General features: G+C 44.5%; 3 protein-coding genes and 1 pseudogene across 12 annotated transcripts; 1 reads left to right on the top strand and 3 right to left on the bottom strand.

Moving 5' to 3' along the window:
- Window position 1: 1 nt before the first annotated feature.
- Window positions 2-989, bottom strand: LOC113463618 (uncharacterized; annotated as a pseudogene).
- A 2,535-nt stretch (window positions 990-3,524) lies between these two features.
- Window positions 3,525-4,837, bottom strand: LOC103720703 (uncharacterized). The gene has a single exon (XM_008810539.5). The coding sequence runs from the start codon at window positions 4,785-4,787 to the stop codon at window positions 3,777-3,779; it is 1,011 nt and encodes a 336-aa protein (XP_008808761.2). The 5' UTR covers window positions 4,788-4,837; the 3' UTR covers window positions 3,525-3,776.
- A 10,566-nt stretch (window positions 4,838-15,403) lies between these two features.
- BNS (bonsai) lies at window positions 15,404-47,893 on the top strand. Of its 5 annotated transcripts, XR_016398918.1 has the most exons (6): window positions 15,407-15,540; window positions 24,370-24,518; window positions 24,718-24,771; window positions 28,445-28,525; window positions 31,059-31,280; window positions 44,152-47,893. XR_016398918.1 is itself a non-coding variant. In XM_089928287.1 (5 exons), the coding sequence occupies exons 2-4, from the start codon at window positions 24,440-24,442 to the stop codon at window positions 28,504-28,506; spliced, it is 195 nt and encodes a 64-aa protein (XP_089784413.1). In that variant the 5' UTR covers window positions 15,404-15,554; window positions 24,370-24,439; the 3' UTR covers window positions 28,507-28,525; window positions 30,636-30,877. The 5 variants fall into 5 exon arrangements, 4 of the variants coding, with proteins under 4 accessions (XP_089784413.1, XP_038986005.1, XP_038986006.1 ...); XM_089928287.1 differs by lacking the exons at window positions 31,059-31,280; window positions 44,152-47,893 and adding an exon at window positions 30,636-30,877 and having other exon boundaries at window positions 15,404-15,554; XM_039130077.3 differs by lacking the exons at window positions 31,059-31,280; window positions 44,152-47,893 and adding an exon at window positions 30,636-30,877.
- Window positions 47,894-49,588: 1,695 nt separating this feature from the next.
- On the bottom strand, window positions 49,589-57,043 carry FDC2 (2Fe-2S ferredoxin-like superfamily protein). 6 transcript variants are annotated; one of them, XR_015974330.2, is made up of 8 exons: window positions 56,538-56,956; window positions 56,342-56,405; window positions 55,553-55,644; window positions 53,892-53,960; window positions 53,696-53,740; window positions 53,157-53,246; window positions 50,253-50,519; window positions 49,589-49,935 (listed from the first exon to the last, which is right to left on the bottom strand). XR_015974330.2 is itself a non-coding variant. In XM_008810535.5 (7 exons), the coding sequence occupies exons 1-6, from the start codon at window positions 56,766-56,768 to the stop codon at window positions 53,202-53,204; spliced, it is 543 nt and encodes a 180-aa protein (XP_008808757.2). In that variant the 5' UTR covers window positions 56,769-57,043; the 3' UTR covers window positions 49,589-49,935; window positions 53,157-53,201. The 6 variants fall into 6 exon arrangements, 4 of the variants coding, with proteins under 4 accessions (XP_008808757.2, XP_088569434.2, XP_008808756.2 ...); XR_015974329.2 differs by having other exon boundaries at window positions 50,190-50,519; XM_008810535.5 differs by lacking the exon at window positions 50,253-50,519 and having other exon boundaries at window positions 55,556-55,644; window positions 56,538-57,043.
- Between the last annotated feature and the right edge of the window lie 14,187 nt (window positions 57,044-71,230).

Below are 71,230 nucleotides of genomic sequence, written 5' to 3' on the forward strand. Positions count from 1 at the left end.
CTTAATTTATTTGAACATACCCTTGCAAACCCACCGAACATGCTTGCCTGTCTGCACTTTGCTTCACTGTCCATGATCCCTTAGAAATATATGGAATGAGCTTAAACCTTAATTCCTATAAGCATTATCTCCTTTGATATAGCTTTCTAGTAGAGGAACATCTTCCACAGGGGTATCCATCATACAATATAAAGCAAGACTATATGTGGTTGATCTTGGTACCTGTATGTTTACAATGAAGAACTCCCTACCACCTTGTGCAGCATATTTCTGAACAATGACTAGTGCAACCACCAAGATCATCTTCATGCTTGCTAGGGTCTAGCCAATCAGCAGCTACCATGTACATCAAAGTACCATTGGCTTTAATCTTTTGATGGTATTGTAAGGAAGTTTTGCTATGAATCAAAAATGTTGAAGAACTTGTAGTAGCCCAACTACAAGCAGTAGTAAAGCTCGAGTCCTTTTGAAGTGTGGCTCCATAGCAACATGACACTGAATCTTCCATTGAGGCCTCCTGTAGATCCACATAACCCCTCTTCTGGGCAACGAGATCATGCAATCTTCTCAGGGGTACTGCAGCTACCTTATCGTCAGGGAAACCAAAGGTCTCTTTCCTTTCAGCTTCCTAGTTCGAAATTCCAATTTTCTTTCTTCATCACTAGCATCCAGATGTGCGGCAGCTCCTTGAAGCATTAGCGAACATATTTCTCCAAACGGTCACCAATTGCAAGGGCAATATCACGAAAGCATGAGAATATAGGAGGTTTGACAGACAGATCGAGCATGGAATTAGAGAGGTCCTTTGGAAGCTGACTCATGATACCATCACAAAAGGGAATAACCTTTTCATCCAAGGCATGACAGATGTCAGCAACTACACCAGCAAAGACACAGCAGACTTGATAATCCTCTGCAAATCGTTCTATATCAACCAACTGGTTTGATGGGGATATTGAAGTTCCAGTGCCATCAGAACGAAACACCATCAAAGGTTAAGATGAGCTGGCCCTATGTTGCAATGATGGCGTTGAAATCACATCTCCAGAAGTATGTATGGACAGCATTGAGGGTGCCAAGCTTGGAGAGATGCCTGAGGAGTTTGCAGTTGCTGAACTGTTGACTGGAAAATGGATGATATTGATGTTCTCCTGGTGCACATAAGGTAGCAGCATGTCATGGTAGTCTAAAATGAATAATCTCTTTTGTTGGAGTTCCACTTGCATTGTTATTACTCTTTTTATTACCCGTTCAGTTAGTTCTTCAGTGATCCCTAATTTCGATGGGCCATAATCTTCTGGATCTAGTTTACTAACTATTGCAAGTTCCTTACCATGTGAAGTGAACTTAGAGTGGAAGATGTGATGCGACTAGTCTTCATCATCAGCTATCACAATCATATCCGGGCTGCAGCAGACCACTAAGGCTTCATCTCGATCAGCATGCACTAGCTCTTCCTTGCTCAGGCTTTCCTCATCCCACTTGATTGGCTGATCTCTTCCTCTTTTGCGTACAATTCTTCTTCCACTAAAGAGACGAGCTTTCTATTTGGACAGTCAACTGCTATTTGATATCGTTGGCACTTGAAATACTTACGAGGTTGAAGGCAACAATGTTGGAATGGCCGGGGCTACTAAGGATGCCCTGGTCCCTCTTTTGAGATGGTTGGGAGGTGTTGGCTTCGAAGAATGTCAATGTCTTCGATATGGAACTCTTCCAATTGAACGCTCCATTTCTATACCTTGGAAAGAGTGAATTACTTGTTCTTAGTTGTTGCTTCTTGATTTTTGTTGTGAATTGTATCACCTCGTTCAGCATCCAATAGGGTTGAAGTTACACGACTTGCTTGATTCCAAGATTCAATCCTCCAAGATATCGTGCTATGGTTTGCTCTTTGGGCTCCTTAATGTCGCATGTCATGAGGAGTTGCGCAAATTTTATTGGGTACTCTTGTACTATCATGTTGTGTGGCTAAAGATTGTGGAGCTTAAGGAATTTATTGTAGAGATAATCTTTATGAAGGAACTTATATTTAAGTTCATGATGCATCTTGTCCCACATTTGAATCTTTCCTTGTCCTTCAAACTCACATCATCGCTTCAAAATTTTCCACCAAATTGATGCATACATTTTGAGCTTGAGGGTGACTAGTTTGACACGTCGATCACTGGGGATTTCGTTGAGCTCGAAAATTCATTCAACAGTTTGAACCCAATCTACAAACTCGTCCGGTTGCAGTGCATCCTTCAAAGTAAGGGACATCTATTTTGATCCCGAATTCATGATGGTTCGATATTGTCTTCGTTCACATTTGTGTCGGGTATCTTCTTCGCTCGATGAAGATGCTTTTTTACTGTAGAATAGATTGAAAATTTTCACTTCTTCATAGGAATGTTCACTTTCATCATCAAAGGGATCTCTATCAATGTAGTAATTCGAACCCCGGCAATGTCAGGTTCTCATTGCTCTTGTTGTCAAAGAAGCTAATTTTCATATTGGAGTTGTCGAAGCCGTCAACATAGGTCATCCACTTCAATATCACGCACATTTTATATACGTTCAAGATCAACATCTTGAAATCGTATTTTGAAACCAATTGACACCAGGGAGGTGTCGAACATGAATTAAAAACTCAAAAGAGAAAAGGTATATCGACACAATTGATTGTGGTGATGTAGAAACCCCAGTACAACACGTACGACACAAGGAAGATAGTAGATGGAAGAGGAGCAAGGGTAGATCACTTTCTTATAAGGCCGAGAAACACTACCTTGGTCGGCCACTCCAAGGATGCAACTGTGACATGCTCAATCCTAAACCTTAGAAATCCACCAAATAGGAGGAGAGAGAAAATAGAGAGAAGGCAAGAGAAGAATAATTTCCATAATAAAATTTTTACTGCTCAAGGATCTTAAGGATGATTACAAGAGGAGCCCAGTATGGATATTTATGGAGATTTTTTTTTTCGACTTTTCAATATAAAATTCTAAGTCCTACTCTAACTCGAAAAATCCTAACTACTAAATTCCCTAGTAATATTAAAAGTTCTAAAATAAAATTTATAAAATTTAAAACTTTGTGAAATTAACTAACATCAGGACAAAAAAAATAACTAGTGGTCAGTCACATCCAAGGCCTGTGCAGTCAGGACCTGCGACCCATATGGTCGGATCTTGAGACTTGTACGGTCGAAATTTGCATTCCGTTCGGCCCGGACTTGCGACCTAGAGCTCCAGCATCAGCCATATTTCCAATTCCATCGTCTAAACATCCAGTAACGGCAAAAACTTCACAAACAAGTAGAAATATAGATGGCACAAGCAATTTGCACACGAGGGTCTGAAGAGCACGACTGTTTGTATTGTTTTGTCCAGATTTCAACTCGCAAGCCCTGCTTATGCATTATTTGACGTTTTAAAGCACTCAATCTAATGCTTCCTCTGTGGATAGACTTTCTAAAGAGATGCTGAAACACTGGAGCATTAAGCAACAGAACGCATAACAATCAGAAATCCCAAAAGATATGGATAAACGCTAGAGCATTAACCAGCAATTCAAGTTCGGTATACCGAACTGAGTCAAAATTCGGAATCCAGTATCCGACCAAGAAGTTGTACATAGGAACTAGCAATAATACCAAAACAACAGGAGGGGGTGTTTCATTCCAAGATTAGAAGCAGATTTTAGTTTTTCATAGCAGACAAGTGGGCCAAAAAAAAAAAAAAAATTCCGAGTTCTAAGCCAGGAAGCACCATTTTGCGATGCACATCATCACTTCACTTGCCGAAGAGCAAGCTCATGATGCTTCTGAATACCTGGCCCCGCTTGCTGAGGTTCTCCCTGACCGCTTTCTCATCCGGCACGAACCCTTTCCCCTTCATCTCCTCCAGCAGCGCCCTGGCGTCGTCCGTGCTGTCCCCCTTGACGTGCGCCTCGAACACGGCCAGGTAGGTGCCGGCGTTGGGCCGCATCCCCTTGCCGATCATCTCCAGCAGGTACTTCCGGGCCTCGGGGAGCTTGCCGTCCCTCGCGAGGCCCTTGATGAGGATGGTGTAGGTGTAGGCGTTGGGGGAGACGCCGGAGGCGAGCATGCGGTCGAAGGTGCGGAGGGCGTCCTTGGAGTGGCCGCCGGCGTTGGCATAGGCCTCGATGACGGCGGTGTGGGCGACGACGTCGGGCATCGAGCCCTTGTCCTTGATGACGGAGAAGAGCTCGAGGGCCTCGTGGGTGAGGCCGTCCTTGGACAGGGCGTCGAACATCTTGATGGCGTGGTTGGTGAGGCCCTCGGTGCGCATCTTGTGGAAGATCTCCTGGAGGTTGGACGGGTCGCTGGGCTCCTCGATCACCGGCTTCTTGCTGAAGGGATCGTAGGGTGGGGGAAGATTGCGGCTCTTGTCGTCGACCGTCGTCGTCTTCTTCTTCGACTTGGCGGTGGCGGTGGCGGTGCCGTCCTCGCCGTCATTCTCGTCGTCGGACCAGTCGAAGGAGGTGGTGGGGTTGGTCAAGCTGGAACCGGAGGAGGAAGAGGCGGCGAAGCCGCGGGCGGAGAGGGAGAGGGAGAGGGAGAGAGGAGGTATGGGCCTGGGGTTAGAGCAAGGGATTGGGAGGTTGCGGTGGAGGTAGTGGGGTTTTAGGAAGAGGAGAGGTGCGGAGAGAGAGAGAGAGGAGAACGAACGGAAGCGGCGAGAGGAAACGGTGAATAAGAGGAGGAGGTGATGGCAACTAGAGGAAGAGGACGAGAGGAGGGAACGAGGAAGAATTGCCACGGCTGCGCCAGTCCCTGCCATGGACGGAGTCGCGTGGGCGTTTGGTGCAGTGATCAAACCGGATGACAGAGGGATTGGCAGAGGCAGAGAACCCACCTAGCTTTAAGTTACTCTCACCTGCCGCAACCGGACCTGTTGGGTTGTTAGGGTTTAGATGAGGCCCAAATTCATGGCATCATTTGAAAAAACAATAATAATAATAATAATAATTTATATTTTTTTTTAAAATTAGGGAGTAAATTATACTATAAAAATCTATGCTTATCGAGTTTATTTTTATCCAATACTTTAATTCATAACTTAGCAGAATGTTAGTCAAACTGTTAACTTTTAATTGGACCCAAATGCCACGTCAAAAAAAAAGAGAGAAAATAACCAAAATAACCTTACAAAATTTTTCTAAAATTTATGATTATTACACTTACACCCAATATTTTCTAAAAATCTATACTTACACCCATTTAAATTGACTGCATTAGTGAATCGTTTATCTATTATAAAAAGTCAAATTTACCTCTATAAGAAAATAAGGCTCTTCTTTCACTTTTCTAATTCTCGAAACTCTTCGAAGTATCATACCTTCAAGAGTCTTCTTCTCTTTAAGATTAAGTGTTTAGGGTTCTTTTCTACTTTGCCAACCCACCAAGAGTGTCCCTTCACGATGAGCGACCAATAGCAATCTTCTTTTCTAACCAACATCTGACGACAAACATCCTTCTCGACCAGTCTCTATCCTTTCTGATCAAATTTTGTTCTTGTTTCTCCACCTACCATATCATAGAGATCATAATTGTCGGTGTATTATTTACTAATTTTGAATTCTACTTCTCCAATATTGTAGGCATGATTTCTTAATATTGTCATTGTGAATGAGGATTCCTATATCTACATACAGAGCTATACTAGCTCTAGTAGCCTATCATTAAAAAGATCCAAATCAATATGTGCGTGAGAACTCTTTTTTTTGGAGGGTGCATCAGTTGTGATTCTATAACCTAGCTTGGACCATGGACAAGTTGGCTCAAGCGATAAAATTCATGATGTTTGTTTCTTTCAGCAGAAAATTTTAGAGGCACCCACTTACTTGAGAGATGTAGATTATTTTTCTTTTGGCATATAGCTTTTTCTGATAATTCATCAAGAAAAAGCTCATACCCATAGAACCTCATAGCTGATCTCCTCCTTGGGTGGATGTTATATTACTTAAGGCTAGTTTGGTAATTTTTTTTCTTATGTGGCATTTAGGTTCGATTTACGTTAATGGTTTGGCTAACATTTTGTTAAGTTATGTGTTAAAGTGTTGGATAAAAACAAACCTCGAAGGATAAATGTAGATTTTTCAGACTATTGGATGCAAGTATAATTTATCTCTAATCTTAGGATTTTTTGTAATTTACTCATCACTTGGGGAAATTTTGACTTTTTATATGAGGTAAATGGATTCACTAATACCGTTAATATAACTGAATATAAATGTAGGCTTTACAAACTAGTGGGTACAAGTGTAATAAACGTAAACCTCAAAAACAAATTTTGTAATTTACTCTAATAGTAATAATATTTTCTTAGAGTAGCCATCTGGAGCCGTATCTCTCTCTTCAGCATAAATTACCATCAAGACGTAATTCTTATAGTAGAAGCTATTAGCTTCTCAAAAACTAGGGTGATATTGGAAACTTTGAGCTGTCTCGGAATGGAAGGGATGTAAATTGCCACAATTTTCCTTTAGGCATTGGGTGTTTGACTATGAGAGGATTTCATGACTGTGATGCACACTGATCAAACAGTGTGTACATTCTTACTTCTGTATATAATGTTTTGACTATAGGGAAATTCATAAGTAACACACCACTTCTATACATATTTCTACATTTTAAAATAAGTGCTGGGTGGGTACCACCTCCCATTCTTATCAAAAAAATACACAGCGATCAAACATTGTCCGTCCACTTCAAGAGCTTGTTCCCCATGCCTATTAGATATCTCGGATGACATCTAACACTTAACGGAACTTCACCATTGACACATTTGGGGACAAGACAAGTTATTGATTTTGCTCCGTGATTCAGATAGATATGTTTTCTGGCATTCATCAGTTTTTGAAACGTAGCGCTGCTGTAATGGAGAGAGAGGTTGGGAGTGTATGATCTTCACTCTCCCCTGTAAACTGGACACTTTAGTAATTGCTGAGACCCACTTCATTAATTTTTAAAAGTAAACACAAATTAGTAAACCTGCACTCTGTTGCAAAAATAAACAGAAACATCAAATAAATACTAACCTTTCTAGGATAAACACAAACTCTTCAGGATAAATATCCACTCTATACCAATAAATAAAAATAATATAAAAATAGATAGAAACTCAACCCCCCACCTTTGGTCAGGTCAGAACTCACTTACGATAAATAGCAAGACGGAGGATAAATACAAAATTTGAAAACAATAAACATAAAATAGTTTAAAATAAATGTAAACCTTACAAGAGTAAACATAAATGGCCATGGATAAGCAAAAACCTGTGAGGTGTTCATTACCTTCATATGCTCCCCTCTAGAAATAAATAGAAACACCTAAAGTATAAACACTAACCAATTATCAATAAACATAAACACTCCCGAATAAACGCTTAATCTAGAATGATAAACAGAAACACTGCAAAAATATCCAAGACATCGGTCTCAAAAATTAATAAAGTGCTTTTCTTTGAAACTTGACGCTGGTACCCAGCAACTAATGTAGTGTTTTTTTTTTTGAAATAATAGAGAGAAAGGGGAAGAGTGTACAAGCGGCTCATTAATGCTTCCTTTTTTTCCTTAATAGCTTCCATTAACCTATTAACCAGGGTCCTTGTTACTTGGAGTTTGGTGCAGGGTTTGATAGCTTCGGAAGCAACCAAATTTGCTTCCAGATTTATTCGAATGGAGCGTAGTCTTTATCTCTCTCGCTTGCTCTCTCTCTATATATAAGTTTTTGTTATATATGCGAACAATCCTTCTCTTTCTTGCTTTTCTCACCCATCTTAAGTGATTCATTAACATATCAACTATCGAGAAGAAATAGAAACTAACTATATTTTACTCACTCTCATGTTGAATCTCCAAAATAAAAGAAAGAAAGAAAAAGAGTCTAATGGATGCCTCTCCCAGAAAACTATTACAATTCTCCATTAGCTATCTCAATAAATAGACTCTTTCTCATATTGATTGTCTACCAAGTATAGCATCCATCGATTTCAAAATGCCATAAAAGTAAAGGCAAGATAACTCATGTCGCTTAGCATCCTCTAACTCATCATATTTTAATTTTTAAAGAGAGTCTAGCATTAAGAACCCTCTCTCTCTCTCTCTCTCTCTCTCTCTCTCTCCTTTTCTCTCTCCAACATTTCTAATTTGTATTTTATTTTATAATCCTTTTTGTACATAATGATTTTCCAAAATGTATGTCAAGTGTCATAGTCCTATATTGATTAATAAAAATGGTGTCATATGGGTTTATTAGCCTGGTCCAATCCTCCTCCCAATAGTTTAAGCTTTTAGGCTGTAAGTTTGTAACAAATGGTATCAAAACCAACCCATTTTGTGTTACAACCTTTATTAGTTATATGGACCCCTCATCAAGGAATACTTGGATCAAGGAGGACGGGTAGGGATGAGTAGGACCTAAGCTATGAGTGGGCCACCCTCTCTCGAGTAAGAGCTAACCATGATGAGAGCATCATAATATTGGGTGGGGAAGATTGTCATAGTCCCACATTAACTAATAAAAAAGGTTTCGTATGAGTTTAGTATGGCCCAGTCTTTTCGATAACTTAAGTTTTTAGACTGTAATACATGACAAATAGTACCAGAGCTAGGCTTATTATGCGTCATAACTTTTATTAGTCAGGTGGGCCATTCACTGGAGGGCCAGTCCTCCTTCCAATAACTTAAGTTTTTAAGTTGTGAGTCTATGACAAGTGATATCAGAGTGAGACCCATTACGCATTATAATCTTTACTAGTTAGGTGGGCCCCTTATTGGAGAATATTAGGATCAAGGAGAACTTTGTAGGGTCAAGAAGGATCCAGGCAGTGGGTGGGTCTATTAATTGTATAGCATTCATCGATTTCAAAATGCCAAAAGTTAAGACAAGATAATCCATGCGTTGCTTAACATCCTCTAACTCATCATATTTTAAAGAGAGTCTAGCACTAAGAACCCTCCCTCTCTCTCAGTCCCTCTCTCTCTTTCTCCCTCTCCATCATTTCTAATTTGTATTTTATTTTATAATCTTTTTTGTACATAATAATTTTTCAAAATGTATGTCAAGTGTCATAGTCTTATATTGATTAATAAAAAGGGTGCTGTTGGGGGAAAAACCCCAAGTCATGCCATAACGGAGGCGCTCGGCCAAAGAGTGCCGACCGGAAAGGCGTCTGGCCAAAGAGCGCCGACTAGAGAGCTGCTCGGCCAAAGGATGCCGACCAGGAAGGCGCCCGACTAGAGGGCGCCGACCAGAGTGCGCGCCAAGAGGTGCTCAACCAAAATAAGCTGCTCGGTTAGAAAGTGCCGACCAAAGACAGCGCCGAGGCGCTCTGCTAGAAGGTGCTCGCCTAAAGGGCGCCGACCAGGAGTACTCAAAGCAGCCCCGCCACAGGGCGCCCCATTGGGCGACCAGCTCGGCTCGGCACCCTTGCCGAGCCGATGCCTTAACCAAATGTTCAACCTCCGCCTAAAGTCCAAGGGACTTGACAACTCCTACGGCTTGCGACCTGCCACTATCTCCAAGCCATCAAGGCATAAGATCTCCGCAGGCATTCGGCACGATCTGCCATTAATGCATGAGACTCCCTCAAGTCTCCGATGCACTCAGGCATTTAATGAACACGGCCCAAGACGATCTCCGGATCATTGAACCATCAGAGCGCATGGCTCTACCTGACCGCCGGTTCATTCGGTAATAAATGCACTTACCATCCACAGACCCCAGGCCCGCCACGGCCGGCGGTTCAACCACTCCAACAGGTCCGATCGACCGTGACAACTTCCTGATTCCGGTCTGATTCGGCCCCATTCTCCACTACGCCATAAATGGGCCAAATCGTGCCCCATTTATTACGGACAGGGACAAATCCCCCGGTCACCTCCCAGGTAACGTAATCCCCTCCTATAAAAGGGAACCTGGGAGAACCAGGGGGGACGACAACAAAAACGGAAACAGACCCCCGGGACTGAACCCTCCGGAAAGCACAGACACAATTGATGACATCATCCCTTTCATCTTCTTGATCTTATCCAGATATCCTCTGTGTCTTCTCCACACACTTCCTCTCCCCCGCTCTCTCCACATACTTGCCCCCTCTGACTTAGGCATCGGAGGGCCGGCGCCGGGGAGCCCGGCCACCGGTTTTCTTGCAGGACTTACGCCCCGCAGGAGGACGCCACCCGCCGGCACGCCATCGACCACCGCTCCTACGGCGGACTTGCACCCCTCCAGGAGGACGCCACCAGCCGGCGCACGGTCATCCACCGTCCCTGCGGCGGAGCCCCTCCTTCCCCTGGCTTCGTGACGGCCCCCGGGTCCAATTTCCAGCAACAGTTGGCGCTAGAGGAAGGGCCCGAGTTCGCTGCCATGAAGCTAAGAAGCAAAGGGGCTTCCAATGCCTCTCGACGTCCTCCACCCAGTCCTGAGCATTCCGTCCGGAACTCACCACCTCCGGCTGAGTCAGTTCATCAAGTTCGGCCGGAGCAGTTTGATGCCCTGGTGCAACAAGTGCAAGCCTTGGCTACCGCTGTCCAAAGCTTGCAACCCAGGGGCATCCCAACGGCACCGCCTCCTCCGGCTCCAGTTCAACCGGAGCCCCCTACAAGCGGGTTTCCCCTTCGAGTATCATGCTCCAAGTCCCAAACGCTCAGTCCAAAATTCACCATCAAGATCTCCGGTAGATCAAGTTCCACAAGTCCAACTCGAGCACTTCGATGCGCTTGTGCAGCAAGTCCAAGCGCTAGCTATTTGCAGCCCAAAGCCTGCAACAAGTGGAGGCCCCTCCTGTGCCGCCTCCACGGAATCATGTTAAGCAGAGGAAGAAACTTTCTCCTGACTCCCGAGCCATCTCGAATCAGGCATGGCTCTCGCTGCAACGACGTATGTGGGGGCAACCAGTGAGAAGTAGTAGTCCAAGTCTCGCGTCAACGAGTTGGGGGGAAAGAGAAATAAAAGCTGAGGTCTGGAGAAGGAAAGTTATGGAGCTTTAAAATGGGATTGTAAGCCTCTGTGACAAAGGGTACAGCCCCATTAAATCCCATTATCCTTCCAAGTCTTCTGTCTTCCGGCAGCAAGCAAGAAACCAGCATGTACTCCCTCCTTACGGGCGTAAGTCCTTGGGACGGCACCCGCGACATTGCTCCCCTTTCAGAGCATCGCCATCACTGAAGCCCCCGTCGAGCTCATGCAGACTGAGCTCAGAAACCCGAGCGCAAAACACCTAAAAAATCAAGCCAAAGAAGGCCGGTGCCGAACCAAGTCCTGAGGGACTTCGAAGCTCGAGAGCTATCAAAATATCTCCAAAAGGTACAGGACGCCACTTTGGCTTCAAATAAATTCAATATTTTATCTATTTTCAGGTTAGCCAACGAGCTCGGCTCGTTCTCCTACCCTGACCACGGTCAGGATGCCCTGAGACGTCAGGATGCCCCAATATATTGGGATGCCCTGCCACAACGGGATGCCCCGATTCGTCGGGATGGCCCGAGACGTCGGGGTGCGGTCTTAAGTGACCAGACGAGCTCGGCTCGTTCTCCATCGGCTTCCACCGTCGAGCTCGGCTCGTGCTCCCCGACTATGAGTTAGCGGTCCTCTCTGACCGGACGAGCTCGGCTCGTGCTCCATCGGCTATGAGTTAGCGGTCCTCTCTGACCGGACGAGCTCGGCTCGTGCTCCATCGGCTTCCACCGTCGAGCTCGGCTCGTGCTCCCCGACTATGAGTTAGCGGTCCTCTCTGACCGGACGAGCTCGGCTCGTGCTCCATCGGCTTCCACCGTCGAGCTCGGCTCGTGCTCCCCGACTATGAGTTAGCGGTCCTCTCTGACCGGACGAGCTCGGCTCGTGCTCCATCGGCTTCCACCGTCGAGCTCGGCTCGTGCTCCCCGACTATGAGTTAGCGGTCCTCTCTGACCGGACGAGCTCGGCTCGTGCTCCATCGGCTATGAGTTAGCGGTCCTCTCTGACCGGACGAGCTCGGCTCGTGCTCCTACCCTGACCACGGATAGGATGCCCCGAGACGTCGGGATGCCCCGGCTATAGGGATGCTCGAGACATCGAGATGAGTAGCGGTCCTCTCTGACCGGACGAGCTCGGCTCGTGCTCCATCGTCTTCAGCCAACGAGCTCAGCCCGCTCTTCTATTTTTGGATTTCTCTGCCGACGTCCCCAAAGAACGGAGTCCGAGCAGAGAAGCGTCTTCAGTCGCCTCGGCGCAAGGACGCACACGGTACAAGGTACCCATTCATTTAATGTCTTTACATTATTTTATTCTTGGACTTTTCTCTGCCGACGTCCCCAAAGAACGGAGTCCGAGCAGAGAAGCGTCTTCAGTCGCCTCGGCGCAAGGACGCACACGGTACAAGGTACCCATTCATTTAATGTCTTTACATTATTTTATTCTTGGACTTTTCTCTGCCGACGTCCCCAAAGAACGGAGTCCGAGCAGAGAAGCGTCTTCAGTCGCCTCGGCGCAAGGACGCACACGGTACAAGGTATCCATTCATTTAATGTCTTTACATTCTCATTTATCTTTACTTGGATTCTTCTCTGCCGACGTCCCCAAAGAACGGACTCCGAGCAGAAAAAGCGTCTTCAGTCGCCTTGGTGTAAGAACGCTCACAGCACCAGGACGATCGATGACTGAACTACTTCCTTCGCCCGAGCCAAAAAGCAGCTCGGACTCGGAAGTCGGGGGGTAGTGTTGGGGGAAAAACCCCAAGTCATGCCATAACAGAGGCGCTCGGCCAAAGAGTGCCGACCGGAAAGGCGTCTGGCCAAAGAGCGCCGACCAGAGAGCTGCTCGGCCAAAGGATGCCGACCAGGAAGGCGCCCGACTAGAGGGCGCCGACCAGAGTGCGCGCCAAGAGGTGCTCAACCAAAATAAGCTGCTCGGTTAGAAAGTGCCGACCAAAGACAGCGCCGAGGCGCTCTGCTAGAAGGTGCTCGCCTAAAGGGCGCCGACCAGGAGTACTCAAAGCAGCCCCGCCACAGGGCGCCCCATTGGGCGACCAGCTCGGCTCGGCACCCTTGCCGAGCCGATGCCTTAACCAAATGTTCAACCTCCGCCTAAAGTCCAAAGGACTTGACAACTCCTACGGCTTGCGACCTGCCACTATCTCCAAGCCATCAAGGCATAAGATCTCCGCAGGCATTCGGCACGATCTGCCATTAATGTATGAGACTCCCTCAAGTCTCCGATGCACTCAGGCATTTAATGAACACGGCCCAAGACGATCTCCGGATCATTGAACCATCAGAGCGCATGGCTCTACCTGACCGCCGGTTCATTCGGTAATAAATGCACTTACCATCCACAGACCCCAGGCCCGCCACGGCCGGCGGTTCAACCACTCCAACAGGTCCGATCGACCGTGACAACTCCCTGGTTCCGGTCTGATTCGGCCCCATTCTCCACTACGCCATAAATGGGCCAAATCGTGCCCCATTTTTTACGGACAGGGACAAATCCCCCGGTCACCTCCCAGGTAACGTAATTCCCTCCTATAAAAGGGAACCTGGGAGAACCAAGGAGGGGGACGACAACAAAAACGGAAACAGACCCCCGGGACTGAACCCTCCGGGAAGCACAGATACAATTGATGACATCATCCCTTTCATCTTCTTGATCTTATCCAGATATCCTCTGTGTCTTCTCCACACACTTCCTCTCCCCCGCTCTCTCCACATACTTGCCCCCTCTGACTTAGGCATCGGAGGGCCGGCGCCGGGGAGCCCGGCCACCGGCTTTTTTGCAGGACAGGACAGGACTGGACGGACCACCCCTCTTCGGACTTGCACACCCCCCGCGGCGGAGGACGCAGCCGGCCGGCGCACCGCCGTCCGCCTCCTGCAGCAGCGGAGCTCCTCCTTCTCCGGCTTCGCGGCGGCCCCCGGGTCCAATTTCCAGCAACAGGTGCCATATGGTTTTATTAGCCTAGTCCAATCCTTCTCCTAATAGCTTAAGTTTTTGGGTTGTGAGTTTGTAACAAATGGTATCAAAGCCAAGCCCATTATGTGTCACAACCTTTATTAGTTATATGGACCCCTCACCAAAGGATACTTAGATCGAGGAGGACTGGTAGGGAAGAGTAGGAGCCAAGTCATGAGTGGGGTACCCTCTCTCGAGTAAGAGCTAACCATGATGAGTGCATTATGAGATTGGGTGGAAAAGATTGTCATAGTTCCATATTGACTAATAAAAGGGGTTTCACATGAGTTTAGTTTAGGCGAGTCCTCCTCCCGATAACTTAAGTTTTTAGGCTGTGATCCATGACAAGTAATATCAGAGTTAGGCTTATTATGTGTCTCAACTTTTAATAGTCAGGTAGGCCCTTCACTGGAGGGACCTCTCTCTCCATCTTTTCTAATTTGTATTTTAAAAGATCAATAGGCATGGAGAGAGACAAATTATTAAAACAAGTTATGTTTTTAATTATTATGTTTTTAAAACATTAGTCATAAATATATAAGATAATATAAAAAAAATCATGTCCTGGATTCTTTGAGAGGATGGGGCTTAAGCCCACCATACGGTCACCAACAACAGATATCCAATCTCTATGCTAGAAATCCCATATAAAGGTTCAATGTGGTACAAATAAAATTGATTGAGTGATCATATTAAGGTATTTCTTCGAAGAATATCTCTTTTCCATCCTTATGATGAGTACTCATATTAGTTAAAACATTAAGTCATTATCTTAACAGCTCCAACGCATGAAGTTTGCAAGAGTACTAGCTTACAAATTTTTTTTGGAGAACTCTCCTTTGTGAGAATCATCATAAAGGCTCCTAGGAGCTGATTTTGTTCTAATTTTAACTTGAAACAAACTTGCCTAATAAGGTTGTTTATTTGAGTTTTTGGGTTGACATAGACCTAGGATCACCTCTATAGGTTTTTTTTCTCAATTTTTTTTAAAAATATATTACCAAAAAAGGAATTTAAAATTGCTATATTTTCACATATTAATTGAATAGGAGAGATAAAACCCAACTTCTCAAAATTTAGGAAAAATAAAGCATGTCATGTGTTGAATTTCGATGTGACTCGACTCTTCTTCCTAGTCACATAGGAGAAAGTGTATCTTCTATAGAATTCTACCTAAATATTTTTTTTTAATAGTTATTTAAAGTTCTTTTTGATTAGAATTAAGCTTTTATAATGACAGAGATTTATAGATTGAAAAATATAAATTAATATATATTATTCTTAGAATAAAAATACTTTTGTAGAAAAATTTCTTAGCAGAACACATGCAATTAGCTATGGAAACAGAAAACTTTGAAATAAATTTAACAAATGGAACAGATCAGGATATCTTATATCTACATAAAAGAGCGGGTTATTTCACCAAACCGGTGAGCGCTAGAAATTGAATCGGTGTATGCTCAGACCGTTATGGGGGGTCAAAACCTTGGCTCACAATTGGGATTGTGGTTTGGCCGCGCGACTTTTGTCTCCCCTCCCACGACCCATCGCCAGCCAGCGCGAGCTCTTCCTCCGCGGACGACGGACCGTGACGGCGGAATACGGTCAGCGGCACTAGGTCCCTCTGCTCTTCTCGCTTGTTAAAACATGTCTGATGTGCTCCTTTGCGCCTCCCGCGATCTAAATTTTGGGTTCTTCTCCGATCCCTATACTGCGAACGGCCATCTCCTCGGTCGATCGATGGATTATAGGGTCTCAGTTTCGATCATTAGTAGAATTTACTTTGTTTCGATTGTTTCTGTTATGGAAATTTAGATCGATCAATGTGTCTGTAAATCCTGTCGCTTCGATTTCGTTTTGGGATCTTTTGATCGTTTTGTTTTTTCGCGATATATTTACGTTTACGTTTTTCATAAAAAAAAATTACTAACGGGGATCATGGAATCCAGTAATTGTGTAATCATCTTGCAGTTTAAGGATCATGGGATTTTTATGATACTTTTTTTTTTTTATCATAGTTGTCGCCCTTTTTTAAAAGTTGAACTAAATATGATGATATTATGATGCCATGCATTACTATAATGCCGTGTGATGATAGAGAGTGCTAAAAGTCATTAGATAAAATGCTCACAATTTTTTTTTTGTGCTGTTTTTTTAATATATTATTTATATTTTTTGATTAATTTTTTATATATAAATAGTTGATAATTCATATATTTATTGTATCACTATAATGTCGCATTTCAATTCTGATTGATCTGATGGCTGAACTGGTGATCCTTGATCTGATCCCTTTTGTGGTTCAATCAATGATCTCTGTTTCAAAACATTGGATTTTGCTACATTATGGATCTGACATTGTTCGCACAAAATAATCTAGGATAGATGGAAGCAAAATGTGTTGTTAAAGTCCAGTTTTCCTGAAGTGAAACTTGTGTTAGGGAGTGTTTGCTAGCTACTAAATTTCCTAGGCTGTATTATTTGGACTGGAATCATGATGTTGCAGCGACACCTCGGCGATGTGGTGCTTATCAAAGGGTTTTTGGGAGCCAAAGTTCAGAAGAATGGTAGATGGATATTTGTTAATCGAGCTGAATAAATTGCTGACAGTTTTGTGTTAGGTTTTGGAGAATTAGCATAGATAGCTTGTGTTTCTGTTAATTATTTGTTTCTTACCCATGATATATGTGGTGGACTCACTAACTAACTGCTGGGATCTTTTCAAATTAATCATGTAGTGGTGATCAGGCTGCCATATGCACAACATGTTGCTATGGAACTTGTTCTTCATGAAAGGGTGCTTTTAACCACTGATTTGTTCCTCTGTAGGAGCTACCATCAAACTCTTGTATGCTGTTTCTATCACTGTTTCATGAATTAGTTTAGTTGTAGTTGATGCTCAAGGTGGGTTGTTTGAAGATCGTTGATTGGAGTGCAGAGACTATTGATAGTGCTGTCAGATTTCCTGTAGGAAGGGCTGTCAAAGTTGGTTTCAGAATTATGGTAAAGAGTTCCTATTCAATGTCCTGTCTGTGTGATTACAGTTGCATCCATTAGTGTCCTTCTGCTTTATGTGGCAATTTAAATGATGGCAACTTCATTGGAGTTGGCTACGTGATTCTGTCATCCATTCTTCATTGCACATTAGGATGTTGACTAATGGGCCTCACATATTGAATTGAGAACCTTAAATGATTGAGGCTTTTGAGCCTTAATTGGCTCATTTTCTCCAATTGCCGATCAAAACCTGTGCCACCTAGCCCATAAGCTTTCTTTTCATCACTTCCTTCTACAATGCAGATAAAGTCAAATGGAGACATAGATATTGATAGCACGAAGGTGTTGACTTGAAAAGATAATTCTCTTCTTAGATGTAGCTTCATAGAAATCTAAGCGTTCCATATCTAACCTTAACAAACAACTTTATTGTTGCCGCAGAATCTGATCCGTCTATGGAGGCTTGGAGGGCGATAGTCTATCTGCAGAGAGATGCCGATCTGTACACAAAGAAAGAAGAGAAAGGCTTGCTAGATTGGCTTCGACTGGGCCCTCCGATGCCTAAGTCAGAGAGGGCTTTGGAATAGTAACTAAAACTAGAAAATATGAAGGAAAAGATTAGTGTATAGTATTGTCTTTTCTAGTCGGCCTCCTTTGGTCGGCCTTTTCACCTCGTCCTCGGATTTTGTGGCCGCAGAAACTGGTCCGACTATAGAGGTTTGGAGGGTGACATCTATCTGCAGAGAGATGCTGAGCTGTACACAAAGGAAGAAGAGAAAGGCTTGTCGAATTGGCCCTGGCTAGGCCCTTCGATGCCTAAGTTAGAGAAGGCTTTGGAGTAGCAACAAAAAATAAAAAATATGAAGGAAAAGATTAGTATATAGTATTATCTTCTTCTAGTCGGCCTTCTTATCTCGGCCTTTTCACCTCGGCCTGAGACTTCACCTCGGCCTGAGACTTCACCTCGGCCTCAAGCTTCACCCCTGCCTGGGGCTTCACCCCGGCCGGGACTTCACCCCGGCCTCGGTATTCACCCTGGCCTAGGACTTCACCCCGGCCTTGTTCTTCACCTCGGCCTCGGTCTTCTCATAGATATGCTAGTCTGTCAAAAAGAAAGAGAGTAGAATGGTAGATAAGAGGTTGAGAGTCTCTTACCATAAGAGCTTTGAGCTAGAGATTCCCTAGCTATGAGAGCTTCTAGTTGTGAGAGCCCATCTTTTGGGATCCTTTGGCCCACTTTTTATAGGCATGGAGGTAAAAAGATGTGACCGCCTATGTTGCCGCTGAGTCCCAGACTGAGGTTGGAGCGCGGCTCGGATGGCCTTGAGGTCAGTAGAAATTGAGATGGACAAGGTGTAGGAAGTAATCTCCTTCGGAGGGGATGGTCTGCAAGAAGTCTGCTTGCTGAAGAGTTTCCGGCAGGAGATTCTCTGATGCCTAAGTCAGGATAAAGATGCAACAGTGGAAGAAAGAAATTTTGGAGTAGAGTGGAGCTCTCTAGGTGAGAGTCACACAATATGGCATAACATAAGCATGCAAAAGCATACCTAAGGTCCCCCGGTCTACCCCTTTATATAGGGTGTTTGGTTTTGTCGTTTACTTGGGTTGATGTGTGTATAATGATGGTTAGGCAATGGCCGGTAGTACGACTGCGGCATTGGAAGCCAGTCCGCATGGGTGGTGTACGGTATTGACGGTGCATTGAATGCGGAGCTATCGCAACAACCAGTAGCTGTCACGACTGCCCATTACTAGGACTGTTAGTCCTTGTTGACACTGTTGATTGGCTCCTTAGCTGATGGCTCCTCGGCTGGGGTCGAAGTTGTTCACCTCGGTTTATACCGAAATCGGTTCGGTTCGAGGTCGAGGCGTCCAGTATTTTTTCTATCACTTGCTTTCCACTTTTGAGGCTGAACTGCATCTTAGTTCGGGCAGTGGAAGTCATGTCGTTATCTCGATCGAGGATAAAGCTTTTGTGAGGGAGACTTGAATGTGTCGGTGGCAAACATAGCGAAGGAGAGGATGGCGAAGAATGGAGTTTTTTTTCTTTTTGCTCAGGTAAACTAAGCTCAGTGTACTTTTTGATTTGCTCGGCCTCTATGGTGGTTAGTATAAAAGTTTACAACTTAATAAAAACAAAGAATTTTTCAAGTACTTGGCTTCGATTTTTGTCTTTGTTGTTTGTTTTTTTGTTTGAGTCAAGGTCGTCATTCCAAGCTTCGACTTTTTATTGTAGCCTTTTTTGTTCGAGTTCTATCAAGCTGAATAGATATACTAAAAGATAATGAAAGTAAGAAAATTTCTAAAGTACCTGACTTCGGCCTTTACTTGCTAGTGGCTTCGGTTTGTCTTGGGCTCCTTAGTCGATTTTTTCAGAGTTTGGCTCTCGAAAAATTCTAAGTAAGCTTGGTAGAGGAAGGTCGGCGCCTCCGAGGTTGATCATCTCTGGAGTCCTACTCCATAGGCATCCCCATGCTAGAGTTCTGGAGGAAGTCCGAGTAGGCTCGGTCTCTTGCTTGGGCCATTTCTGATATGAAGAGGTTAGTTGACTCGTCGAGCCTTCGGCGCGGCGGCCTGTTCTCCTGCTCGGGCAATTCTCGACTTGAAGAGGTCGGTTGATTCGTTAAGCTGTTGGCGCGATGGCCGGTTCTCTTGTTTGGGTCATTTTTGACCTGAACAGGTCGATTGACTCGTCGAGTCTTCAGCGTAGCGGCCAATTCTCTTGCTCGAGCCATTTCCAACCTGAAGAGGTCGGTTGACTTGTCAGGCCTTCGGCACAGCAGTCTGTTCTTTTGCTCGAGCCATCTTTGGCCTGAAGAGGTCGGTTGACTCGTTGAGCTTTCGGCGCGACAGTTAGTTCTTTTGCTCAGGCCATTCATAACCTGAAGAGGTTGGTTGACTCGTCGAGCCTTTGATGTGGCGGTTGGTCTTCTCATCTCCGAAGTATGCTCCTGAAGGCATCTAATAACAGAGAAAATTCGAGTGGGCTCGGTCTTCAGGAGGTCGGTACTTCCGTTCATCTTCGGAGTATGCTCCCAGAGGTATCTCTAGTATTGTTCACCAGAAAAAATCTGAGTGGATTAGGTCTTTAGGAGGTCGATGCCTCCGTTCATCTTCGGAGTATGCTTCCGAAGGTATCTCTAAGGTTGCTCACCAGAGAAAATCTGAGTAGGCTAGATCTTCGGAAGGTCGGCGCCTCCGTTCATCTCCGGAGTATGCTTTCGGAAGCATCTTTAGGGTTGCCTATTAGAGAAAATCCGAGTGAGCTCGATCTTCGGGAGGTCGGCGCCTCTGTTCATCTCCTGAGTATGCTTGCGGAGGCATCTCTGGGGTTGCCTACCAAAATAAATTCGAGGAGGCTCGGTTTAACGAGGCCCAAGGCATCCCCAGGGTGTCTCCCTTATTTGGGCCTAGGCGTCCGTAGGGTATCCCAAGTCGAGTACACTTGTTGTAATTGTTCGATCTGAAGACAAATACTGCAAGATGATTTTTATTGAAAATAAATTTGGACTATAATGAATCTTATAGTTGATGTGGAGGTTATCGGATTTCCAACTCTACAAGATTAGAGTGCCGTCGAGGTGCTTTGCAGAGATCCGTGCGAGGCCGGAGCATAGCATTGCAAGGCATGTGACATGCCGCAAGCTTCTCGAAACCTCATGCTGGTTGTTCCTCCCATCAATTGATGTTGATGTAGCTGGGGATTCTGCGACAATAGATTGGTGCTAGAGGAAGGGCCCCCAACCCCCAGCTACATCAACATCAATTGAAGGGAGGAACAACCAGCATGAGGTCGCGAGGTGCCCATGGTGTGTCATATGCCTCGCAATGCCGTGCTCGGCCTCATGCGGATCTCTGCAAAGCACCTCGATGGTACTCCGATCCCACGGACTTGGAACTTTGACAACCTTCGAATCTACTGCAAGCAAGATTCATCGTAGTCCAGACTTATTTTCAATACAAATCCTATTGCAGTATTTGTCTTTTAGATTAGATAATTACGACAAGCGTACTCGACTTGGGATACCCTAGGGACGCTTGGGCCCCAATAAGGGAGACACCCCGGAGACGCCTTAGGCTTTCTTAAACCGAGCCTCCTTGGATTTTCTTTGGTAGGCAACCTTAGAGATGCCTCCGAGAGCATACTTTGGAGATTAATTGATGTGTCGATTGTTTGAAGACCGAGCCCAATTGGATTTTCTTTGGTAGGCAACCTCAGAGATGCCTCCGGAAGCATACTCCGAAGATGAACGAAGGCGCCGACCTTTCAAAAATCGAGCACACTCGAATTTCTGTGGTGTGCAACCCCAGAGATGCCTCTGAAAGCATACTTTGAAGATGAACGGAGGCGCCGACCTCCTGAAAATTGGGCCCACTCCGATTTTCTTTGGTCAACAATCCCAGAGATGCCTCTGGAAGCATACTCCGGAGATAAACGGAGGCGCCGACCACTTGAAGACCGAGCCCACTTGGATTTTCTCTGGTACTCAACCCTAAAGATGCCTTCGGGAGTATACTCCGGAGATGAGAAGACCAGCCACTGCGCCGAAGGCTCAACAAGTCAACCAACCTCTTCAGGTCGGAAATGGCTCGAGTAGTAAACCCGGTCAACGCGCCGAAGACTCGACGAGTCAACCGACCTCTTCATGTCGGAAATGGCCCGAGTAGGAGAACCGGCCGTTGTACCGAAGGCTTGACGAGTCAACTGACCTCTTCTGGTTGGAAATGGGTCGAGCAGGAGACCGAGCCTACTCGGACTTCCTTCAGAACCCTAGTATGGGGATGCCTATGGAGCAAGACTTTAGAGATGATCAACCCCGAAGGCGCCGACCTTCCTTTGCCAAGCTCACTCAGAATTCGTTGGGAGCCAAATTTTAGAAAAATCAACCGAGGAGCCCAAGACAGGCCGAAGCCCCCCAAGGAGAAGAGCTCGACGCGACGACCCAAGCTTAGATTGAGAAGTGGTCGAACACAAGTAAAGGCCAAAGTTAGGTACTTTGGAAATTTTCTTACTTTCATTATCTTTCAGTATATATATTAAGCTCGGCAGAATCCGAACGAAAGGAGCTACAACAAAGGTCGAAGCTTAGGATGACGACCTAGACTCAAACAAAAAGCAAACAATGAGGACAAAAACCAAAGCCAGGTACATGGAAAATCTTTGTTTTCATTAAGTTGTGAACTTTTACACTGACCTCCACAGAGACCGGGCTAATCAAAAAGCACACTGAGCTAGGTTTAGCCGAGCGAAAAGAAAAAGACTTCATTCTTTGCTGCCCTCTCCATTGTTGGCTTCGCCACCGACTCATTCAAGACTCCCTCACGAAAGCTCCGTCCTCGATTGAGATGACGCCATGACTTTCGCCGCTTGAACTGGGATGCTGTTCGGCCTCGAAAGTAGAGGACAAGTAATGGAAAAAATATTAGATGCCTCGACCTCAGACCGGACTGACCTCGGTATAAATCGAGGTGAACAATTTCGGTCCTTGCCGAGGAGCCGATCAACACGCACCGATAAGGACTGATAGTCCTGGCAATGGGCCGTCGTGACAGCTACTGGCCATTGCGACAACTTTACATTTGGCGTGTAGTCAGTACTGTACTCTGCCTATGTGGACTGGCTCCCATGCCACAGCCATACTATCGACTATTGCCTGGCCATTATTATACATCACATCAATGCAAGTAAACGACGAAACCAACCACCCTATATGAAGGGATAGTTTGAGGGACCTCAAGTACGCTTTTTCATATTCATGCTATGCCATACTGTATGACTCTCGCCTAGAGAGCTCCAATCTACTCCAAAATTCATTCCTTCCACTGTTGTCTCTCTATCCTAACTTAGGCATCAGAGGGTCCTCCACCGAAAACTCTCCGGCAAGCAGACTTTTTGCATGTCATCTCCGAAGGAGATAAACTTTCCACACCTCGTCCACCTTGGTTCCTGTTGACCTCAAGGCCATCCGAGCCGCGCTCCGACCTCAGTCCAAGACTCAGTGGCAACATAGGCGGTCACAACTTTTTACTCCCACACCTATATAACAAGGGCCAAAAGACTCCAAAAGAGGGCCTCTCACAACCAGGAGCTCTCATAGGTAAGGCATCTCATAGCTCAAAGCTCTTATGGTAAAAGGCTCTCAACCTCTTGTCCACTATTTTGCTCTCTTCCTTTTTGGCAGGTTAGTAGGTCTATGAGAAGAACGAGGCCGAGATGAAGCTCCAGGCTGAGGTGAAGCCTCAGGCCGAGGTGAAGCCCGAGGTCAAGGTGAAAAGTCCAAGTTAAGAAGGCCGACCAGAGGAGGCCGACTAGAAGAAGACAATACACTAATCTTTTCTTTCATATTTTCTATTTCCTGTTGCTATTCCAAAACCCTCTCCGAATTAGGCATCGGAGGGCCCAGCCGAAGACAATCCGACGAGCCTTTCTTTTCTTCCTCTATGTACAGATTGGCATCTCTCTGCACATAGACTGGCACCCTCCAAACCTTCACAGTCGGACCAGATTCTGTGACAACATTTATAACAACGATTAGCCGAGAGAGTTATAGGATAAAGGTATAACTACTGTTCTTCCAAGAATGATTTTGCTGTTCCCTTAGAGCTATTCAAACATTTTATCAAAAGCCTCAAGAATGAGGGAGGTTCTAAAAACCTATGTCAAGCCTTGAAAACATGTACAAGTTCCTGCTAACATAAGATGCCCACTAATACTTCTGATACAAGGAGAGGTAGTTTCAAAGGGAACCAGATCCTAATCTTCTATTTTTTGGGTTCAATTGAACTCAGTATTAAAATTGATGTTGACAACGAATATAAAAATTTGATTTTTCTGCATTTTTTGTAGCATCTGTGGAAATTTTTGTTCACAGGAGCTATCTCTGACCAGCTTATCTATCAAACTATTTCACTGACATTGCTAGGTTTCACCATATATGCTACTCTTTCTATTCTCTAAAAAAAAGCATCCCAGTGCAAGGCTCTTGCCACTACAGTGTATGGCATAAATGTCTAAACTCTTGTGGTATTTTACTATATCCTTTTTCGTTCTTTTTTGACTTTTGTAGAATGGGCGTAAATTTTTTCACATATATGATGTATTGCAAGTGGGTTAATTAGGTCTATTATACCCAACATTTATTTATTTTTATTTATGGCTTATAGATACAACATCTTTAAAAGTCTGGTGCAGCCCCTCTCTCCCTTTCTCTTCTTTCATTCCCCAAGATAAAAGATAAGCTGTCCTATTGGTCTTATGGATTATATTCGAACACTATATATGTTATTTTTTAGATTATAATATCCTATTCTTTAGCGAACCAATGACATATATAATATTCACTTGATATGGTATCATATTGTACTAATAATTTATCCATTCTAAATATCTACTGAAAATTATGTTATTCTGATATTTATTTGGAGCATCCAAACAGGGCCTTCAAATATTTGGTATCCTCATCGGTGGAATAAGTCAGGTGTAGAACAGAAAGGAAAGTGGGGAAGATGGCAGAGCTGCTGAGCATAGGCATCCTGATAGACATTGTGGATGAGGAATGGATGAGAGACACCCTCCCTAAGGATGGTATCATCATGCCCTCTCTTTTTTTTGTTCTATGAGAAGGAGGATCGACTGAGAATAAACACTGCTATAGTTGTATTGTTACTTCGATCCCTCTACTTCATTGCACTGAATGCTGATTTCCTCCACAAACATAAATTTTTTCCCTGCTTCTCGTTTCTACTGCTGACTCTTATTTTACTTATATATTTAATTGTTTAAGATATTCCTCTACCGGCTGGAATGGCTCCCAGAACTGAAGATGCTGAAGAACCAAGTATATAACTTACTCTAAAATCTCCATCCAAAAGTTCCCAAGTCTCTGAGACAAATGCACTTATTATTTCATCCTGTTTATTTAATTGCAGCTTCGATTTCTTAGCTTGCCTCACTCCTGTTTATCAGCTTGGTTTCACTCAAATGATAGCAGTTATTATTACTGGGTCGACTGCAGATAGACTAATCTATTATAGCTTTCTCTTCGCATTGTGATTTGGAAAGTTATTAGCTGATTACGTTGGATGTGATATTTTTTCTTGTAATTGTTAAAAGGATATGACCTATATACTAAAAACTAAACAGTCACTAGAACTACAGGTGAGTTTATGTTCATAAACACAAGAGGTCCTGACTGGTGACAGAGAACTCATTAACGTCCTTATCTTTTGCTTTTATCGAGAAGAATAATGTGAAAGTAGCTATCAATTCATTTATTGACCACATAGTTTTCTTTCCTAAATCTTTTCTTGGAAGTGTGATGTCTATGGTACCAGGACATTGTCATGGCGACAGATGCTAATATTAGAATCTTGTCCAGTGCATGGTAGTATAGAGGAGATAGATGCTCATATTAGAATCTTGTCTAGTGCTTGGATATTTCAATTAAGCTAAGAATATTCATTATATCTAATTGCATGGTTGGATGTTGAATATGAATAGGACTATATAGAAGGTTCTTGTGCTATGGATAGACATTGCAATCTTTCAAACAATGGTACCTTCCTGATGATATGTTTTTCTCTTCGAACAGATATATGAACCACCCCTTAGGTGTGATACTGACATAGCATAAGGTAGTCTTCGTGCCCTTATTCCAAAAATCTCTTGGATATGGATACGAATGCGGATACATCTGATTTTTCCGGATTTGGGTTGGAATATCCATATAATGAGGGAACCAAGTAAGTGATTAACCAAACTGAAACTAAAAGGAACTTAGATATGGGATGATCGTCACTTAAGATGGTAACCCGAATACAAAATATCCAATTCAAATAAAATCCTTCGAATCATCCTGCATGCCTGTAAGGCTTAAACCTCTCGTTTGTCTGTTTCATCCCTCTTTCCTCTTCGATGTCTTCAAGCAAATAGGGATTTGAATGTTCTGTCCGCTTTCTAGTTTCCACCAGGTAATTGCAACCAACGATGGCTGTGAGATACCTTGTAGGCGCCATAGATCATGTCTACTTCGGTGACAAGCAATCTTGAACCATATATCCTTTATGAAATTGTTAGTTTTTATTATTGATAAATATTTGTTAAAATTATATTTTTTTAGCTGAATCTTTCTTTTATGATCTTGTCTTTATTTCTAGTTTTCATCATTGAATTTTGATCAAAATTTGTTTAGCATTCGAAAAAGTATCCGATTTATATCCATATTCAGATAAGAAAATATGGATATATTTAATATCCAATTCGTATTTGTATCCGTTTATAGCAAATATGAATATGTTTAATTTCCAATTCATATCAGTATCCATTTAGAACAAATATGAATATAAATTTTGATACCTGTTTAGTATCCGTATCCCTATTCATATTCGTTGAAAAATATGGATACAAATATAGATATACCAATATCCGATCCATATCCGATCTTCTTTCAGCCTTAATGGAAATGGTTACATATGTAGCAAAATTGTTAACACCAACATGATCATATTATTTGTGACATGTACATTACCTCCATTGTTTGTTTGGAAAATTTTGCTACAAAGCAATATTCAGTAGTTGATCACTTTGTTTTAGTAGCTTTGTGAGTCCATATCACAATATACTTATGGGGCAGAACACTTGTTTGAGTACTGACTTCAAAAATTAATCTTATGGTAAACTGCAGATGACTTATGCAGACCAACACGATCATATTATTTGTGACATGTACATTTAACTCCATTGTTTGTTTGGAAAATTTTGCTACAAAACAATATTCAGTAGTTGATCACTTTAGCATTCATATGAAGAAATGAAGTATGAATGCTGGTAAAACTCCATAACATGCTGCTTTCACAAAGGACCTTAATTCTTATTCGTCCTTTTGTTTAAATCATTTGGCTATAATCTGAAGCTTAATGCATTTATCTCTTTCTGCTCTAATTTCATTTAACATACAACCAGAACTTATGAGCTTAACTTAAGGTGAAGGAACAACAATGTTTAGACATGCTACATGACATGATTATGTTACTGTCATTTGCTGCTTCTCTCTGGAAGGTACATCATGACATTATTGTCTATGTTTAACCTATAATTTGGATGACATGCATGTATGTGCCTTGATGTTTAAGGCTTGTATGCCTGGTAGGTATCAGAAGTTGCATGGAAACTACATGAATATTATTGTTATTAGAAGTGATTTCTAGAGAAAAACAAATTCAATTGGAGAGAGAAATAATTCAGAATGAAACCATCAAAGTTTTCTCCAGAATTCTAGTTCTTATGTTAGTGATCTTGATGATCACTAGCTCTAGATGATGACGAACTGGATGCTGATCATGATGATTGTAACAAACTTAATGTACTCCCCTTAGGCTAACTGGATTTGTTAAATAATTTGAGTTCACTTAAATACCTATGGTATTATTTTTCTTTTAAACATGAGGTGAAAACGAGGTTCCATCCCAGGAAAACTCATTTGGTTATAATTATAAACATGCATGTCTCTACATGAAAAATCAAGGAGTTTGAAGTCAGCCTTCAAATGAGTGGTTACATGTTTATAGATTTCTATTCTTAGATTTTATGTAAAGGAAAGACAACACTATCCTGGTTTCTCAAAACAGATAATATCCTGCATTTTTCTCTTTTCTGCATGAATACTAATCAAAAAGAGAATTAAACCCATTCATAAACCATATCACGACCATTGACAATACAATAAGGCATCGTTTGTTTGTCTTCACCACATGATATTCTCCTTAGTTCTGGGTAAGTTATAGGTAGTTGCACTACTCATCCCCCTCACATTCTTTTGCACGGATAATGGAATATAATATAATCACTAGTTAACAGCGCTATCATGTTTAGTTTTTTTTGAGGATTAATAAAAAGCTTATGATATGAAGAGAGCCTTTTCCACAAGCATCGACAATTATATGAATTATTACAGAATTCTAGCATTGAACCTGAGAGCATTAGCATATGAGAATGAAGCTTTTGAAGCATATTGGGCATGGTTGCCAGTTAAGAAGAGTAAAGAGTTGCACATTGCATAAGTGATGTGGCCTATACAATTTTAATGTAAAATTGGCAGAGGTGCAGAGTTCCTCTCAGAATGGTGCATATGTGAGATCAATTGCCCATGATACTGAAATGGTTTATAATGCTAGATATTTATTTCCTATGCAATCATAATGCATAGCATATGATCTTGCTTTCCTGATTTGTGTGCATATATGTCTTGATTTTACCCAAGAATTCTTGCTCTCTGGGGTATGCTCTAATGTTCCTTTATCTTGGTACTAGAACTGTACTAAACATCAAGGGCCATGAGTTTTTCTAAAATTTGTTGCTGCTGACTTAAGACTGGAAAGGACATAAATGCCAAATTGCTATATCAACTCTCATTTATTTGCTTGTGACTTTGGAGTGACATTCTTCTTGTTCATTGAGAATGCTATGGTAGTCAACATAGAGCTGAAAATCCCAATTTGCTTTGTGATTACCAGATCAGGAAAACCAACAAGTGGAGGGGGATGTTTGGCATGATCTTGCCCTGGAGAATCTCTAAGACTTCAATGCTGTGGAAGGTATGCTAATGTCACCAAGATGGTCAGGTTTTTCCATCGGATGCTCTGTAGTCTGTCCTATTTTTGAACAATCGATTTTCTCATGCTTATTCTTGATACTAGATGCTCATGTGGTAATTCAACAGTATCTTTTTTGGAAAACCTATAAGGGTTTCTTTCATAATGCCTTGATTTCTAGATACCCACTTCATTATGGAAATCATCAAGCCTGTTCCTCGTGAAGGCTCGCTAGTCCAAGGTCACGATGTTTTACTATGGCTCATTGTTGCATAAGTTATGTATCTGGAGCAATATATGTTAAGTGACAACATGGTTCTGTTGGAATAAGTACCCATGATTAGACATAAACAAGAAAGTGGGTAAGCTAACAGAATAAACATGCTTGAAATGGGAAATGAAAGAAAAACGACTAAAAGCAGCCTTTTCAGGCTCTTCCAATTGTTGGAGTACCTTTGGCATGCAACAAGGCATGTATTTGGTACTTGGTTGTTTCACATTATCCCTGTCGCAACCGTAACATGGATTGTATGGAAAAGGATTTTATTTATAAGATAGGTAAATCCTGAATGATGCTTCATATGTATAAAGAATTGCATTATCTGCCCTGCAGGCCTGATGGTTAATCCAAATATTTTAGTCAGAACTCAGAACCAATTCGAAACTGGATAGGGTTTTGGAGTTTCAAGTTAAACTGACTTATAAGGCTTAGTTGGTTCATATATAGGATTGTTTCTTTTTATTATTTTTTTCTTCTTTCATTTAACCTCAAGTTTTCGAATGTCTGGAAGCATTGTGATGTTATTCCAATGTCAGAGGAAATAATAAATTTTTGACATGGCTTAGCTATTCTAGGGCTCGAATTTCACTCAAATGTCAGCCAGTGATATAATATACTCTGAACATGATCTTTTAAACATTCTATGTTTTCCCCTTTCTTAATTATTTCAGTGCAGAACAACCAAATATACATTTGAAGGTCCTAAACAATATATTTATCTTTATAGGTGATGTCTAATTAATTTTCTTTAGTAGTTTTATTATTGATTTCTTTATTTTTTTAATTTTAGTTGACATTTATAGATTTCTCTAGCATTTGCAGCTAAATATTTTGAAACTAGAGCCAAAACTAAAGAAACTGCCAAAAGGGAAACTCATGTAGTATAATTAATATCAGAAATTGAAACTGAGTTTCGAACCTTGGCAGGGCTTTTGTTTCAATTTCTCTTTAAAACTGTTTCCAAATCAAATGCTTGCAGTATGATATGTTGAAGAAGATAAATAAGCTTCCAAAGGCATGCCTTATTGAGATGGCTGTCCTTGCTAATTCATTAGGAAAAAGGATACAGTCATGGGCTCAACAATGCTAAACTCATCCAGCATTTTTCATTCATTTCAAAGTGATACTGCAGAATCTCTGACTAGAAACTAATAAACATATTCAATTATTTGCATACTTTATCAGTTAAAGACCACAGTGACCTGGCAAGTTCAATTTCTAGACTCATGTTAAGTAGTATGGAAGCAGTATTTGATAAATTCCTAAGAGTTGAAATTGTGGACTAGCAGTAATATAAGTTGATTGAAGAAAAAATATTCCTTTTTTATTGTCTAAAATTTGAAAAAGGGTGATCTGGTATATGAGGCTTTTTATGGGATATGGGAAAGATCCAATGTATATAGCCTTTTCTCTAGTAGAGAGGCTATTTCCGTGTTTTGAACCCAATGACAATAGGTCACGATGGAGCAATGCCAAAGCTCACCCTCTTTTTCTATTGCCAAAGATTTCTTCAATCAAAAGTTGGTCTGACTGATAAGCAGTCAAATATTTAAGAGTCGGAGTTTCTCTTGAAATGTTTTCGGGCAACCGTTCCATGGCAACCATCGGTATGGCATGTTCATTTAGATAGGTTTTCTCTAGGCCATCTTTTCTTTGCTCTTTTATTTTGTATGCTCTGTAAATAGAGGCCATAATACCTAGATATGCTATGGTTTATAGATTGCGGAATAATGTGCACATGTAGGGTCATAAAATTTACTGTTTGTATGAACCTTATTTTAGTGTGAGGTAGAGAATGTATGAGAGAGAAGCTGATAACCTTTTCTTCGGTAGAAGGATGCAGATACTTCAACAGCTCATGCCTGCGCCATGGTTGTGTGTTTCTACTGCATAAATTCTTTTTCAAGAAGTTAGACAGTTTTGTCGGGAACAAGGCTGGGTTACGGGTGAATCTGAAGTCTGTCAGTATCCATTTGAGCATTGCTTAACCTCTTCCAAAGAGGGCTAAAACTTATTTTGTTTAGGTATTTTTAAGGTCAGCTTGGATGATATCAATTTGTTTGGTTGAACTTTGATCACGAGTTATTGTTATTATTATTGCTTGGTATGACCTCCAATAAAACAGAGGTAGGTTGATATTCATATAAGCTATGCTAACATGCTGGTGAGAACAGAATCTTGAAAGGTTAGTGATATGCAGTTGTGACCGCATCAATGTCGTCATGCTGATTTCGTTCTTTATTTGTCTCCTTTCAGTGAGGTAAAAGAAAATATGGAAGTAGGAAGCCAGCAAGTTAAGAAAAATGGTGAGAATTGGCCAGTTAATTTGTAATTTAGTAATTTCTAATTGGGTCTTTTTTTTTTCAGGCATTGAGACAAGTAAGAAAATGTATTTTTTAATAAATACTAAGAAGTGGTGCCGAATAGTTGATTAGCACCTCACGTCTAAAGGTTTGCCATTCAGGAGGTTTAAGATTGGTTTTGTTGGGGGAAAAACCCCAAGTCATACCGCCATGGAGGCGCTCGGCCAAAAAGCGCCGACCGGAAAGGCGCTCGGCCAAAGAGTGCCGACCAAAGAGCACCAACCAGAGGGGTGCTCGGCTAGAGAGCGCCGATCTGAAAAGATGCTCGGCCCAAGAGTACCGACCGGAGCGCCAAGAGGCGCTCGGACCAACCAACGACCAAGTAGGGATGCTCGGCTAGAAAGAGCCGACCAGAGGACGCCGACCAGAAAGGCGCTCGACCAAAGGGCGCCGACCAGGAGCATTAGAAGCGACCCCGCCACAGGGCGCCCCATTGGGCGACCAGCTCGGCTCGGCACTCCTGCCGAGCCGATTGCCTTGACCAGATGTTCAACTCCTACCTAACCCCCTGAGGGACTTGATAACTCCACTACAACCTGCCGCTATCTCCAAGCCGTCAAGGCATAAGATCTCCGCAGGTATTTGGCACGACCTGCCATTAATGCATGAGACCCCCTCAAGTCTCCGATGCACTCGGTCATTTAATGAACACGGCTCAAGACGATCTCCGGATCACTGAACCATCAAAGCGTATGGCTCTCCCTGACCGCCGGTTCATTCGGTAATAAATGCGCTTACCATCCATGGACCCCGGGCCTACCACGGCCGGCGGTTCAACCACTTCAACAGGTCCGATCGACCGTGACAACTCCCTGGTTCCGGTCTGAGTCGGCCTTATTTTCCACTATGCCATTAATGGGCCAAATCGTGCCCAATTATTACAAAAGAGGACAAACTCCCTGTCACCTCCCGGGCAACATAAAATCCCTCTATAAAAGGGAGCCTGGGAGGAAAGAAGAGAGGAGGAAGGGACCGAAACACAACAGCACAGACAATTAAGCACCAATATCCTCTTATTCTTCTTCACCCTCTGGCTTGCTCTCTCCACATATTTGCCCCCTCTGACTTAAGCATCGGAGGGCCGGCGCCGGGGAGCCCGGCCACCGGCTTCTTTTTTGCAGGACGGGACAGGACAGGACGCACTCTCCTCTCCGCTCTCTCACACACCCCAGGATGGCACAGGAGGACGCAGCCGGCCGGCGCACCGCCGTCCGCCCTCCCCGCGGCGGAGCTCCTCCTTCTCCGGCTTCGCGGCGGCCCCCGGGTCCAATTTCCAGCAACAGTTGGCGCTAGAGGAAGGGCCCGAGTTCGCTGCCATGAAGCTGAGAAGCAAAGGGGCTTCCAACGCCTCTCGACGTCCTCCACCCAGCCCTGAGCATTCTGTCCGAAACTCACCACCTCCGGCTGAGCCAGTTCATCAAGTTCGGCCGGAGCAGTTTGATGCCCTGGTGCAACAGGTGCAGGCCCTGGCTACCGCTGTCCAAAGCCTGCAGCCCAGGGGCATCCCAACGGCACCGCCTCCTCCGGCTCCAGTTCAACCGGAGCCCCCTACAAGCGGACTTCCCCTTCGAGGTCAGGACTCCCAAGTCCAGGCCTCCCTCTAGAGAGAGCACCCAGCCAGGGGCTACGGAGGCTGGCCACAGCCTTCAGAAGCTGAGTCGGTTCCAGGGCAACCTGCGCTCGAACGAACCGCTGCAGCGATCTTCCAGAATGACGAACTCGACAAGAAGGTCGAGAAGCTGGAGCGCCAAATCCAGGCACTCCACGGGAGAAAATCAGGACGTGACGACGACTTTGAGTTCACTACGAAGTCCCCCTTCTCCCCGGAGATCGAAGATGAATCGGTTCCGCTACGGTTCAAGATGCCCCAGGTGGAGCCCTACAACGGCAAGGCTGATCCCCTTGACCACCTGGAAAGCTACTGGGTCTTAATGGCCCTACAAGGAGCCTCGGAGGCCATGATGTGCAAGGCTTTTCCGGCGACACTCCGAGGACCAGCCCGGCTGTGGTTTACCGGGCTGAAGCCGAGTACTGTCTCCTCCTTTGAGCAACTCGGCAGACAGTTTGCCGGCAACTTTGCCGCCAGCCAGCCCCAGCGACGGACGTCCGACTCCCTCCTAGACATTAAGCAAAAGGAGGGAGAGTCCTTCAGGGAGTATTTGGACCGGTTCACCGCCGCAACATGGGAGGTCCGGGAGCTTGACCAGTCAATCGCAAGGTCAGCACTGAAGACTGGATCCCGGTCTTACAGGTTCCTCTTCTCAATCGAGAAGAGTTTCCCCTCGGACCTCACCGAAATGTTCGCTCGGGCACGGAAATACGCCAAGGCGGAAGAGGCCGTGGCAGTTAGGCGGGGCGGGACCGAGCAGAACCCCAAGAAGAGACGCCGCGAGGAGCGCGGCCAGCCCAGAAGCCCGTCTCCGCGACGAGCTAAGAATCCGCCCCGCCCGAAGAGTCCACCCCGGTTGAGGGGACCGCCACAGCAGAGGTCACCACTCCGCCCGAAGTTCCAACTGCAGGCCCATGCACCCGAGGAGAGGTATGAAAAATACACTCCCCTTAACGCTCCTCGGGCTGAAATCCTCATGGAGATTGAGAGTCGGGATTGCATCCGGCTCCCACCTCCGAAGCCAGACACCAGAATCCGGCGTGATCTCCGAAAGTATTGCCGTTTCCACCGGGATCACGGCCATGATACCGAGGAGTGTTACCAGCTCCGAAATGAGATCGAAGCACTCATCCGCCGAGGGGTGCTCGATCGGTTTGTGCAAGGCCGGCGTGAAGGGAAGAAGCACGCCGAAGGAGCAGCACAGCCTGAAGGTTCAAATGCTAACAGGCCCATCGCCGGCGTCATCAACACTATCCGAGGCGGGACCTCGGCTGGGGAGGCCTCAGGGGAAGAAGCCTCCTCGAAGCGCCCGCGCACCTCTGAAGCCGTCTCCTTCTCAGATGATGATCTAGAGGGAGTCGAAACTCCCCATGATGATGCCGTGGTCATCTCCATGATCATAAACAAATTTGATGTAAAGCGCATCTTGGTCGATAATGGAAGCTCGGCGAATGTTTTGTATTTTGGTGCTTATTGTAAAATGGGGATGACAAAAGAGCAACTACGGAGGATGAATGCTCCGTTGATTGGATTCACTGGGGATTCAGTCCCAGTAGAGGGCGAGATCGACCTTCTGGTCACAGCCGGGCTCGCCCCTCGTGAAAGTACCGTGGGTATGAGCTTCCTTGTAATACGCCTGCCCTCGGTTTACAACGCCATCTTCGAAAGGCCAGGACTCAACGCCCTCCGAGCAGTGGTCTCGACTCACCACCTGCTGATGCGATTCCCCACCAGCCAGGGAATCGGTGAAGTTCGAGGGGACCAAATGGTGGCAAGGCGATGCTACCTAGCGACCCACAAGGCAAGACGACCAGCCGAGGTACCTGCCCCAACAACTGACCAGCCCTCAACTGAAGTTATGGAGGCACGGGTCAACCCCCAGAAAGAGCGGGTAGAGCCTGGTGAGTTGTTAATTCAAGTTCCCTTACGAGAGAACTTTCCCGAGCTAACCGTGCAGGTCGGCTCTGGCCTTGGCGAACACGAAAGGAGTCGCCTCGTCAACTTCCTATGGGACAATATGGATGTCTTCGCATGGTCGCCTGCAGACATGCCGGGGATAGACCCGGAGATCATGGTCCACCGGCTCCAAGTGAAGCCAACCAGCAAGCCCGTGCGACAAAAGAAACGAGGCGCTGCCCCTGAACGACAACGAGCAGCAGCCGAGGAGGTCGGCAAGCTCCTTGAAGCCGGCTTCATCCGGGAGATATCCTACCCGGAATGGCTCGCCAACGTGGTCCTCGTCAAGAAAGCCAGCGGGAAGTGGCGTATGTGCGTGGACTACACCGACCTGAATAAAGCCTGCCCAAAGGACAGCTTTCCACTCTCCAGCATCGACCAGCTCGTGGACTCCACCTCGGGTCACGAGCTGCTGGCATTCATGGACGCCTTTTCCGGATACAACCAGATCCGCATGGTGCCAGAAGATGAGGAAAAGACAGCCTTCATCACCGACGGAGGAACTTACTGCTACAAAGTGATGCCGTTCGGTTTAAAAAATGCCGGGGCAACTTATCAAAGGCTGGTCAGCCGAATCTTCAAAGACCAAATAGGCCGAAACATGGAGGTCTACGTGGATGACATGCTGGTGAAAAGCAAGGTGGCGCAAGACCACATAGCCGACCTCAATGAAGCATTCTCCACACTCCGAAAGTACCAGATGAAGCTCAATCCAGCTAAATGTGCATTCGGGGTCACCTCCGGCAAATTCCTCGGCTTCATCATTACACAACGATGAATTGAGGCCAATCTAGAGAAGATCCGAGCCCTCCAAGAGATGGCGCCTCTCAGGACGGTCAAGGAGGTACAACGGCTCACAGGCCGAGTCGCCGCCCTCGGGAGATTCATCTCCCGCTCGGCCGAGCGCTGCCTTCCATTCTTTGCAGCCCTCAAGAAGCCGAAGAACTTTTTGTGGTCGGACAAGTGCCAACAATCTTTCGAGGAGCTCAAGCATCTACTGGCTTCCCCTCCCCTGCTCACAAAGCCTCAACAGGGAGAGCTTCTCTATCTATATCTAGCTGTCTCCCCTGTAGCGGTAAGCTCGGTCTTGGTCCGAGAGGAGGGTAAACTCCAAAAGCCAGTATATTACACCAGCCGGGTCTTGAGGGACGCCGAGACCCGATACTCCAAGCTGGAGAAGACTGTCTATGCCCTGGTCATCTCAGCTCGAAGGCTCCGGCCCTACTTCCAAGCCCACACAGTGGCCGTACTGACCGATCAGCCGGTCAAGCAGATCTTGCAGAGATCAGACCGTGCGGGCCGAATCACTAAATGGGCCATCGAGCTCGGAGAATTCGACCTCGAGTACCGATCCAGACCGGCGATCAAAGCACAAGCGCTCGCAGACTTTATAGTCGAGTGCATCATACCGGACGAGGCCGAGCCCGAGCCTGAGCCACCAATGGAGCCGACCCCGAGTTTGACATGGACTCTGCATGTCGATGGCTCTTCAAACTCGGGGGGTAGTGGAGCGGGACTAATCCTCACCAGCCCGGAGGGGGTGGTCGCCGAGCAAGCCTTGCGCCTTGAGTTTCCCGCTTCCAATAATATGGCGGAGTACGAAGCGCTTGTCGCCGGGCTCAAGCTAACCAAAGAGCTAGGAGTGAAGGACTTAAAGGCCTTCAGTGATTCTCAGCTCGTCGTCAACCAAATTATGGGCGACTGTGAAGCCAGAGATCCGACCATGCAGAAGTATCTTCAGAAGGTACGGGATCTCACCTCGACCCTGGATTCTTTTCGCATTCAACATGTTACCAGGTCGGAGAATCTCAGGGCCGACCAGCTGTCAAAGCTGGCGTCCTCTCGCATGAGCGAGTTTCTCAAAACGGTAGTACTGGAGTATCTCCAAAGGCCCAGTATAGACGAGCCTGAGCAGACCCTCTGCACTGAGTTCGAGCCAAGCTGGATGGATGAACTCACCAGCTACCTGCAAGACGAAGTCCTCCCCACCGATGAACGAGAGGCTCGCCGAATCAAGCGCTCCGCCACCCGTTACATACTATATGAGGGAAGGCTCTATCGGAGATCTTTCACATCTCCCCTCCTCAGATGCCTCCGCCCAACGGAGGCTGATTATGCCATGCGCGAAGTCCATGAAGGAATCTGTGGAAATCATCTGGGAGGGCGAGCATTGGCCCACAAAATTCTACGCCAAGGATACTATTGGCCGACACTCCAGAAGGATGCTATGGGCTTCGTCCAAAGATGTGACCGGTGCCAAAGGAACGCCAATGTTCAGCGCCGGCCCTCGGCTCCTTTGACTTCTATCAGCTCCCCTTGGCCTTTTGCCCAGTGGGGAATTGACATCCTCGGGCCATTTCCACTGGCCACCGGGCAAAGTAAGTTCCTGGTCGTCTCCATCGACTATTTCACAAAGTGGGTGGAAGCTGAGCCCCTCGCCCGGATCACCGAGCAGAAGATGCGGGATTTCGTCTGGAAGTCCATTATCTGCAGATTCGGGCTTCCCCGCATCCTTATCTCTGACAACGGTCGCCAATTCGACAACATCCACTTCAGGGAGTTCTGCTCCGAGCTTGGCATTGACCATCGCTTCACCTCGGTCGCGTACCCTCAGACGAACGGAGAAACCGAGGTAACTAACCGTACTATTTTGCAGGGTCTCAAAGCCAGGCTCGACAAATCCAAAGGACAATGGGTCGAAGACCTATACAATGTCCTGTGGGCTTACCGGACCACGTTCCGTGTCCCCACCGGCGAGACTCCCTTCAACCTGACATACGGGACGGAGGCTGTCATCCCACTGGAGATTGGGATTCCTTCTCCAAGAGTCGAGCATCACGACGCCAGCTCCAACTCTTTGCAGCTCAGAAGCAACCTTGACCTAGTCGAGGAAACAAGGGAGGCCGCCCGAGTTCGTATGGTGAGGTACCAGCAAAAGACAGCTCAGTACTACAACGCCAGGGTCAAAGTCAAATCTTTCAGACCAGGGGACCTTGTCCTCAGAAGAGCTGAGGCCTCCCGACCAACTGAGCAAGGAAAGCTGGCCCCAAATTGGGAAGGACCATACCGAGTCACGCGCATCCGCCGACCCGGAACTTACAAATTGGAGTCTCTAGATGGGACTCCCATTCCGCGGAGCTGGAGCTCTGAAAACCTCCGCGTGTACGACCAGTAGAACCCCAGGGGGTCCCTCATTATTCAACTATTGAATTTCATTCTGTGGATTTCATTTCATAATAAACTTATGATCTGCATACTCATTTCAAGCTCACCGATTTTCCTGGTTATCTCATGATCCCAGGTTTATTTCTCCTCCCCTGACCACGGTTGGGATGCCCCGATATCTCGGGATGATAGAGTACCCACGTGGACTCCCTGAAGACGGTTCGTGAGTTCGTGATGCGCTCTCCATCGGCCAACGAGCTCGGCTCGTTCTCCTACCCTGACCACGGTCAGGATGCCCTATCACAACGGGATGCCCCGATCCGTCGGGATGGCTCGAGACGTCGAGATACGGTCTTAAGTGACCGACGAGCTCGGCTCGTCCTCCATCGACTTCCACCGACGAGCTCGGCTCGTGCTCCATCGGCCAACGAGCTCGGCTCGTTCTCCTACCCTGACCGATCCGTCGGGATGCCCCGATCCGTCGGGATGCCCCGATCCGTCGGGATGCCCTGAGACGTCAGGATGCCCCAATATATTGGGATGCCCTGCCACAACGGGATGCCCCGATCCGTCGGGATGGCTCGAGACGTCGAGATACGGTCTTAAGTGACCGACGAGCTCGGCTCGTCCTCCATCGACTTCCACCGACGAGCTCGGCTCGTGCTCCATCAGCCAACGAGCTCGGCTCGTTCTCCTACCCTGACCACGGTCAGGATGCCCCGAGACGTCGGGATGCCTCGATCCGTCGGGATGCCCCGAGACGTCGGGATGCCCCGGCTATAGGGATGCTCGAGACGTCGAGATATGAGTTGCGGTCCTCTCTGACCAGACGAGCTCGGCTCGTTCTCCATCGACTTCCACCGACGAGCTTGGCTCGTGCTCCATCAGCCAACGAGCTCGGCTCGTTCTCCTACCCTGGCCACGGTCAGGATGCCCCGAGACGTCGGGATGCCCCGGTTATAGGGAAGCTCGAGACGTCGAGATATGAGTTGCGGTCCTCTCTGACCAGACGAGCTCGGCTCGTTCTCCATCGACTTCCACCGACGAGCTCGGCTCGTGCTCCATCAGCCAACGAACTCGGCTCGTTCTCTTACCCCGACCTCGGTCGGGATGCCTCGAGACGTCGAGATGCCCCGATTTATCGGGATGCCCCGATGCGTTGGGATGCGGTCTTCATTGACCAAGGCGAGCTCAACTCGTTGTCCACCGGCTTCAGCCAACGAGCTCGGCTCGCTCTCTATTCTTGGATTTCTCTGCCGACGTCCCCAAAAAACGGAGTCCGAGCAGAGAAGCGTCTTCAGTCGCCTCGGCGCCAGGACGCACACGGTACAAGGTACCCATTTAATTAATGTTTCCACATTAATGTCTCTATATTGTCTATTCTGTTCTTGGATTTCTCTGCCGACGTCCCCAAAAAACGGAGTCCGAGCAGAGAAGCGTCTTCAGTCGCCTCGGCGCCAGGACGCACACGGTACAAGGTACCCATTTAATTAATGTTTCCACATTAATGTCTCTATATTGTCTATTCTATTCTTGGATTTCTCTGCCGACGTCCTCAAAGAACGGAGTCCGAGCAGAGAAGCGTCTTCAGTCGCCTCGGCGCAAGGACGCACACGGTACAAGGTACCCATTTATTTAATGTTCTAACATTATCTTATCTACTCTTGGATCTCTGCCGACGTCCTCAAAGAACGGACCCCGAGCAGAGGAGCGTCTTCAGTCGCCTCGGCGCAAGGACGCACACGGGACAAGGTACCCATTTACTTAATGTTTCTACATTATCTTATCTGTTTTGGATTTCTCTGCCGACGTCCTCAAAGAGTGGACTCCGAGCAGAGTGTTTTAGTCGCCTCGGCGTGAAACACATGATACCAACAAACTTGGTATAAACAGTCTGTTGAATCCCCGTCACGAGCTGACGAGCATTCAACCCATTCGTTGGAAAAGAATCCGGTTCGCCCCGACAACCCGAGGCTCGGATTCGAAGTTCACTACGCTAAAAAAGATCTGTCCTAGCGGCCGCCCCAGGGCTTGGTCGAATTCTGGACTAGGCTCGGAAAAATTCTCCGAGCCCGAATCCCATTGGTATAAGCATAAGCGTCGCTATACCACTGGTCGAAGGACCGAGCAATGGAGCTCGGCTAGCCAAACCTAAAACCAAACCCTGTGGCGGGTAAAGCTGAGGCCCTAGAGCCCATGTCCTCGGAATCTAAAATGGATCCGAGCAGAGAAACTTGGACTACAACAGACGAGTTTCCAAAAAAGTATATTCATTTCAAAAAGCCCGTAGGCTGAGTACAAAAATTCGGGTTCGGCCCTTACAAGTATGGGGGGCCATCCCGACTTTACAAAATAACAAAAATTATGCTAAGGCTCGAGCTCGACCACTTCGGCTTCGGCAGTATCGGGAGCGGTAGGCTCAGCAGTCGGGGCTTCAGTAGCCTCGGCAGCAATGGGAGTAGCCTCAGGGGCGGCTTCGGGGGCGGCTTCGGTCGCCTCGGCTGGACCTCCCTGGTCGGCCCCCGAAGCTTCTGCCTCCGCCTCCGGCCTCTCGACCCCTGCTCCCGGTTGGAGCAGGTTTACATCGAATTCCGGGAGAAGCCGCCGCAGCTGGTTGCGGAAGTCCCGGAAGCCCTGAATTAGCCCGTTCACGCCCTCCTCTGCTAGGAAGTCGTGAAACTCCTCCGACTCGCGGAAGAGCCTTACCGCGTTCTGGGCTTGCTCCCGAGCCTCGAGCTCCCGAGCCTCGTGGTATGTGGCCTTCCGCTCGAGGGTTTTTATTTCCCGCTCGAGCTCCAAGTGTCGGAGGCGGGCATTCCCCACCTCCTGCTCGCGGGAGGCCAACGCCAGCTCGGCTGTGGCCAAACGAGCCTCGGCGGCGCGCACTTCGGACCTTGTTAGTGTATGCGCGCCCTTCTCTTCATCGAGCTCGGCGGTCAGAGCTCGACTTCTTTCCTCGGATGCTCCAATTCTCTCTTGGAGCACCTGACGTTCGGCCTCGGAGGCCTGGTACCTCGCCTCGGCGGCCAGGTACCTCGCCTGGGCCTCCTCGTAACCGCGCTGGCACCTCCGGGCCCGCTCCCGGTAGTCTTGGACTATGTGCATCAGCATTTCCGTCTCGTGCAAGTGCTGTAAAAGATACGAAAAGAAAGACATAAGGCGCTGCGAGTAAAATTTTTTTACAAAATTACACAGACGAAAATTTTACTTACCCGGACGGCGTTGCAGCGGGTAGCGTCCATGAAGGCATTGAAGCTCATGGACTGTATCATGGCCCGGTCGACCGGGAGCAGCGCGACCCGGAATATTTCGCGCGCCACTCGAGGGTTTTCGAGGGCTGAATCGCCCTCGAATACCGACCAGGTGAGTGCAAGAGGCACTCGCTCCCCCGAGCCGGATGGGCCCGGAAGGCCAGCATCGGCTGGCCTAGGCGGAGCCGACCCCGAGGCTCCGTGACTGCTCCCCGGCTCGGAACTAGGGGGCTGGGGTCGGACAAGCGGCCGATCCGACTGCCGCACGACTGAGGCAAGGCGCGCAAGCACGGGACCCGCAGGACTCCTCCCCTGGTTGGCAACTGGAGCGTCCTGCCGACCAGGAACTTGTGCCAGGGGCACCGGGCACGGGAGCACTGCTGAAGCTCCCCAGGAGCCCGAGCCCCTGGAATCCGCGCCCTCCCTCTGACCCGCATCGGAATGCGCGGGGCGAGAAGGACCCTCCTCGGCCACTGCTGTCGCCGGGGTCGCTGAGGTCGCCGAGACCTTCTGCTTCTTCCTCGGCTCGGCGGGCTCGCCCGAGAGCTCGGCTGCCCTCTTCTGGAAGCGAGCAGAGGACTTCGCTTTTAGTCACCATCTTTGCGATATCTGCAAAGGTGAACAGGATTAGAATATTAGAACAGTAAGGAAATAAAAAGAGACACTGTAACTATCCTTACCATGGGGACGTGCCGAGCTCAAGCCCACGTTCACCAAAGCGTCCTCACATATGAGGCCGTTCAGTAAGATGCCGTCCCCGAGGCTGTGGATGGCGTCGAGGATGCCCTGCTCACGTGGAGAAAGTCTGGGGGATTTGTTGATGGACTTGAGCTGAGCCGGTCCCCACCTGGGGTCAAACCCCCAGGACTGTGCAGAACCAAGAAAGAAGAATTTCTCCTTCCAGCCATGAATGGATGAAGGGGCATCATGAAAAAGTGGCCGACCCGCCCGAAGGGCAATGTAGAGCCACTCACCGTCTCCCGGATTCGACTTAAAAATAAAAAGTCGCCGGAAAACGTTGACAGAGGTCGGAATCCCGTGCAGTAAGCACAGTGACAGGAAACCGATCACTGTCCTCCAGGCATTCGGAGCGAGTTGCGCCGGAACCAGCCGGCATACCATCAGCAACTCATTCACGAAGCCGTGAAGAGGAAATCGGAGACCGGCCCAGAGTGACTCTAGGTACACTCCAATCCGGCCTACCGGAGGATCGGTTGCCCGATCCCCACGCCTGGCGGGTTCCACACGGAACCCGTGAAGAGGGAAGAACCATTCTTCGGTCATTTCGACCTCCAGGACGCTCATGGTAGATACAACCTCACTGGGAAGAGAACCCATTGAGAGAGAGAGATTAAAAAGAAAAAGGAGGACCTGGGGAAGACGCCGGAGAAAAGAACTTCAGACTGTGAAAAGCTGGGGGAAGAAAAGCTAGAAGCAGAAGGCAATAGGAAGGGGACGGAGGGCCAGGGGAGAGTTTATATAAACCTCCCCAACGGCCCCGATCGGCAAAAGAAAAGCCGCACCCCGTTGAGATGACCACACGTGTCGGTCCAAAAGACAGAACGACGCATTTAATTAGGGCTAACGCTTCGAACGCCGAAGCGCCCCATCGGATCGTGCAGCCCTATCATGAGCCCACGGCGCGAGGACGCCTCGCAAAAGGTGTCCTAATAATGAGGATTTTCGGGAAAGAAGAGACGCCGCCTATTAAAGGCATTTCGAAGCGTCCGATAATTCAAAATGCGCAATAAATTAAAATTTTCGGAATTTGTAACGGCCCAACTAAAGCTACTTCCCGCGCTCCAGCTGGTAGCCAACTGGAACTCGGAAGTCGGGGGTAGTGTTGGGGGAAAAACCCCAAGTCATACCGCCACGGAGGCGCTCGGCCAAAAAGCGCCGACCGGAAAGGCGCTCGGCCAAAGAGTGCCGACCAAAGAGCACCAACCAGAGGGGTGCTCGGCTAGAGAGCGCCGATCTGAAAAAATGCTCGGCCCAAGAGTACCGACCGGAGCGCCAAGAGGCGCTCGGACCAACCAACGACCAAGTAGGGATGCTCGGCTAGAAAGAGCCGACCAGAGGACGCCGACCAGAAAGGCGCTCGACCAAAGGGCGCCGACCAGGAGCATTAGAAGCGACCCCGTCACAGGGCGCCCCATTGGGCGACCAGCTCGGCTCGGCACTCCTGTCGAGCCGATTGCCTTGACCAGATGTTCAACTCCTACCTAACCCCCTGAGGGACTTGACAACTCCACTACAACCTGCCGCTATCTCCAAGCCGTCAAGGCATAAGATCTCCGCAGGTATTTGGCACGACCTGCCATTAATGCATGAGACCCCCTCAAGTCTCCGATGCACTCGGTCATTTAATGAACACGGCTCAAGACGATCTCCGGATCACTGAACCATCAAAGCGTATGGCTCTCCCTGACCGCCGGTTCATTCGGTAATAAATGCGCTTACCATCCATGGACCCCGGGCCTACCACGGCCGGCGGTTCAACCACTCCAACAGGTCCGATCGACCATGACAACTCCCTGGTTCCGGTCTGAGTCGGCCTTATTTTCCACTATGCCATTAATGGGCCAAATCGTGCCCAATTATTACAAAAGAGGACAAACTCCCTGTCACCTCCCGGGCAACATAAAATCTCTCTATAAAAGGGAGCCTGGGAGGAAAGAAGAGAGGAGGAAGGGACCGAAACACAACAGCACAGACAATTAAGCACCAATATCCTCTTATTCTTCTTCACCCTCTGGCTTGCTCTCTCCACATATTTGCCCTCTCTGACTTAAGCATCGGAGGGCCGGCGCCGGGGAGCCCGGCCACCGGCTTCTTTTTTGCAGGACGGGACAGGACAGGACGCACTCTCCTCTCCGCTCTCTCACACACCCCAGGAGGGCACAGGAGGACGCAGCCGGCCGGCGCACCGCCGTCCGCCCTCCCCGCGGCGGAGCTCCTCCTTCCCCGGCTTCGCGGCGGCCCCCGGGTCCAATTTCCAGCAACAGGTTTAAATCTTGAACATTATTTAAAAAATGCAAAAGAGATGATTAGAAACATGAATCTGGTTACTTGATATGATGGATTTGGCCAGACTTTTGCTCCTGGATTTTTAAAGAGTGAGAAATGTGTTAGGTTCGTTTCTTTCTTTCTTTTTTTTTTTTTTTTGATTTCATGATAAAGAGCGTTAGGTCCATTTCAAACAACATTAATGGTGGCTCAAGTGACTATTTCTGGATCCAAGCCTTGACGAACAGACTGGATCTAAGTTCAATTCCTGTGTGCTAGATTACTTTTGATGAGAAGCAAGCCAATTACTTTGGTTGATCCCATCATTATTTAATGTCAGTGGATAGGGCACACCTTTTATTTTCCTGATATAGAAAACTAATGAAAATGGAAAAAATGTACAAGGAGTTAAAACCCAGGTTACTTGGATCAATTAGGTGGGTACTCGGGTGTTACGTATGGAATATACATGGCTGTTGGTAAAACTGGTAGACATCTTTTGGTAACCCCATCTTTCACCTCTAAGTATATAGTACAGAAAAATGCGCAACACACTAAAATAATATAGATTTTTAGTATCAAAAAAATATCACTAAAATCATGAACTTATTGCTAAATAATATTGAATCAAAATGATGAAAAAAATAGTCTTTATAACTACCACTATTAAAAGTTTAGTAGCAATGTTTAAATTTTGATAAAAAAAATCTATCATAGCCAAAAAAATCTCTAAAGAATAGATATTCTTTGGCTACCTTATTTTTTGGTGCTATATGTCTATATATTTTTTTATAGAGTTGAATTATACAAGTTCTGATAACTCCTTGAAACAGGAATTAATGATTCTAAGATCAATGATGGGCCATGCAAATTGAAGATCCAAGCCATTGAAAATGATCCACACTACAACAAATACTTAAAATCCAAAGTTTATAAATTATGATCTCTAACCTATCTATCATGATCTATACTAAGGAGTAATAGATTTTTCCTTTTTTTCTCTCACTATTTCCAACCAACCACCTGGCTAAGAACTACTCCATCCATGATCACCATCTTTCTTACAGGGTAGCGTAGGGTAAAGAAGGATTAGAAACAAAAAGGCAGGAGTATTAGGAAAATCTGTAAGAATAGATTTTGAATTCAATTGACAAGTGCTCTTTTGTCATTCAACTTTCCTTGGACAATAGCCCATCCACCCATGTATTTTTGTCTCCCTCTTCCTTTTTATATATATAAGAGCTGCTTGAGAAAGCTAAGTATGGAGCTTGATCAGAGATTCTTCTTGAACGATGGAGGTCCAGTTGTGAACGAGGAATGCCACCTGTTTGGCTATTTCTCCTGCTGAGTAGGCTTTGAATTGGAAGATTCTATTGTTTCGCTCTTTCCAAATACAGCAGCATGTTACTGTAACTACAGTTTCAATAGCTAGGTTTTTTTTCAAATGCTACTCATGTGTGAGCCGCAAACTCTAACATGGGTCTCTCTCATGATGTATTTATCTTCTTCATGGTGACACATCTCAGTAGCATCCCATTGAAGGCCCTTTTGTATGTGTCCACCAGATATAAGGTACGTAGTAGCCATCATTATAAGAGTACGATGATTATAAGCAGTGGCTTCTTTGAGACATCTGAATCTTCCAAGTGCCTTTTGAAGTGTTTAAACCATGGGGTTACAATTCTTGGTGGAGGGAGTGATTTGGATTTTATAACAACAATGAATCAGTCCATCCTATTCGGCTATATGTAGCTTTATTATGTCTCCTTTCAAAATGTTCCCCCAAGGGATCAATGTGTCTAGGATATCGTCGTATTGATTCCTCATTCTAGGCATACAATACAATGGAAGCTGACTTCTCCAAATTCTAAAATTAATTTTTGCATGTGTTCTTGATATGGAACAAAATTGTCATCCCTATTTTTCCAATCCCTATTGGTTTGTGACACAATAAGCATCAAGCTTCCATATATATCAACTCTTTTGACATCCAAGTTCAGGGCCATTCTTAATTCTAAAATGCATGCTTCATATTTGGCCATGTTGTGTATGTGTTCAAAATTTAATCTGATCGCTTCCAGTATCTGAGCACTACTTGGTGGTTTTAAGAATTCTCCTATACGTCTGGGCTAGATGATTGAGTGCACCATCAAAATACATCTTCCATCTCTGATCTATTTCCGAAGATGAGCCAGCTTCTTCCAATAGAAAATTCTGTTCCCTTATGGATTTCTATGTTGCATTCGTGATGTCAAACTCTGAGATATCAACGGAGCCAAAATTTTTTTACTGAGTAAAGAGATCATTATTTACTGAAGAGAATCTGATGCAGGCATAGGGATAGGAGTGGGTGGTGATGTAGGACATGGATTAACACGGGTGCGAAGACTAGAGCAAGTATAGAAGCTGCAAATGCAAGAGTCATGATCTGATGTGTCAATTGAATGGAAGGTTGAGGTACAAAAATATCACCCTTTGAGAAAGGGAATAGCAGTTGGGGCCAAGGTGGGTCAAGAGGGACCAGGAGCTGCAGGTGCAGCCTGTGAAAATTAATTAGGTGCACATGAAACGAAGGTGATTAAGTCTCTAGGTTGCAACGTAGATGTAGATGTCAACTCGTGAAGTGAAGCCTATATTCTTGTCGGGTCATGAAATTTCTATTACATATTCCTGATGATCTTCACTCTCATTCTCCTAATTCCAAGCGAATCAACACAAATGAGAGATTCAAGTGGAGGCTACAAAGCACTAGCAAATTATAAAATAACACAAGTTACAACTTATTTGCTCTCCTCTCACAATACAACGAAGATTGCAATCATACATCACTAGATTATGAAACAAGGCTGTAGATCTATGCTTAGAATATTTATAGTCTACATCCCTCCTGACAAATCATTGGCCATGATTTGTTTGGCTCTTGTCGACATTTCCTAACATGCTCATTAATGATTGCACATGGCTAATTATTGATACAAATAGTTATAAAATTATAGCTTGAGCCATATTATTGTGTATGACACAGAAATACTCGCGCACACACACCCACAGAGAAAGAGAGAGAGAGAGAGAGAGAGAGAGAGAGGGAGGACTCCTCCCAATCCCGGAGCGACTGCTAGCTGAGCGGGGACCGAGGGAGGAGGAGGGGAGAGAGAGATGCGTGCATGATGGGAGCCATGTGTCAAAAGGAATCCAGACGCAGGCAACTTTCGTCTCTTTCCATCCATTTCTATGCCCCATTTAGTACTGCTACTGATTCTTCCATGTGCCCGTGAGAAGACATTCCTTGATCACTTTTCCTTTCCTCATCTATATATCCCATACTACCGCAGAGCCTCTCTTGCCATGGGTTTCCAAGTTATGTTGCGAGGTTCCTCCGAAGGCCGCTATCAGAGGCTGCAGAGTGAAGTCGAGAAAGCTACGAGGCCTCGAAGGCGATGGCTGCGGAAGGCGAACGGCAAGATGATATCCTTCCGGATATCCCCTTCCAAGAGATTCAAATGGATGAGGTTCATCGTGCTGCGGAGGAGGGTTGCAGAATTATATTCTGAGGTTGTGAAAACAATGTTGGGCGTGGATGCAGGTCCTGCAATCATCTTTTCTTGCCAGTGGGGACTGCCAGTGCTCTCCTATCCCTCACTTGGCTGTAGGAAGAGGGTGGTCTCCCTACACAGAAACCTCTCTTTCTCATGAGCTGCATCTTTTGTAACATTAATATATTTTCTTTACTTGTTTCGTCTACCTTAGTTATTTCCAGTGGTGATCTACTCCATTCCTTGTTTGGAACATAATTCTAGGTCTTATGTCTCTCCACACAAGTACCTTCTTTTATGCCTTTCCATCTCACCCATACCGTACCAAATAGTACCGAACGTACCGTACTGTATCCGTTCGGTACCGGTACCGGTATCGGTGGCATACCGATTTTCGGTACGTCAAAAAAATTTCATACCATACTGTACCGACATTATACTAGTGTGGCACCGGTATGGAGTCCGGTACCGGTTTGGCGAACCTTGATATCATCTGACTCCTTTTCTCTTTTTCCATCATGAATTCTTCTGCACCCCAATGGAGCTACCACGCTCCAGTCTCTGCCTTTCTCCTCCTCTACTCTAGCGTTCTCTCGCTCCCCATTCTGGTGTTCTAGAGATGCTAGCTGTCTGTTTGCTTCATAAACCTAATATTCCTTCTTCATTCTTCTCCAGTTCCTGTGAATCATGTCTTGCTCACAGCATTCACTGGCCGCGAAATCAAAGAGGAGAGTCCGTTTTTTTGGATCGCGAGATTACCCTTCTCGATATATTCAATCCAAATATATGATTTCCAAGGAAGTTGGTTACTCATATTGCCGACAGTGAGAAGGAATTTTGATAATCCCACATGAAAAGGTGGGCTAGTTGATAAATTTAGAGCATTAGCCATCACACAAAAAATCACTACTTTGTTTAACAACATGATACATCCACATGAGCCATCCCCAATTATTCCCATCGTGAAGTCAGACGTGAAAAATGTTAAAAGAAGGTCCTGCATACCCTTGTGTTTATAGATTAATATGATTTATATAAAATAGACTGCATTTCAACAATATTTAGGATAACCAATTAAAAATATAAAATGAGAGTCATGAAAGATGTTCAGCTTTCAGCAGATAATTTAAGTGAATAGTAAATAACTTGAGAATACTTGGCGAATAAGGATCCATAAAGCTAATCCCAAGTAGTTGGAAAAAGGTTAGATGAATATCGCTATTGTTATGGTTACGAACAGTTTAAGTTTAGGTTAAAATTAATTGAGTTGGCTCGAGCTTGATTTGATTACAAAATATGTTGACTCGGAGCTGGCCCTCCTACACTGAGCTTGGCTAGTTTACACACATTTTCATTAGAATAACTATCTTTTTTGCTTTGAAGTACAATCTATTGATTGGTTAATCACTTTTCTCATGTCTATCTCTTGCCCCTATCGTTAATCCTAATGCTAAAACAATCAAATGGATTTGTTCAGAAGTATGCTATCAAATATCAATTTTGCCATCCATTAAGCTAGCCATGCGGTGTCTCTACCGTTAGTATCTTGAATTAGTCATGGAAAGAAGATGGAAGATAAGTCAGATTATGGTAGGGCTATGAAAAAAAAAGGGGCAAAACATATATTAGTTCAATCTTTCATGAAAATTATAATCACTTGGAAAAAAAATCATAGTTAGCAATGGTAAAAGGGTTGGTGGATGGGAGGGGCAAATCCATAGTCACAAGTTCAACATTTGGTAACAATTTGGCTGGAGGTAAAGATTTAGGGTTTGGGAAGATCTAGCTGATTCCTCTAAAAGTTAGGAAAAAAATGGATAACAAAATACTAAAGAAAAATATTAAAATTAATTCTTTCGAAAGTTTATATACTTATTTATGTAAAAAATATGGAAGAGAAGAATGATAAACAATAGCAAAAACAATGGCCACATTAACAATGTCCACTATCTTCAGTTTGTGAGCATATACATTTCCAAAGTAGCTTTGACTAAGTTGTGAACAAATCCTGAAGTATGCGTCCAGTTTGATTTGCTGATCGACAATAATTCATATACAGAACCATTCAACCAAAGAAAAAATTGAGAATAATTCAAGGATTTTTTAAATAATTTGGCGAACATTGTTATTGTCAATCCATCTATCCACATCAATGAGGCATGCTAGACCTACTTGGCCATGTATGTCTCCATCACACACAGTGGGTCTGTGATTTCTCAAGTCCTGATCCTGCCTTGTTTCTGTTTTTCCCTGCGCACATTTATGTTTTTCAGGATTATTTTATGGAACATTTGATAAATGACATGCATAATAGTTAGGTCGTATATATTATTAGTTTCTATGGTATGGGTAAGCCTTCATCTAAACTGGCAGCCAATCGAGCTCATGCATTGGACTAGACCTGCAAGTCTAGTTTTGGAAATCCAACATACAGCACTCATTGCCACCCTTCTGTAGATATGCTAGCCATACTCGGCCTAAACAAGTGCTAAACTGGTGCTTACCCACATCAAATTGCTGACGATGTCCACCCAAATATGAAGCTAGGGAGCAACTTTGATACCTACCCATCTGCTGGCCAATTTCACTCCATATGTGCATGAAGGTCTCGCAATCCCTTTGGATATCCTGAAAAAAAGGCATGCAGACAAGTGCTTTGCTTGGAAGCAGTGCAATAGCGAGTAGAGACCGCAGAATCATCTCCAATCAAAGGTTATCCAAAGAACCATTTTTTCCAATGAAATAGTTTCTCCCAAACATCCCTCGATCATAGGTTTGGTTGGTTGTAAAAGATGAAGGATGGCTCTTGGAAGACTATTATCAATATCATAAGCCTGCTCCAACCATTGTAGGTGTTACTTCTCATAAAAAACCCGTCTAATTAGTTCATTATTCAGGTAGCCAGTATGTGAATTGGAGGTCCCATTTGAATAGAAAGGCTTTAGCACTCCCTATTTATTCCGTCAAACAAAGAATAGAAAGGACAAGAAGCTGATGCAAGAATGGTACCCCAGTTATTATGGCTTCCATCTACTCCATCTGTCATGAGAGATGTCTCAGTTTTAGTGAACAACTACTTCAATGGTTACAAGCAACAACCACTCCAATGGTGCCCTAGAAGCCATGCCAAGCACAAAAACCGCAATAGTTAACACCTTCATAAATACTTCTTTGTTTTGAGAATAATGGTGGGAATTCTCTGTTTTTTTTTTTGTGCCAAAGTCATGGAAGAATTTTCCATGTCACATATTTGGAAAAACACCTCCCAAGGTTCAACCATAAATTCTCCACCCATTGAAAGATGGGTGCAACCAAGACTAAGCCTTGCTTGCTGATGATAGTCTTCATTTTCTCTACATTGCCTTCTACCATATTTTCTTAATGAAAAAACAGCAGAACAGATGTTACTCTTGCATCACTATTTGATTTCACTACATTTATACTACCAATTTAAAGTAATTTAATTATGAAATTATAAATAAAAATATTCAGTGTATGACTTTGGGAGTGTGTGAAACTTTATGCTCGGTGAATTCACAGATAGGTGTGCAGGCATAGAGCAGATTTTTCAGAAGCCTTCCATGTTGTATGAGGGGGTTGGAGCCAACTAAAATACAACCACAGCATAGCAATTTGCATCATTGAGCTGAAAAGTTAATGATACTGTCCCAAATTTTGGTTGAACTTGTTGCATCATTTACACCAATGTTTATACCACTTGGATAACTTCAACCATGGAAGGAGAATCATCAAAAAGTTCTCAATTCTACTAACTTTTTTCCAGGGTTTTCAGAAGCCGACCAATCATACTAGTGAGTTTATATGTGTTTCATATATAATCTAACAAAATCCTAGAAGGTTACCACAAGTGTGCATGAGCTTGAACTACAAAAGCAATAAAAAAAAATATGCCTTCCTGTATGATGCACCCTATCCAAATTTGTAATGGATAAGTTAGGACAGGTTTAGGGCATATCAAACAAGACTGTTCTGACTACCAGCACAATTCAGAGGCTTGAAACTATTTATATATAAAACCTAGCAGCCCAGTACCCCAGCCTGTTAGTTTGAGTCCCTTCATTTTGGAAGTTTCAAAACCCTCAGACCCTAAATTGAAACCCTCAATGCGTTGTTCCCATGAAACCCTCTACAGACAGAGGCAAAGAAAGGTTCGAAGCTGGAGCCTCCTGCGAAACCCTCTGGCCTCTGTTCCCCTTCAGAACCCTCTAGGTACTCTCTCTCCCTCCCTTTTTCTCTCTCCTTCTCTCTCTCTCGGTTGTCATCACTGGCCGCCACCCCCCTTAGAAGCTCTCAGGAGGCCCCTCTTTTTCTCTCCCTCCCCCTCCCTCTCCCTCTCCCTCTCTTGGTCTTCGCCAGCCTCCGTCCCCCTTCCAAGCTTCCCGAAGGCCTCAGCCTCTCTATCTTTCGCTCTCTATCTCCCTCTCTCTCCTCTCCCTCTTCCTCTCTCTCCTTCTCCCTTTTCCCCTCTCTCTTCCTATTTCGGTTCACCCCGGAATGGCATGGTACAGACCCATACCATACCGAATTAGTCACCAGCCGATACAAGCCCTGCTACCACGTTGGCAAACCTTTGTTCTAGCAACATACTTTTCACCAATCAGATCTTGTCAATTGATATGTCCATTCGAATTGGTTAGGTCTTTGGTCCTCCCAATTCTTTTAGACCCTTTTCTTGTAAATCCAAACACGTCTTCTTAACATGTCTTAGATCTTTGCTAATCATACGTAAATTCTCAATCACTAGTGTGAGTTATATGTTTTCTCTAATTTGCTTAGATTAGCCTGCATCCACCTCAAACTCTCACATCCCTATGCTCATCTTATGTGCACTGACATGTAGATAACATAACATTTTAATCACTTCAACTTTGTCAGCATTATTCACATAAAAGAATCGACTCACAAAACCTAAAAACCCCTCTCAAGTACCTAATATTTAGAATAGACATTGCTCATTACAGGATCTTTTTCTTTGTAAAATAGATAAAAATAAAAACATATGATCATGTAGAGGTATATCTTGGGCAACCCTTCTCTTCCTACTAAAGTTCCATTCATCTAATGAAAATGCTAGCTTCTAGCTTTTATAGTACAACTAACTCCATTATTTATGTTTTACTGATTTTTCCATTATGCAACATCCAGCAATCCTTCACATTGCAAGTTACCAGTCTAATGTTCCAGGGTATCTTGATGGCTGGTTTAAAATAGTGGAATTTTGCTCTGTAGGAAGCCATATCATGTGAACTTCAAAGTCTTGTGAAAATGCAATCTTTGAACATTTTGTTTTGATTTCACTTTCCTATTGAACATTGTGATACAGAATAGAGCACATAACTAACAAAGTGGAGAAAAGTCCCATGAATACTGAAACTAAATACAACTGTTGCCGAGTAAGGTAGGAAGGAAGGAATGAAATGGCTAGGTGGAGGGGGGGTAAAACTGCTTGCCTTAGTATAAAGGCTAGACTCTGCTTTCAATCCTTTAGGCATGTATCATTCATCACCCACGGCCAGCTCCAGTGCATAGTCATCCCTTTCCTGCATATTAAGCCAATAATTAATTGATCAAGAACTAAAATCAGTGGACCGTTCACAAAATGCTGTGGACCATGTAAATTTGACTGCAAGTACTTATGAATTCATATTATGTGCAAGTAATATACAATTCACATTGTGCTGCAAAAACAATAACACATACAAACCACATCTAAATTTTGCTTCATATATGTGCTGCAGCTGTAAAATCAAGGATCTAATGTCTTCCCCGGACATGACAATCCCTTGAAGATGTAAGGGGAAGAAGAAAACAAGGCAAGCAGCATTTGCTTGGTTGTTCAGAAAACATGGGAATGTTCCAAGCAAATGTATAGAAAGTTGCATGTTAACACTAGCATGTGCATATGCATGTACTAAAATCTTAATTTTGATTTTCATTTTTTCTCAATCTAATTATCGTTCTCATCAAAAGGAAGGCTGAGAAAACTCACAATAGGTCCTCGTGCAAAATATCGTCCAAATTGAAGCCAGTAAACCTACAAAGTAAAAGGAGGTTATATTGACTGATATCATGGTATAGTCTAACCTGTCCATGATATTTAGAAAGAAAAGAAAGAGTTTACGGGTTCACTCTCTCGGAGCTTTATTTTTAATAGTCTTAACAAGTGTTGCTTTGAAATGTCATACCTCATCCTCATCCTGAGTTTCAACTTCAATATCAGAAGATGGGAAGCCCACACAAAGTAATGCATAACCCTGAAAAGAGTGGTAAATATATTAATTCTTTTAAATCTCTTCAATATAATTAGCTGCAAGGGACACAGTAGAACATCATAAAATAACTGAAAATTATCAAAATGAGGAAAAAAATCATAGTGATAATCATTTTGACTCTAATATGTATTTAAAATTGTAAATTAACATAATATAAATAAGTACGTTTCAAAATTTTCAAATTAGCCTATTATCTTCAGACTGACCATATAGACTATGAAATGTTAATTATACTATTTATAATTCATATAATTTTAGTTGTCTCAAATGCATGCCTATTATTACAGGTACAGATATAATGAAATTCCCAATACTTCAAAAGAGTAGCAATCAGAAATGCAACAACTTACCATACTATACATTGAACAATAAGTCTGCAATGATCTCTAAAAGTTCTATGTTCATACTTGCTAGATTTTGGTAGTAGCAAATTAATATAGAAAAGTTAGAAAATTGCTTAACCATGATGATGTTCTGCACTATAAATAGCAGCGTGTGCGGTATTGCCTTGAAGTTGCCTTAATTAAGTAATAAACACAGTGCTGAGAAAATGATACAAGGTGGTTAGCCTCGTACAAAGCCTACGTAGCTCTCCTTATCAAAAGGGAATTATTTCAGAATTCTGGCATTATGTAAGGATGCCAAAACAAAGTGTTTTTTTCTTTTATAATGACCAGGAGTTTAGTGATTTTTTTTTCAGAAATATTCTGATTCTAGGATCTAAAGCAAATAGTTTGGATGGCGGGGTATCTAAAGGGTCTATTTATCTAAACAACAATTCCATATGTGTATTTTTTTTAATGGGCACTATGCACATTCTTCACTCTTCAATGAACCCATAAATGTCAATTAACATCTAATACAAGAGAAAACAAAAGAAAACAGGGCTTTAATTATAAATCAGCCACAGAAAACGCCCAACATCTGCTGACTTGGTTTATCAACCAATTTTTTGCTTTATTTTCCTGTGAAGATTGAATGCACCCCTCTCTAATGAGAAGTTTGTAGGAGGAAGTGTCAGTTTTCCGTGAACTGACATGTGCTTTATTCTCTGCAGTGAAAGTTTAGAAAGCCAATATTTCCTCTCTGCTAATGTAGCTGGATTTGGAGCCAGCCCTCCCTATTTGTCTTTCTTGAGAGTATAGATGGAAATCCAAGTCTACAGATATATACTGATCAATACTGAATGAAGAAATCTGGGATAAACTATGGCTTGACAAAAAGAAAAAAAAAAAAATCAAGTGTGATCTTAAAGCTTCTTAAGAAAAATTGCATATAACTTCAGTCTTCAAATGTAAAACAGTTTGCTGATGGTTGTGTGATGTTCTTCGGGATTCATAATGTTCGTTTTTGGTTCACAATATTTTTTACATTCGAAAATGAGAATTTCACTCCACAAAACAGAAAAGAAAAGCAGTTCGCATCGTGGACTATAAGATTAAACGTAAAAGTATTCATAGCATGGGGCTGAGGTCATGATGCAAAAGGCTCATAGTATGTAAGACAGAAAAAAATCAGCTAATTGCAGAAACTTTACCATTGAAGCACAAAATAAAAAAGTGCGAAAGCAAAACAACCTTAGATTTCAGTTCCGCAGATATTCCAAGAGCATCGGGTTGTTTAATTTGACCAGATTTTATTCGAACTGCACAGCTTGTACAGCAACCTAGTCATGAAATTCAACCGAGGTCAGTATCTTCAATTTTCAAGAGCAAATTTTTGTTCCTTTTATTGATTGGAAAGAAAAAGGAAATTGATGCTAACACATGCAGGCAAAGCAGATACAAGTTCTGACACGAATTGACAAGCATTCTAGTTTTATTCCACTTTTAGATATGAGAGGAAGGATATAGAAGAAGAAGAAGAATCCGTTGGATACCAAATAATGGAAAACATACACAATCATTTCCCCATTATGTGATCCTCTGATAAATGAACAAATGCATCTTTATGGCAAGGCATGAGGAAAGCTTGAGAATTTCGTACATGATTGCCAACGAAAGAGTTGCTTTACTATGCTAATGGATACAGCTGAGTGAGTATTCATAAATCATGCATTACAGGTGCGGATTTCCTTTTTGTCCTTCAGCTAGTAGAGGTGGCTTAGGCCATCGAAGCTTCCACCAAAAGGTGGGTGTGTGTTGAATATTGGTTCAGGGTGACCAATGCATCACTGATTGCATCGCAATTAGCAATTTAGGGTAAATTACGCATCGAGGCAGCAATATGAAGCATAAGAAAGCACCATATCTTATTAAATCGTGGATTCTATGCACGCTAGAAGAATTATAACCATATAAACAAAACGAGGCATAGGAAGCAAAGATGCTATTCCTGGGGAGTGGAGTGGAAGGAGTTTGTACCGTGGCGGCAGGCAAAGGGGAGGGAGATGTTCTGGGCTTCCGCGGTGTGGAGGATGTACTGGTCCTACAGCTCAGTCCAGACCCAGAAAAAAAATTAAGATGCTCTCCAACCTGACGAAGCAATGAAGGAGAGAAGAGAAGAGAAGAGAGGAGGGATTGATTCGATCAAAACGGTGGAACTGAAAAGAATCGATACCTCGGGGACAAGGAAGTGGTGGACGACTCCCCGCTGGCGGTTGTGGACGGTGACGCGGTGAGTGGGAACGGACGAGGAGGAGGACGTGATCTTCTTTGGGCTTTTCCTACTGGAGTGGTGGTGGCCGCCATTTTCTGGTCTCGGGAGGAGGAATCGATTTCGATATGGAGAGGAGGCGAGCAGGAAAGAGCCATGGCCGTTGCAGGAAAGGATTCGGAGATCCATCGCCATCCGCCGTTACCGCTCTAATAAATCCTTCTTTCTTCTTCTTCTTCTTCACGGTTGTCCTCGGCTTGCGCTTCCCCTCCGCATGGTCATCCGCCTTTTGCTGCCTTGGCGCGAGAGCTGAAAGCTGAAGGTACGCAACGCTATCCACAATGGGAACCAATCCGGATGGCTCATCCGGAACCACTCCGGATGGCTGCAACCGTCTGAAATCTGGAACTAATATTATATTACTACTATGACTATTACTATTAATGCTGCTAAGGAAATCTGACCCAACCGAGATACCAAGCTGACCAAATTACTATAGAATGCCTTGTCTACTGTCTCGGACCAAGCTTGCTTGGCTCAAGCAAAGGAATAGTCTCTTCAATTGGGCTGACTCGAGCCATAGCATTGATCTGCCGAAATAGATCCCAGAGGTATGGGCTGAGGCTGAGGGGTCATCCTCGGCCAGAAGGGATGGATCCGGATCCAATCGAGCCATGGCACGAATCTCAAGAGATGGTTGGTGTAGAGGCATGGCAGTAGTATAGGGTTGGGCAAGGACGACCCCCTCCGGAGAAACTCACCCCTGAGGGTCATCCAGACTCAGACCGACTTTAATCAAAGTCTCCTTGGATTGCAACTCATGCAGGGTAGAAATCTCGGACCAAGATTGGAAAAGCTTGTCCAAGGCCCTTCGATCATTATCAAACAATCTCGGGGGCGATTCAAACCGCTCCGAGATGCCTTCCACTCCGTCTCAAAACTCCACAGTTGCTCGGGGTGGACAAAGAAAAACTTTCCTTTCTATCCACAGATGGAAGAGGGAGTATCTTGAAGCAACTAGCAGTCTTTTAGAGGAGAGAAATACCACCAGCTACAATCTTAAGGATGCCTCTTCAAGGTGAAGCACCCCCGAGAGAGCGGGATCGAGGCTTGGATGCCCTAGAGAAGACAAAGAGAAAGGAAATCAACTAAGACATGCTAGGAGTTCAGCACCAACTGAGTCGGGATGAGGTCGTAAGACCTCATCAGTTGCATAAAGAAGGGGTAGAGAGCAAGCCTCAACTCAGCCCATAGAGTATCCTCATACAAGCCGAGCCAAAAAGGACGTGGGTTCATCACCCTATCACTTAGACCGGCGAGCTCAAAGGTGAACTCAGGAGGCACAAAATGCTGAGCTCGAATGAGGTCCATTTTCTTCTGTGTAAGGATGGATACCTCATAATCTGATCCTAATCGGACCTCAGACTCAGCTTTGCTCGGAGGAAATGACTGCTGACCTCGAGAAAAGAGGTTAGACAACCGACTCTCCTACATAGAATTGACCTCAGCCCCGCTTGTGGTGGCAAGAAGATGAAAGGAAAGACTAAAAAAAATGTCAAGGATGAGATGCAAAAGATAGAGGAAGACCAAGGAGAATGGCTGACCAGGCAAAGGAGAGAATATCCATCAAAATGGAGGAGTGTGGGGGACGCCGAAGCTAGAGATGAAAGACTTCGCCAGAGCACCAACCGAGAGCCTGGATACTCAAGCACTCGAGCAAAGGAGCATGCGAAACGAGAAGTAGAGGATGAAGGTTGGGGATGCCCTTATATAGAAGCATGGATGGCTCTAATTGAGCTGATTCGACTACTAGGAAAGATCAAGCCACGAGTCAGCACGGGACATGACATGGCGATTTACCAGGATCATTGTAGTAAAGACATCTCGAAGAAAACCCCACAATGATGACGTCTCGAGACAACCTGGATGCGGCGATGCTTCGAGAAGATAGATCGACGCATTTATTGCCCATAATGAAAGTCTTGCCCTTGATCGATATGACAACTTGACTTCTGTTGTTCGAACCAAAAGGCAGTTTGGCCTCGAAAGTGGGGGCCATTGTTGGAGAAAATATTGGACACCTTGACCTCAGACCAGACCTGCTCCTTTGACAAGCCAAAGATAACAACATCGTCTCCAGCCAAGCAGCCGACTAGCCAAGGTGAGCTCCTGTCTTGACTGAGGAGGAGCTATCAGCTGAAGAGAACAATCAATATGAGTCAACAAGGAATGACAACCCTAACAATCGATAGCTCTAGCAGCCTACAATCATGGCAGAACTATGACCTGCACCCCACCAGCACTGCCCACCACCCATGAGGACTGGCTTCCATACTAGGGTCGTACTACGAGCCGTTATTTGGTCATCATTGCATGCCACGTTAGGCTAGGTAATGACAAAGTGGGCACTCCTATATAAGGGGGCAGCCCGAGAGACCTCAGGTATGCATGCAACATCACTCAAAAAGACGATACTCTTCTAACATTCTCTCTCTTTCACACTGTTGCATCTCTCTATTCTGACTTAATAATCAGAGGGGCTCTGCCAAAAACTCTCCAGCAAGCAGACCTTTTGCATGCCACATCCAGAGGAGATCTTCCCTCTGCACTTCGGCCAGCCTGCCTCGTTCATCTCAGCCGACCTCAGAATCGTTCAAGCTCATAGAAACAATACTCTCCTGAAATTCTCTCTCTTCCATACTGTTGCATCTCTCTATTCTAATTTAGGCATCAGAGGGACCCCACTGAAAGCTCTCCAGCAAGCAGACCTTTTGCAGGCCACATTCAGAGGAGATCCGCCCTCTGCACCTCGGCCAGCCTGCCTAGTTCATCTCCAGCCAACCTTAGGATCATCCGAGCTGAACTCTGACCTTAGCCCAGATTCGATGGCAATAGCATGATAATACCTGAAGAGTAGTAGAAGGAGAAATAGTAGAAGTAGTAAATCCAAATGAAGACTTTGTTATAACTAATCTGTGGTGAATAATCTTTAATTGCAAGAGTCTGTAGTTGGAGCACTTGAAACTTTAGGATTATCATGTGATGTGCCAATCTTTACGAGAGTAGTTGTCTATCATGAAGAATGGAAAGATATGGTATCAGAGAATCATCAAGGAGGTGCTTTGTTGGTCCCATCAGGATTCTTTGGATGTTTGTTTCATGAATGTTTGTATGCTCAAGTTTCTTGCAATAATTGCAGTGGATGTCACTATGAGAAGTAGTATCCAAGCTCCTTGTTGGCGCATGGTAGATGATAGCCTAGACTTTAGTGCAACTAAAACAATGTCATGACTAGAATTAGTTAAGAAATGATGGAATGAAGACAAGTTTCCTCCGTTAAAAACTTACACAATGCTGTATTCAAAGTAGAGAGAAGAGATCAATATAGAATGAAACTCCTTATCTACTCGAATTCAGACATAAAAGCCATCAAAAATTGGAATAAATACATTTCATTAAACTCTGCATCAAATAGGGTAACACGACAAGGAGAAGTTTTAGAATCGACTAGAGATGAGTTACACAGGCTGGTCGAGGTGCAGAGGGTGGATCTCCTTTAGATTTAGCCTGCAAAAAGTTCGCTTGCCGGAGAGTTTTCGGTGGAAAATCCTCCGATGCTTAAGTCAAAACAAAACAGTGGGGCAACAATATGGAAGGAATAGAATGTCAGTAGAGTAACGTCTCTATGAGTGATGTAGCATGCATATCTGAGGTCTTCTGGGCAGCTCCCTTATACAGGGATTCCCACTTTGTCGTTACCAAGCCTGACGTGGCGTGCAATAATGACCAAATAATGGCTAGTAGTACGACCAGGGTGTGGGAGCCAATCCGTGTGGGTGGTGAGTAGTGCTAGTGGGGCACAGACCTTGGTGCTGCCACGACTGTGGGATGCTAGAGCTGTAGTTATTAGGATTGTTAGTCTTTGTCGAAACATGTTGATTATACTTCTTGGCTGATGGCTCCTCCTCGGTCGAGACCGAAGGTTCTCATTTTGGCTAGTTAGCTGCTCGGCTAGGGTTGAGATTGTTCTTCTCAGCTTATATTTGTTGCCCAGATAGACAACCCAAGAGGGGGGGGGGGGGTGAATTGGGCTTTTAATATAATTTGGCTAATTAAAACTTTGTGGATGATTAATTAAAAACTATAGCAAGTTATTTAATTAAAGCCTAGTGCTGTGAGTAATGTGCGGGGAAGGAGATGAGAGACAATGCACTACAAACACAAAGTTTTATAGTGGTTCGGAGCTAATCCTTGCTCCTACGTCCACTCCCCAAGTCTCACTTGGGAATTTCACTATAACCCCCTTGGATTACAGCCGGTTGTTTTACAAGCTCACAACCAAACTTGTTGTTTTACGAGCTCACAACGAACTCGGTCGGTTTTCCCAGGCTCACCGACTAGAACCAACCCCGATTGTTTTCCCGGGCTCACAATCAAACCCTTACACACGTTGGTTTTAACTTGGCTCACCAACCAACCTTAAACCCCTTGATTCAATCCCCCGATTGAATCAAGTAAATACAAGAGATAGGAGAAAACAGAAAATAGCTTCTCAAAAAGCAGATTTAAGACAATATAATCGTAAAGGAGTTAGAAGCCCTCAAACGCTTTTAAGCTGGTGAAGAGGTATGGTTTCTGGAACTCCGGTCTCCTCTTGAAAGAGTGGTCGACTTGAATGCAGGAGGAGGAAGCTTTGATTGTTGGGAAGAAGTTGTTGGAGCAGTAAATGCAGATCTCCCCTTTTTCGTTTAAGAGCACTTGGAGAGCTTGAAAACTTGAATGCTTGGAGTGGAATATCTGTTCTCTACCTTGCTACAGTCCTCTGTGGCTATTTAAGCCAACCCCCACGGAAACTAGCCGTTACTCTGCTTTTTCTGGCCGTTCTGCACACTCTGCGCAGCCTGACAATATGACCGTTGGTGGGTTGGAGTCGACTCGCGCGATCAGGAGTCGACTCGGCTGTAGCAGGAGTCGACTCACGCTTTTCCGGAGTCGACTCGGCAACTGTTCCAAATTTGAATTAAAGTTGCCGTCTTGACTGGGAGTCGACTCGTCTTGATCTGGAGTCGACTCGCCAACTTCTGGAGTTGACCTGGCAATTTTTGGAGTCGGCTCATCCACTGAAGTCCGTGGATCCAAATTTGAATTTTGTCCACTCGAGTCGACTCGACTGTCCTGGGAGTCGACTCGAATCTCAGAGCCCGAACTCTCGATTCTCTGTCGTTTGGCTCATCCAGTCTTGGAGTCGACTCGAACCTCCTTGGAGTCGACTCGGCTCTCAGTTTCCGAAAGTTGGTCTTCTGCCTTTTGACGTGTAGCTTGTCTTGGAGTCGACTCGAGCTGTCTGTGAGTCGACTCGAATCTCAGAGGCAGTAACATGGTCTTCTGTCTGTTGATGGTCGCTCAGTCTCGGAGTCGACTCGTGTACTGCGGGAGTCGACTCAAATCTCAGAGTCCGAAAATCGTTCTCTGACTTTTTCCTTGTGTTCCTCTGAGAGTCGACTCTTACCTTCTTTGGAGTCGACCTGCCAACCATCGGAGTCGACTCGCGTTCCACTGGAGTCGACTCGAATCTCAGACCCGAAAACTGCTCTCTGACTTTTCTGCCTGTGACTGCTTGGAGTCGACTCTTACTTCCCTGGAGTCGACTCGGTGAACATTGGAGTCGACTCGCGCACTTCAGGAGTCGACTCGTTGACAGGTTCTGAGATGAAGCTTTCTGTTCTTCTTTCTGTTCTCAGTCGGAGTCGACTCGTACTAATCTGGAGTCGACTCGAGCTCGTGCCAGTGAACTTGATACGCTTGGAGTCGACTCGTGATACTCGGGAGTCGACTCGAGTCTCAGACATTGGTTCATGCAGACTTCTTAACTTATCCAAAATACTATGAACCAAGTCTAGAAACACTTGGACAGGATTTTCACTGAAACACTCAATTGAATTCATTAGTAATCACAAGATATACTCAATTGCTTTGAGCTCATCAAAATCAAATGGGGTTTTAATCAATCACTCCACAATCTTCCCCTTTTTGATGATGACAAAACTTTGAGTATATGTAAAATGAATTGCTCATAAAACAATGAAGTAAAATCCATAAATGAATTCAAATGTCTGATAATTTAATTTATCCAAGTTTGAAAGGAGTGAAACATTAAATTTCGGAGTTAAAGCTCCCCCTTTCATTTGGAATTATATAAGCCTTCATATTTTGCAATCAATTGTTTGGCTTATATGTCATTAATGATTTAGCTTGATTAAGATTCAGATTCTCCCCCTCAACATATGCATTCAACTATGTTTTGATTCTCTGAATTTCCTTTTAATGCTTTGAAGTTTTTGAACTGAATTTTATCTTTTTAGAGGAAAAATCTGTCAATTTGTTCTTGAGTAGGATTCAGCTAATCTCCGAATATCCCTTGAATAGATTCTGGAGATTACTCCATTAGGAGCCCCAAAAGAGAGATAATGAGCCTCGAGGTACCGAATCCACTTAGAACAAATTTGTGTGTATTTTTAAGAGTTTATCGTTATATTTATTTATTTGATTTCTTTTACATATTATTTTTTTTAATATTTCTTCCCTTTTACATATTTTACCATATTTTATACATATTTTTCCCCCTTTTTGTCATCATACCAAAACGGAGGTAATCACACACAATCAATGGCACAATCAACAAATGGCACATCAAATGGCACATAATTGAAGATAAAATGTCTACTCATTGTATTGATATGAATGTGAATACATTTGAGAATACAATAAGTAAAGCAAAACAAGACAAAACACAAAAACATCTATGGCCTCCTCGAGGATGAGGCTCCCCCTCTCGAGGATGCATCTCCTCCTCTGGAGGATGTGGCTCCTCCTCTCGAGGATGTGGCTCCTCCTCTCAATCGGCTCTGCTCCATGAGGAGGGTGACTGCATCTGTCACATGGCCAAGCTGTGCGATGATAGACGTGGTGGCTCTGCTATGTGTAGTGGAGAGCTCTGTCACCGACGCCTGAAGCCCAGTCACCGATGTCTGAAGTGCGTCCAGCTTGTCGATGAGTACATTCGACAAGCGCTCGGCCCCCTCGGTGGTGGTGTGCATGTCACGACCTATCTCCTCTCGCATCTGTCGAGTGGAGCTCGTGACCTCACTCATGCTGTGGAACTGGGCCTGGACCAAACTCCGGATATTGTAGATCTCTTCCCGTACATGAGCCGTCATGTCAGTCACGGCTGTCAAGGAAGGGACCAACTGAGAAGATACGGATGCAGGAGTGGGAGCAGGCACCGCACCTCGGAGCTCCCGAAGCAGCTCGTCCCTCAGATCTCGGACGATCTCCTGCCGCAGCTCCCGGAGCTGCTCTGGATCAATCCGAACCTCCATAGATGGTGTGGCTGAGGAGGAAGGTCCGGCAAAGGTGGTAGGAGCAGGAGGAGTGGATGGGAGGTCTGGATGGTCTGGAAGGTCTGGGTAGTCTGAATCTGGCTTAGGACTGGGTGATGGTCTGGTGGTCTGAGCAGTGAGAGTAGACTTCCTAACCCAGATCCCTTCTCTCTTCCGAAATCCCATCCTGTGCATAGTCCCCGTACACAAGCGATCAGTCCATCGCAAGGCACGAGAGGGTTCCCTCTTAGGAATGGGAATCTCGTACTGCCTAAAAAGAAGAGTGAATAACATCCCGTATGGGAGTGAGAGCCTAGGTCTATCTAGGGGCTCACACATATACCTGTAAATGAGCTTTGGAAAGTTGATCGGGGTGTCCTGAAGGATATAAGACATAATAGCTAAGTTCCTCTCATTCACAAAATCAAATCTCCCTGTCTTAGGGAAGATGGACCTGGACAGAATGCTCAAAAGGATTCTCACTTCAATAGGAAGTGAGCTAGCAGATACCTCATCTAGGGGGGACTGAGGTGGATGCCTTAAGACGACCGTAAGGGCCGCAACTCTATCCTCAGGGTGTGTGGGAGCCACCCCTACTAATGGAAGGTGAAGGATATGGGCAATGAGGTCCTTTGTGACACGCAACGGGACACCTACTACCGTACCCTCGATACCTCCATCTCCCCGATGGACGGTACTGTAAAACTCTTGAACTAGGCCAGGATAGGTGGGAAGGTCCAAGGTGAGGAAGTACTCTAGGCCCTGGGCTCTAAGCCTATCGCCTATGGTGAACCCCTCCCGGGAGAGATAGTCGAAATCGACAAACCTCTCGGAGGTGACGGCCTTCCCGGCCAACGGCCTAACGAGAACCACCCTAGGCGGGGAACGATCCGGAGGTGGTTGCCTCGCGGGATCGTGCCGCGCCTTGGAGCGTCGCTCGGGACCGGCCTCGGGACGGGACCTCTTCCTAACGACGGTCTTACGAGGCATCTTGACTTAAACGGGAAGAAAAATACCTAGAGGACGGTGAAGAACCGACAGAGGAAGCTCGGGACGGACCGGAAATGACCTAGGAACGGACGGAAACTCAATGTCCGGCGAAGAATCGACGGGAAAAGGGCTTGGAGACGATCGGGGATGACCTAGGAGTCGGCTCTAGGGCTTTGTGAACAGTGGCGGCTTGAGGAAAAGTGTTTGCGAAACGACAAACCTAGGGTTAAAAAGTCGGATCCCGACTGCGAGTCGACTCCCCTGATTCGCGAGTCGACTCGACCTCGAGTCGACTCCAGAATATGCGCGAGTCGACTCTCTGTTAGCGCATGTAGACTTCGAGTCGACTCCCGACAGTGTGCGAGTCGACTCCCCCTCAGCTGCCAACTTTGCGAGTCGACTCCCGCTAATGCGCGAGTCGACTCCCCCTGAGGAGCCGGCTCTGAAACTTACTCGAGTCGTCTCTAACCTTGGCACGCACCTAAAAACCATGCCATAATCGTGCCAAATGAGGGAAAATCACCTAATTAAGGACTGATTTGATGATCACTGCATAGAAACTCTATTTTAACCTCATTCTAATCATCAAAATCAATTAATCTAGTGAAAAAACTCCCACTAGGATGGATCAATCACTCCTAATCCCCTTCTAAGCACACTAAACCTCTCTTCACTTAGGGGTTTTGTAAAAATGTCTGCTAATTGATTATCAGTACACACAAATTGGAGTGACACATCACCATTCAATACATGATCTCTTATGAAGTGATGTCTTATCTCAATGTGTTTAGTTCTTGAGTGTTGAATTGGATTTTTAGTTAGATTTATGGCACTTGTGTTATCACAATTAATGGGAATTTTATCTTGTTTAATGCCATAATCTTCTAATTGTTGTTTAATCCATAAGATTTGAGCACAACAACTCCCGGCTGCAACATATTCAGCTTCTGCAGTGGATAATGCAACCGAGTTTTGTTTCTTGCTAAACCATGAGATTAGGTTTTCTCCTAGAAATTGACAAGACCCGCTGGTACTTTTTCTATCAAGCTTACATCCAGCGAAGTCTGAATCTGTGTACCCTATTAAGTTTAGGCTAGATTCTTTAGAGTACCACAGCCCTATGTTCTTAGTTCCAATTAAGTATTTAAAGATTCTCTTAACTGCAGCTAGTTGTGATTCTTTAGGATTAGCCTGATATCTAGCACACATGCACACACTAAACATAATATCAGGCCTACTTGCACTAAGATACAGTAAAGAACCTATCATACCTCTATAAAGTTTTTGATCTACAGATTTACCTGATTCATCTTGGTCTAACTTGCATGATGAGCTCATGGGGGTGCTGATTGACTTGTTTCCCTCCATATCAAACTTCTTGAGCATCTTCTTGATATATTTTGCTTGATTGATGAAGATGCCTCCTTCAGATTGTTTGATTTGAAGCCCGAGGAAATAGTTCAGCTCTCCCATCATGCTCATCTCAAACTCACTCTGCATCAAATCAGCAAATTCCTCGCAGAGGCGATTGTTAGTAGCACCGAAAATGATATCATCAACATAGATCTGTACTAATAACATATCCTTATTTTTCTTTTTCAGAAATAATGTTGTATCTACATTTCCCCTAGAGAATTCATGTTCTAATAGGAATTTACTAAGTCTCTCATACCATGCTCTAGGTGCTTGTTTTAGTCCATAAAGCGCTTTGTTCAGTTTATACACATGATTAGGATATTGATGATTTTCAAAACCAGGAGGTTGTTCTACATACACCTCCTCATTAATAAACCCATTTAGAAAAGCACTTTTTACATCCATTTGATATAGCTTGAAGTCCTTAGAGCATGCATATGCTAATAGAAGTCTAATCGCCTCAAGTCTAGCTACGGGAGCAAAGGTTTCATCAAAATCTATGCCTTCTTCTTGATTATAACCCTTTGCTACTAGTCTAGCCTTATTCCTTATAACAATTCCATTTTCATCTAGTTTATTTTTATATATCCATTTTGTACCTATTATTGGATATTCAGAAGGTCTCTCTACTAGATCCCACACTTTGTTTCTAGTAAATTGGTTTAGTTCTTCTTGCATTGCATTTATCCAATTTACATCATTTTCGGCTTCTTCTATATGTTTGGGCTCAAAGTGTGAAACAAAAGCTAGATGGTTGTTCAAATTTCTAAGAGATGCTCTAGTCCTAACCGGTTGTGATGGATCATCTAGAATTAGTTCCTTAGGATGCCCGTGAGCATACCTCCAAGCTTTAGTTAGCCCATGATCCACTATAAGCTCTTGGTTTGATGATTCTCCTTCAATCAACTTTTGATTACCATCTTGTAATCCCACCTCATCTATCTTTTCTTCAAGTATTTCAATATCATCATCAAGATTGGCTTTCTTACTAGAGGAGATGTCACTAGAGTCATCAAATACAACATGTATAGATTCTTCTATAACTAGTGTTCTTTTATTAAAGACTCTATAGGCTTTACTAGTTGTAGAATAACCTAAGAATATTCCTTCATCAGATTTAGGGTCAAATTTCCCTAGATTATCTTTCCCATTATTATGTACAAAACACCTACATCCAAAAACATGAAAATAGTTAACCTTTGGTTTTCTGTTTTTCCACAGTTCATAAGGTGTTTTCTTTATGATGGGTCTTAATAGAACTCTATTTAATATATGGCAAGAAGTATTAATGGCTTCTCCCCAAAAGTACTTAGGGAGGTTACCTTCACATAACATCGTTCTAGCCATTTCCTCTAGTGTTCTATTTTTCCTTTCCACAACTCCATTTTGTTGTGGTGTCCTAGGTGCAGAAAAATTATGGGTTATCCCCTTTTTACTACAAAATTCATCAAATAATTGATTTTCGAATTCGGTACCATGGTCACTTCTAATGGCTATGACTGAAGACTCTCTAGCATTTGTTACTTCCTTATGAAACTTTTTAAACATGGAAAATGCTTGGTCCTTATGTGCTAGAAACATGACCCATGTGTACCTAGAGTAATCATCTATTATGACTAGACCATATTTATTTCCACCTAGGCTTGTTGTTCTAGTTGGACCAAATAGGTCCATGTGTAATAATTCTAGAGGCCTAGAGGTAGAGACACATTTTATGAGTTTAAAAGAATTCCTAGATTGTTTGCCAAATTGACATGCTTCACAGATTTTGTTCTTTTCAAATTTTAACTTTGGCAAACCTATCACGGAATCTCTTTTAACTAATTTAGTTATTGTGTCCATGCTTGCATGACCTAACTTACGGTGCCATAACCAACTAGCATTATTATCTTTAGTTTCATTAACAACTAAACATTGGTTATGTTTTGCAAGGTCTTCTAGGTCTACCACATATACATTTCCACGTCTAATCCCTTTAAAAACTAAACTATAATCATTAGTATTTGTTATAATGCACAGTGATGGTTTAAACATAACATCATATCCTTTGTCACATAATTGACTAATGCTTAACAAGTTATGCTTAAGACCATCAACATATCTAACATTATCTATAAAAGTAGAAGGGGTGATTTGAACTTTACCAATACCAATGATGTGACCTTGGTTGTTGTCTCCAAACGTCACAGCACCTCCCTTCTTAGCTTCAAGGGTGAAAAATTGGTCTTTATCACCCGTCATGTGCCTTGAGCAGCCACTATCCAAATACCAGCAATTTTTGTTGACCTTGGCTGCAAGACACTCCTACACAAGCAAATCATGTCATCTTAGGTACCCAAGTTTCTTGGGTCCTTCATGGTTAGTCAAGTTGGTTCCTTTTGGAACCCATACCCTTTTAATTTTTCTTTTAGTTTTACTTTTTCTAAAATTACATACATTTGCTTTATGGCCTACTGTACCACAACAAAAGCAGGTTATTTTCTTAGTTTTTGTTTTCCCAGCTTTAACAAAGAAGTTACTAAGAAGTTTTTGCTTATTCCTTGGTTTATATCCTAAACCGGCTTTATTAAACACTGCACGTTGACTATTTAGTATCATGTTTAATTTTTCAGAACTATAGGTAAATCTTTTAACTAAGGGTTTGTATTTGTTAAGTTCTTTAGTTAGTGTCTGATTTTCGGCTTTTAGATCATTAAGTTCTTTAGTAAGATCCTTATCTGAGGTTTGTTTATATTTTTTAAGTTCTGAAAATTTCTTAGTTAGTTTTTCATTTTCTTTAGTTAAGGTGTTGGTCTTTTGAGTTAAAAGTTGGTTGCTTGTTTTAAGTTCTATATTTTCTTTGGTGATTAAATCCTTATCCTTAACTAATTTATCGTATTTATGTAGGTATGATTGATTAGTTATTTTCAGTTCTTTATTCTTAAGATTTATAGCCTTATATTCTACCATTAATTCATTAAATGCATCATAAAGTTCATCAAAAGAAAAATCAGGATGCGTGTCGGAAGTTACCTCGTTTTCGTTGGCCATGAAACAGAGATTGGCCTTCTCTTCTTGTTCATCATCTGATGAGGAGGATGATGAGTCGGAGTCCGATAGGGTAGTCACAAGTGTCTTTTTCTTCTTGTACTTACTCCCCTTCTTCAGTAAGGGGCACTCTGCTCTTATGTGACCCGGCTTCTTGCACTCGTAACAACCAATCCCCTCATTTTCCCTTTCCTTACCTTTATCCTTCCGGTAGGAATTTGAGGGGCCTCTCCTTTGATGATAGGACTTCTTGTGGTTGATGAATTTCTTGAACTTGCGCACAAGAAGAGCCTCACCACCATCTTCCTCATCTTCTTCTTCTTCGCTGCTGCTGCTGCAAGACAAGTCCTTGTTAGAAGAAGTAGATTTAAGGGCTATTACCTTTTTCTTATGGGAGGACTCTTCCTCGTTGTGTTGTTTCATGGTGAGCTCGTGCGTCATGAGGGATCCAAGAAGCTCCTCAAGTGGTAGCTTGTTCAAGTCCTTGGCTTCTTGAATTGCTGTCACTTTAGCTTCCCACGACCTCGGTAGACACCGAAGGATTTTCCTGACAAGCTCACTGTTAGTATAGTTCTTGCCAAGGCTTTTTAGGCCATTGACAATATCAGTAAACCTAGTGAACATGGATGTGATTGTTTCATTTGAATCCATTTTAAATAGTTCATATTTATGAACCAAGATGTTTATTTTGGATTCCTTGACTTGATTCGTGCCCTCATGGGTCACTTCAAGTCTGTCCCAAATTTTTTTTGCTGAATTACAAGTTGAAATCCTATTGAATTCATTACGGTCTAAGGCACAATAGAAGACATTCATTGCTTTAGAGTTTAATTGTGCCTTCCTCATGTCATGTTCATCCCAGTCCATTTCAAGTTTAGGTACCTTAACACCATCTACGTATATGGATGGGATGTATGGCCCATTTACTACAATGGACCACATGTTAGATGTATGCCCTAGAAGCCAATTTGGCTGACACATTGTTGATTCTAGGGACATAATTTTGTACTTGACTATTTATTATTGAATAAATAAAAGGCATCTTTTTCATTCATATTGTTTATGTGTCTATGAATCGTCCAAGAAATTAATAAGATGATGATACATATTCTCAAGAGTTGAGAATTTGAGCCATGTATCATTGGTGATTAATTTCTAAATGCTCCTGATCAAAGGATCATCACGAGGACGGTGATCGATCCGATCAGTGCACAGATCACTCTCCTTCTGGATGGACGAGACTTGAGTCCACAGTGTAGGGACACTGAAGTGATAGTGCAGGTGCTTGTTAGAGAACAAGGGTACTGAGCGTGACCAATACAAGAAGTCACTTGGATGTCTATCCACTCGTCAGTGACTTGCTTGATGTTGCAGTAGTGTGACTGGTCCTTTGACCTGCGGCACTTCGGCTACTCACAGTGAGGTTATTGTAGTTTGACTGCACACATACATGGTCTCTAGCCATATGGGTCCATGCAGTGTAGATTGGCTGCAATAAGTTCACTGTAGGAGTAGGGTATGCACCTATATGGAATCTATCGACCTTGATAGATAAGGAGAGATCCTATGTGATTTATAAGACTGAGTTCGTAAGACCTCGGCCGGGGCAGTATGCACAGTGGAGAAAGAGTTTTTCACTATCGAACTCGAGTCGAATAAATCTTGACATATGACAGACGATGGGGTTTGACGAGTTGTCCATGACCTCCGTCCTGTAGGGATCCACGATAGTAGGACTGTATCACATGTTAACTGCACCTAGAGGTTCATCATTCCATTCTGCTGGGTAGCCACTACATGCTGCTAGGTGTCACTGGTGGATGGTGGGACTCATAGGGATTATCT

This window comes from Phoenix dactylifera, chromosome 17 (genome assembly GCF_051530095.1).
Source record: "Phoenix dactylifera cultivar Ajwa chromosome 17, Ajwa_hap1_PhDact_Kaust_v1.1, whole genome shotgun sequence".
Lineage (NCBI taxonomy): Eukaryota > Viridiplantae > Streptophyta > Magnoliopsida > Arecales > Arecaceae > Phoenix > Phoenix dactylifera.

What these genes read in the sequence shown, in the direction of transcription:
- LOC103720703 (XM_008810539.5), bottom strand. Translation starts at nt 4,787, where the DNA reads ATGGCAGGGACTGGCGCAGCCGTGGCAATTCTTCCTCGTTCCCTCCTC.
- BNS (XM_089928287.1), top strand. Translation starts at nt 24,440, where the DNA reads ATGGCAGAGCTGCTGAGCATAGGCATCCTGATAGACATTGTGGATGAG. An exon ending in AGACACCCTCCCTAAGGATG is followed by an intron (nt 24,519 to 24,717) that starts GTATCATCATGC and finishes TAATTGTTTAAG; the next exon opens with ATATTCCTCTACCGGCTGGA. An exon ending in TGAAGATGCTGAAGAACCAA is followed by an intron (nt 24,772 to 28,444) that starts GTATATAACTTA and finishes TGTGATTACCAG; the next exon opens with ATCAGGAAAACCAACAAGTG.
- FDC2 (XM_088713308.2), bottom strand. Translation starts at nt 56,768, where the DNA reads ATGGCGATGGATCTCCGAATCCTTTCCTGCAACGGCCATGGCTCTTTC. An exon ending in ACCACTTCCTTGTCCCCGAG is followed by an intron (nt 56,406 to 56,537) that starts GTATCGATTCTT and finishes ACTGAGCTGTAG; the next exon opens with GACCAGTACATCCTCCACAC. An exon ending in CCCCTTTGCCTGCCGCCACG is followed by an intron (nt 55,645 to 56,341) that starts GTACAAACTCCT and finishes TTTCATGACTAG; the next exon opens with GTTGCTGTACAAGCTGTGCA.